Genomic DNA, 72,089 nt, shown 5'->3' on the forward strand with positions numbered 1-72,089 from the left:
ATATGATAGAATTAAAATACAAAGTTGAAATATGAGTATGTGTTGAAAAAGGGAATTATGGGTAGCTAGGCATGAATTTAAAAGTATATAGAATATATGTATATTAGGTGAGAGCTTAGGTTAATTAAAGATTCAATTTATAAAGCTCACTTAGCCATATGTATACCCTTACCTGCACCTTGGCCCCATTACAACCCTGAAAAGACCTCATGATATTTGCATTGGTATATTAACTGTTGTTGATTGGTTAGGAGAAAAACAAAAGTTAGAAAACATGACTAGAGAAGAATAGAGTGATTACCCTATACACTAGAGATTAGAGCGTACATACATTATCAGTGAGGGTTCAATGCTTGAATTTTCATGTTTCCTGCTTTCATAAGCTATCTTCTTGCACTTTTATCGGTTTTATTGTATAATGATAGAATTAGTGGAATTCAATTTGTAATTGTTTTGAAGGGCTTATTTACTTTTGATCATGTGGACAATAATCATATAGTTGCATTTATTTATATATGTAGGATTGCATTGCATTTCATGAGTTTCTACATGTTCATACTTATTTCCTTGTCTCCTTCAATTTAGCATGAGGACATGCTAATGTTTAAGTGTGGGGAGGTTGATAAACCACTATTTTATAGTTTATATTGTATTTAATTGTGTGGTTTTGTCATGATCCTTACCCACTTATTCATCAATTTAGCATGCATTTAGATTTCCTTCCTAAATTCAGTACATGTTTGAAAATTGCTTCCTAGAGACTTTAATTATTTAATTTTAATTCTCCTTTATTCCATTCGATGTCGTGATCTGTGTGTCAAGTGTTTCAGGCTTTATAGGGCATGAATGAGATGGAGATTGGAGAGGAAGCTAGCAAAAAATAGAAGGAACACAAGAATTTGAGGAGATAACCAACGAGAAGTGACGCGGTCGCATGGCTCACGCGACCGCGCGAAGGAGCGCAAATTGCAGTGACGCGGCCGCATGGACGTGACGTGGACGACGCGAACGCGTGGAGAGGAAAAAGCGCAAGCGACGCGTCCGCATGGACGACGCGATCGCGTGACATGTGCGATTTGCATAATCTGCAGAATTCGCTAGGGGCGATTTTTGGACCTTATTTCGGCCTAGTTTTCGGCCCGGAACAGCAGACTAGAGTCAGAGAATATGCAGAAACAACACACACATTCATTCAGTAGTTTTAGATCCAGTTTTTCACTCTCTTAGGTTTTTCTCTCTAGTTTTTAGAATTTTAATTTTCAATTGGTCTTAGCATTGGATCATTGAAAAGAGTTATTTCCTCATCAAGACTTCATCATTCTAGTTTGGTTTCTTAACTTGGTTTTATTCTTCCATATTCTTTGTTTTGTTCAATTTTATTATTCAGATACTTTTATGATTATTTAATGCAAGGATTATTTCTTTTTAATTCAATTTCAATTCCAATAATCATGTCTTCTTATAATTCCCTTTTATGTGTTATGGGTTTATTATTTACAATGCGTGAGTAGTTTCATTACTTGATGGGGAATTGATTGAAAAGGAACTCTTGAGTTGGAAGGATTGAAAGAAAATCTGTAATTGGGTTAATTGTTGAATTGCTATCCTGCCACCAACATCAATCCCTTGAACTAAGTGGGTTGTAACTCGTGAACGGATCTAGTAATCCAACTTGTTTGACTTTCCCTTACCTAGTAAAGGATAACTAAACAGAGTAACTGTTAATTATAAATCCATCTAAAAAATCATTCCATCAATGATAAAGATTCTAACTAATCAATTCCCAGTCAAGGTTTTTTTTATTCATATCATTTAATTTTCCTCAATTTACATTCCAATTTACTTACCTTAACTTCTTCGAACCTCTGATTAATAAGATAGCACCCTTCTCTGCAACTCGTTGGGAGACGACCTGGGACTTAAAACTCTCAGTAATTTTGATTTAAACTCTTTGTGACACATTTCTAAATTGATAGGCAGATTTTCGGTGAATTAAGAACTATACTTGCAACGTATCAAATTTAATAATTTTTTAATTCATCAGCTTCTGCTTCCCATCAGGTATCTGCCCAAAGACACTTGAACAAGACTACAGTGAATTGACCACTGTAATTTAGCTCGATGATGTCTACTAATCTCCCGTAATACGAGACACCGCTAACAGCAACATTGGCATCCCGTTTACTTGCATAACTTCTAGTATCCGAAGTGACATAAACCCCACTATTCTGTGTTTTCATCCCTTCCTCCCTCGACATGGTCCTAAATTTAAATCCATTGACGTTGTACGCCTAATAGCGTTTAGCCAGAGAAATCAGACCGCAGGCGAGCCACTGCAGCTCGTTCGAATGATTGGTGCTTCCAAATGGGACCTGGCATTGAACCATTAGAGGCAAGAAAGCATCAAAGGGTAGTAGGATCCTCGGATATTAAAGATTACCTCATGCCTGAGCCAGTTCAAAAATTTTCTGTGCACAACACTATCTATGTGAGACTGTGACTTTGTTTTACTTCGCAGTTTTCTCTTTGTGATGGCTCTGTACTCACTGTGCACACAAAAAGATACTTCAAGTTCAGTACTATCAAAACCAAATTGTCTCATTGTATAATTTTAGAACTCAGGCTCTATACGTACTCCAAGAATTTCTCTACAGCAATACAGTTGACCAGTACATGACGATGTGCTTGAAGCTTTTCGGTTGGTGTTAGTGTGAAAAATGAAGCTTCCCCGACTGCCTTTCCAACCTCTGGGAACATGTTGGCAATCTCGCTCGGCGGAGCATCGCTCGGCCGGTCGTCAACGTGCGTCGGTCGGTTGATCCTAGTCTCGACGTTATCTAGGTATCTTGAACAGAATGTGAGAATCTCCTCGGATAGGTAGCCCTCTGCAATCGATCCTTCCGGTTGTGCCCTGTTACGCATGTACTGCTTGAGATGACATAGGTACCTTCGAGAACATAACATATAAATTACTAGGTGACAGCTATCCTAATAAAACAGGCTGAGAAAGCTTAAGTAGATCTTTATCTCTCGATTGGGTACATCCACCAGTAGTGCACTGGGCCACCGAGACGTACCTCCTCGACCAAATGCACCGCTAGATGAACCATAACTGTGAAGAAGGAAGGTGAAAATATCATCTCCATGTGGCACAGAGTATGGACCACACGATCCTGAAGGAGAGGAAGTTGTTGAGGATCTATGGATTTACTGCATATTAGTCAGAAAAAGGCTGATAAATCAACCAAGACGGCGGACACTGGGGTGGGCAATACGTGTTTTGACGCAATTGGCAATAGATGTTCCATCAAAACATGGCAGTCATGACTCTTCAAACCAAATAACTTGCGCTGTTTTAAGTCAACACAGCAAGAGATGTTGCTAGAGTACCCGTCTGGAATGACCACATTCTTGATGGTCCTAAGAAAGACATCCTTTTGTGGGTTCGACATGGTAAAGACTGCAGTGGGATACTTTCCACCTTCAAGTGGCCACATATCGTGCCTGATTCCCATCAACTGGAGATCTTTACGAGCTTTTAGGTGGTCTTTGGATTTACCGCTCTCGTTCAACATGGTGAATACAATGTTGTCGCACATTCTTCTCTATGTGCATGACGTCTACGTTATGACGTAATTCGTTGTTCTCCCAATATGGCAGATCAAAGAATACACTCCTCTTCTTCTAGGGTGACTCGTCTTACAACACGGTCTGCTGTCCGCGTCTTCTTTTACCGCCCACCGCTTGCACCTTTCCCTGTGAGATGGGCACACCCTCCAATTATCTCAGGACATCCCTGCCAGTCCAATTATCAACGCCGCATGCATCTTGAATGTTTTCTTCTCACTGGCATCGTAGGTATCAACACCGGCCCACAACTGCTTCAACTCATCAATCAGGGACTATAGGTATACATCTATGTCATTGCCAGGCATTTTAGGACCGGGAATAATCATAGAGAGTATAAAGTTGGTTTCTTTCATGCAAATTCATGCGGGTAAGTTATATGGAATAAGAATCACTGGCCATATTGAGTACTTTGAACTGAGGTTTCCATAAGGATTAAAGCCATCACTGGCCAAGGCTAAGCGAACACTGCGCGGATCACTAGAAAAGTCAGTATATCTCATGTCAAATACTTTCCAACCATCGCCGTCTCTGGGATGCCTCAAGAAACTGTCAGAGTTGGTGCCTCTCTTGTGCCACAACATGTCCACAGCTGTCTTGCTGGACATGAATAATCGTTGCAACCGTGGAATCAGAGGAAAAAAACGAAAAACTTTTGCCGCCTGAGGTTTACCATTCTTCTTGACAACGTCGTTGATCCTTACTAAAGAATTCTTCCTGGTCTTTTGCTTCCACCTGGATGCTCCACACCGTTTGCATATAGAAAGGTCGTGGTCGGAACCCTGGTATAGCATGCAGTCATTCGGACATGCATCTATCTTCTTGTACTCAATACCTAGCTTCCTTATGATCCTCTTGGCATCGTGCAAGGTCTTCAGAATCTGTGCATGCTCAAAGGCATCCCCCAATAGCTCTAGAATCAGTCCAAAAGACTTGTTGCTCAGTCCGCACATGCACTTTATATGGTACAGCCTCACCAGGAAAGACAGCTTCGAGAATCTAGAACATCCCGGATATAATTCCTGCTCGCCGTCCTTAAGCAAGTCTTGAAAGGCACGAGCCTCGTGGCTAGGTTCATCAGATAAGTACGGTAACCCATCCGCAACATCTCCAGCATGCCCATCCATAGAATCTTCATCCTCACTCTGCAGTCCCAGAAAATTGAATGCGTCGTGGATCATGTCACGTATTTGATCTCCTGAATTTATAGTGGGATCTAGTTCTTCCCTACCGCTGAGCCTCTCATCTACGATCTTCTCACCGTGATGTAACCAAAAGGTATAATAAGGGGGAAATGGTTTCATCAGAAGATGATCGTATGCAGCTTCTCTAGTTTGGAAAAACCGAAACCCACACAGTGGGCATGGACAATGTATCATCCCATCGGATGATGCATTGTCAAATGCAAAGTCAAGGAATCTATTTTGTCTATCCTTATATTCTACACTATCCCGTGGCTTTGTAATCCAGCTCTTATCAATGTCTAAATAAATGAATTAGCACATACAAATAGATAATTAGTAAAAAAAGACATGGAACTAAAAAAAATGGGGTGTGTGTTAGGAGAACCAATAACAGTCTATCACAATTATGATATGAGAGAGTACCATACGTAATAAAATCGACAATATATTACAAGCAAAACTATGTAGGGAACGACGGAATAACTCAAAATGAAAACAGAAACAAAGTTACTTGCATCCCGGATAACATGAAGCACACGAAAAGTATTGGGAAGGAGGCTTACTCATTGCAAAATTCTGTGCTTTCTTAAAAGATTACTGGTAGAAAGAATTGCTGGTTCCAAGTCCAAAAAATGAAAAGACAAAGAAAAGCTTCCTTAAAAATTGAAAAAGAAAACAAGATTAAATGTTAAATTTTAAAAATAAATAAGTCAATGAATATGACTAAAAAATCATAATGTACAGTGAATAAAATCTTCAAAATATCTTAGAAATGGAAGACATAACAGGATTGAAAGTTAGAATTAAAAGACAATTAAAAAAAAGCTAGGTTAACAATTATAACAGATAGAGGATATGATCTTAAAATTGTAGATATATTATGCCTTGTATGCTTATAAGAAAGTCATATTATAGTTCCCCTGTCCTGTCTTCGACCGTGTAAATAGAATAAATTAGTTCAGTAAAAAAAATAAATTATTAACCCCTCATTTAAGAATATTGTCTGAAAAGTGATATGGATAATATTTTCTAAAAAACAAAGAATCCATGATTAAAGCATTGAAAACATTATTCGGTTAAATACATTTAAATCTGCTTCTCATGGACCATCATTAGTTCATTACTCTTTTATCACTAAACAAAGCGGCATCTTCATGAAAGAAAATTCACAGTATACAACAAAACCCAACAAATGATATAAATCATAAAAGAAAAGAAAATGCCAATAGTATTCAGTAATGATTTTATATGATAAGAATTATAACTATTTTATCACTGATTATGTTGCATAAAAATAATTTAAAAATTAGAAGTTTAGTTTATGTTATAATATGAAACCATTCTAGCAATTTCAATTTTTTTTTCAATTTTTTCTCCCTATTCTAAGAAAATGAATGAATACACAAGCTTCTCATCAAGATGCTTTGTTTAGAACCATGCCTGATCCATCATTCAAGAATTAATTAATGGAGACTTCAAGCACAAAAAGTTTGTCTATGAATTTGCTTCGAATCCAGTTGCAATTATTGATCTTACAATATAAGAGCATGACCAAATCCAATTATCCAAACAAATTTGTGATGGACCAGCATGAAAGTATTATGTAAATAAAGCCACTTTATTCAATAACTCTATTGCTTTCTGTTACGCCAGCAAGATTCAATGCTTAATTTCCTTTTAATTTGATCTTTGTGTTACTTTCAAATTGATACTGTCACCTTATTTAAGAGATATTATTCTCAATATAAAATGCATTTACGATTAGATCTTATCAACTTGAGATGTGACCGTTTGAAAAGATCAAATTGAAAGTATCATTCCTTCTAGTTAGCCATAGTCAATGCAATCAGGAAATTATTATCGACAAGGTCCAAAAACTTGCATCCTAATAATTAAAACTAGATTAGTCCAGATATTATTATCGTTAATGTCCCAGAACTTGCATACTAATTAAAACTAGATTAGTTTAGGATTCCATATAAGATTATTTAATTAATAATACAATAAAAACAAGAGTAAATACTAAATAATCAATCCAACCATGACCATATACTTGTTATATAATGAATGCTAACAAAGTTAAATCAATAGACTCTGCCCTCTGTAACCAGCAAGTATATTGAATTAGATATGTAGAGCTACATCAGGACTGTGTTATGACTATTGCTCAAAGCAAATGAATCAACAGGAGTTTAAGAAAATGGTGCATTAAAAGAAGTGAATTACAGAAAGGGAGCTATTAACTATTTAAATCAACTTCTCTACTACTATATAAAGGTGTTGGCTACGTGCAGAGTTTAACTGCCATGCCTTGCCATTGCACTGAAAGGGAGCTATTAACCAGCAAGTATCTTGCATTTTCTACGAATGTTTCTTTTTCTCTTTAACAGCACCTATTGGCACTTGTTAGGAATCTAATAGAAAATTTATATAACATGAGAATATAATTATAAAATTTTACACTACAGAGATTTTGTATTAAAATTTTGATAATACTGTACGAACATATAACTTAATTAAATCTTAGAATAAATTTCCAATTACTTGATTGAAAGATCACTTCAAATCAAACTTTAGAACGAAAAAAGTATTTGTCATGTAATAAATTTCTCTCTCTATCTCTCCCACTTCACACTTCTCATAATTAATATGGATTACTCATTACACATGACACATATACTTTTTGCTGGAATTCGTTGAAGTGTCTCCAACTTTTTTACTTTAACATCATGGATCTATATTTATATTGTTAATTTCAATCTTTCTTTAATGACTTTGTTATTAGCTATGTTCTTCTGTTAATGCAGAGGTTCTTCAGGAGATTAAACATCAACTGAAAATCTCTATTGCAAATTCGTACATATACATGCAGCAAACATCTCTCACTTTTCTTGTTTTCTTACCACTTTTGATTCTTCAAAATGAAAATAAAAATACACACATGATCAAACAACAACACGGTTTCTCATCATCATCCACTTCTTCACTTTTGCCATTGAAGATCGATTGTAAGAAAAAGGGGAGGTAATGAGCGGATAATTTATACCCTTTTTGACATTGTTTTTACATTGTTTTTAGCATGTTTTAATTACTTTTTATTATATTTTTATTAGTTTTTATACAAAAATCACATTTCTGGACTTTACTATGAGTTTTTGTATTTTTTCTATGATTTCAGGTATTTTCTGGCTGAAATTGAGGGACCTGAGCAAAAATCTAATTCAGAGGCTGAAAAAGGACTGTAGATGCTGTTGGATTCTGACCTCCTTGCACTCGAAGTGGATTTTCTGGAGCTACAGAAGCCTAATTGGCGCACTCTCAATTGCGTTGGAAAGTAGAAATCCTAGGCTTTTCAGCAATACATAATAGTCCATACTTTGCTCAAGATTTGATGGCCCAAACTGGTGTTTAAAGTCAGCCTAAAATATCTTGGCGTAAAACGCCCAAACTGGCACCAAAGCTGGCGTTTAACTCCAGGAACAGCCTAAGCACGAAAAAGCTTCAATGCTCAGCCCAAGCACACACCAAGTGTTCCCCGGAAGTGGATTTCTACACTATCTGCACTTAGTTACTCATTTTCTGTAAACCTAGGTTACTAGTTTCACTACAAGAAAATGGAACATTTGTAACAAAAATTTTGTAACAAATTTAAAATTGTTACAAAAAAAAAATTTTTGTAACAAAAATTAGTAATTGTTACATAATAATAATATTTTGTAACAACAAAATAATTTGTTACAAAATATTTTGTTATTTTGTAACGATTTAATTTTGTTGTTACAAATTATATTGGTTTTTGTAACAAACCGGTGTTTTGTTGCAAAATTTTATAATATTTTGTAACAAAAGATGAAGTTGTTGTAAAAATTTAAAATATTTTGTAACAAAATATCCATTTGTTTCAAAAACTCTAATTATTTTGAAACAAAAAATTAATCTGTCACAAAATTCAATATTGTTTGTAACAAATTATTTATTTGTCACAAAATACATGAATTTTTCTAACTAAAAATTATTTTAAAATATTAAATCTTTAAAATAATTTTTTTATTTTAAAAATTTAATTTTTAGAATATTATTTGTATTAATTAATTATTTTTATAAAAAATTAAAGATTAAATGATCAATCTTTAAAAATGGTATATATTATTTTATATTTTTTTATAAAACTAATATATAATTTTTACTAATAATCAAGTCTTAAATGTTGACTAAAAATTAATTTTTTTAAATTAAAAGAATTAATTGTTAAACATAAATAAAAATAGTTAAAATTGAAAAATACAAACAAATGTAAAAAGTAAAAATCTTAATTCTAACCCCTCACTTTCACTCTCCATTCTACTGTTCGCTGTCCTCGTCCACTCTCACTATCTTCACAGCTCCACTTCTCGCACTCAAGGTCACACTGTCTTATTGCAGAAGGTAAAATTGTTCACTAGATCACCCTCCTTCTCTTACTTAAAATAAATTTATAATAAATATTATTTTTTGTTTCATTACCACTCTAAACTTTAACATATTTTATATTTAAATAAATTTTTAAAAAACTTCCTTAAAAACAAAATATAGAGTTCTAATTTTTTCTTTTTCTTTACTAAAATCTTAAACCCACCATAACCTAACACTCATTATTAAGCTTGTAAAATTTCTGATTGTTAAAAAATAAATAATAAATTATTTGTGATTTATTATAATTATTCACAATTTTATTTTTAAAAATTATTTATCAAAAAGTAATTAAATCAAAGTGATGAAATTTTGAATTTAAAATTAATTAAAATTTATATAATTTTCATAAATATTTAATACTCTATATCCTAATTTAATTAAAATCAATTCTCAATTTATTTAAAAATCACTAATTTTATATTTTTCTCCAAAACAAATCCTAATTTTCAAATTAAAAAATTTAACCCCAATTTTATCCTAACCCTACCCACACTCACTTACTCACCCTCACTCATCCTAACCCTAAACCCTCCCAGCCGCACACCCCTTTCCTCAAATACAAAACGCACACACACAACACAAAAATGCACACACACAACAAGAGAAAGGGAAGAATGGAGAGGGAAAGAAAGGAAAAGAAAGGGGAAAGCTGAAATCAAAGAGCAAGAGAAGGAGAGGGGGAAGAGGGAGGATGGCGCCAGCGGGCATCACTGTCGCCGTGCCGTCATGTCGCCGTCAGGAAGGGGGAGACGTTGAGCGAGAGGAAGAGCTGAGCGAGGAAGGAGCATCGCTGTGCCTCCATCATCGCCGTCAGTTCATGTTCTGCTGTCACCGAGGGAAGCCGCTGCCGTCGTCGTCTTCATCGCGAGCGGGCCATTGCCAGCTTCCACCGCGTCGCATCTTCCATCACGGACGATGCTGAGGACGCGCAGGAGAGACAGACGCATGGAGGGAGGAAGACCAAGGAAGAAGGAGGAGTCGCTGTTCGCGCTGCTGCGCGCAGTCTCCGTTCGTGGAGTCACCGTCGTCGCTGCTGTTAAGGGTTGTGTCATTGAGCCCCTGTCTCCGGATAGTGCTGCCTCACCGGGATCCACTGCCAGTAAGGGCGTTCTCCCCTCTAATTTTAATTTTCTTTAATTTCTGGGAATATTGTTGTCATTGATTTCCTTTTAATTTGTTTTATAACTAGCTAACTATAAATATTTGTTATGAGGTGATTATGTTTTTAGCTGTCAGTGGCAGGGTAGCTTTATGGAGCTTCCATAAAATTTGAAGTTGGTTTCGTTTTTAGCTACTGAGTTGTATAGAATTAGGAGTGTGTTTTGTGTTGGTACTGGAATACTAGATTATTAGATTTGGAATTATCACTTCAAGTTAACTGCAGTTGGTTGTATTGTATCTTCCATCCTGGGGTTGGAATATTTACTATTGTATTATCTCTCCAGTTTGTTGTATTGTATCTTCCCTTCCTTTCCCATTTTAATTTCAAGTTTCTCTTGCCATTGGTTATTGCTGTAATTTATCTCTCTAGATCATTGAAGTATACCGGCAACTATGTGATGCATCAAACACTGTCCACTTACTATTAGTCTATTACCTTATGAAGCCTTCTTTGGCTCCCAAGTAAACTCATACTTTGTTCTAGTTAAGCTCCATCTGGCTATCGATCCGTAGCTTATCCTGTGTTGGTGTGTAAGACTGCACATTATTATATGCTATAAGATATTGGCTGCTCAATTTATTATCTTTTTCTTTTCATGGAAATTTATTATATTTTTTAAGTTAGCTTGAAGTTTCAATAAGAAAGATCATGTTAATTAGTAAATGACTGCTTGTGTAAAACTAGATTATATTTTAAAATTTAAATCCCTTTCGATGCTGACTTACCAGACTGAATTGTACTGTAATGTTGCTGAAAAAGTTAATTGAAACAATTGTCAAATAGATGAGAAAACAGTGAAGCAATAAGTTCTTTTAGTTGATCAATTTGCATGATATTAGTTATATATAAGGATAATGGTATTTGATAATATCATGCCTTCCTTTTCTTTCCTTTCCTTGTAAATTATTTGTTATCTTGTTTCCTTGAAGTTGAAACTTCTCTTTTTGTTTCTGTGCTTTTGTCTTTTTAATATCTGCGGCTACTGTGTGATACAGCAAAGTCATGGATGTCTTCATAAAGGCTGCTGAATATATGGAAATTCCAGTTCGTAGGACCGATGACGAACCTCTTCAAAAGCTCTTTATGTTAGTGAGGAGTGAGTTGAACCTTGACCTCAAGAACATTAAGGCACCTTATAGTAATAATGCGTTGTGCTCAGATTCTCAAGGCCCATTATGTTCAGAGTTTCTCTTTTTCTTCTGTCCTAATTCTGAAGATAGATGATCTTAAACTTCAAATTTATTATTAAGTTACTGGATAAGTAATCAGTATATATTATATATTGTTATAATTGTGAGATGATCGATTTTGTTCTGATCACAAGTCAAATCTGTCTTATGAAACTTTATAGTATGATTATGTTTCTTTATGAAGTAAAAATATGAGAAGAATCAAATTTTGTGGTTTGTCTTATTCTTATTCCCATTCTCATTTATGTTTCTGTCAACCATTCCCTTGGCTGCTTTGCACCAAGTGATAAAAAGCTTTTGTTTAAGGGAGGGGGATAATTTACATTATTTGTTTACTTGAAAGGACTTTGATATTGCAAACATGTTGACTTATGTGTTTCTTAGCTTTCTTTTCCTTTATTAAGTGTGCACTGTGAAGCTTTGCATCTTTTTCCTATATTATGCTGCTTTAAATTTGGATTAAATTTGGTTTCTTTTGGTTGTTCTACATATTCTTGTTCTTGTGTTTTGACCTGAATCTCAATTTTCTTGTATGAAAATTTGTGCGCGTAAAAGCATGAAAAATAGGTCAAGTATATTTGTGATTGAACGATTATTAATTAGCCCCCATTTTATATATTGAATTGTCAATTCTTGATAATTTGTATCCTTGATTAGTTGGTTTTAAACTTTGAGAATAGATTCTCAAATAATTAGTTAATTTTAACTTCTATTTTAATTTTCACTTGAACGAAGATAGGGTTATGTGTTGTTTTTAATTTTGGTTTTTGTTGTTTATGTTGCAGGGGTACAAAATTGACGGCAACATGCTAGGCTTTATATTGACGGAAACATGTTAGAAGAGTCAAGGATTATAAATTTTCATTTTTGTATCAAAATAATTTGTTATAAAATATTACTTTGTATGGTAACAGTTTCATTTTTTTTTTACAAAAACTTTTTGTAACGGGACATACTGCAACAGGCCTTTTTTTTGTTACAAATTTCTTTTGTTTCAAAATTCTAGTCTTTTGTAACAATTTTTTTTGTTACAAATATTGCTTTTTCTTGTAGTGTTTAGTATAAAAACTACTTTTAGATATTTATTTTAGAGTCTTTGATCTTTGAACCATCTTTTGATCTTTGGAACGTTTAGTCCTTAGACAATGGAGGCTGGCCTCACAGCCATGCCTAGACCTTTTACTTATGTATTTTCTACGGTAGAGTTTCTACACCCCATAGATTAAGGTGTGGAGCTTTGTTGTTCTTCATGAATTAATGAAATTACTACTGTTTTTCTATCCAATTCACGCCTACTTCTTCTCCAAGATATACTTTTGTACTTAATTCAGTTAAGTCAGAATGAAGGGGTGACCTGTGACAATCACCCAATCTTCGTTACTCGCTTAGCCAAAGTCGCTTGCCTAACAACCACAAAGCGATCTACATGATGTTCAACGTAGTCATTAGACGACAGCTGGAGTATATTCTTTTAGGTTTCTAATCTAAGATTAGAACCTTCGTGGTATAGGCTAGAATAAAGGCAGCATTCCTGGGATCCGAAAAGTCTAAACCTTGTCTGTGGTACTCCGAGTAGGATCCAGGATCTGAAAAGTCTAACCTTGTCTGTGGTATTCCGAGTAGGATCTGAGAAGTAATGATTGTGACGAGCTTCAAACCTACGAATGTGGGGCACAAGTGACAGTGTGCAAAAGGACAATGGTCCTATTTCGACGCTAGCGGGAACCGACAGATGATTAGCCATGCGGTGACAGCGCAGATGGATTTGTTTTCATCCGAGAGGATCATACAGCTTGACATGGAAGGAGGTAACGCATGGTTGGAAGAAGGCAATAGGAAAGCAGAGGTTCTGAAGCAACAAAGCATCTCTAGACGCTTATCTGAAATTCCTACCTATGAATTACATAAGTATTTCTATCCTATTTTATATTTTATTTAGCTTTTAATTATCAAAACCTTATAACCATTTGAATCTGCCTGATTGAGATTTATGAGGATGACCATAGCTTGCTTCAAGCCGACAATCTCCGTGGGATCGACCCTTACTCACGTAAGGTTTATTACTTGGACGACCCAGTGCACTTGCTGGTATGTTGTGCGGAGTTGTGAAAAAGAGTTGAGATTAGGATCGTGCGTACCAAGTTGTTGGCGCAGTTAAGATCACAATTTTGTGCACCAAGTTTTTGGCGCCGTTGCCGGAGATTGTTCGAGTTTGGACAACTGACGGTTCATCTTGTTGCTCAGATTAGGTAATTTTATTTTAATTTTAAGCTTTTTATTTTCGAAAAATTCAAAAAGAAAAAAATTAATAATAATAAAAATATATGTTCTTCAGAATTTTTAAAGATGAATTCTAGAGTTTCATGAGATATGTTGAATCCTGACTAGGTGTTAAGCCATGTCTAATCTTTTGGACCGAGGTTTCACTTATCCTTAGAAGAGCTTCTTTGTCTTTCTCATCAATTTAGCTGTTGTATGTAATGTCCTACTGAAGCTTGGCTAGCCATGTCTAATCTTTTTAGACTGAAGCTTTAGACTCACATTGCATGATTCCTAGAATTCCTATTAAATATTTTGAATTTATTTATTTTCTCTTTTTCCAATTAATTTTCAAAAAATACAAAAAAAATTTCATAAAATAAAAAAAAACCAAAAATTTTGTGTTTCTTGTTTGAGTCTAGTGTCAAATTTTAAGTTTGGTGTCAATTGCATTTTTCTTATTTTCGAAAAATTCATGCATTGAGTTTTGTTCTTCATGATCTTCAAGTTGTTCTTGATGAATTTCTTTGTTTGATCTTTATATTTTCTTATTTGGTGTCTTTTCTTGTTTTTCATATGCATTTTTGAATTGTTAGTGTTTAAGGTTTAAAAGTTTTTAAGTTTGGTGTCTTGCATGTTTTTCTTTTCTTAAAACTTTTCAAAAATATGTTCTTGATATTCATCATGATCTTCAAAGTGTTCTTGGTGTTCATCTTGACATTCAAAGTGTTCTTGCATGCATTATTAATTTCAATCTTAAATTCTTGTGTTTCGTGTCATTTTTATGTTTTTCTCTTTCCTCATTAAAAATTCAAAAATCAAAAAAATATCTTTCCCTTATTTCACTCATAAATTTCGAAAATTTGAATTGATTTAGTCATAAAATTTTAAAATTTAGTTATTTCTTACTAGTCAAGTCAAAATTTCAAATTAAAAATTCTATCTTTCTCAAATCTTTTTCAAAAACAAAATCTTTTTCATTTTTTCAATATTTTCGAAAATTCTAAAAATTTGATTTTCAAAATCTTTTTCTTATTTTTATTTCATATTTTCAAAATTAATGCTAACATTTAATGTTTTGATTTAAAAATTTTCAAGTTGTTACTTGCCTATTAAGAAAGGTTCAAACTTTAAATTCTAGAATCATATCTTTTAGTTTCTTGTTAGTCAAGTAATCAACTTTAATTTTCAAAATCAAATCTTTTTAATTTCCAATTCAAATCTTTTTCAAAATGATTTTCAATCATATCCTTCAATCATATCTTTTTCAAAATTTAATTTCAAAATCTTTTCTAACTTCTTATCTTTTCAAAATTGATTTTCAAATCCTTTTCAATTAACTACTTGACTTTTTGTTTGATTTTAAAAGTTTTCTATTTCAATCATATCTTTTATCTGAAATTTGAAAACTAAATAAATTAATTACTATTTCTTATCTTTTTCAAATTTTATTTTAATTCTTCCCTTAATTTTCGAATACTAACCAATATTTAAAATAAAAACAAAAATATTTTTCTTTTATTTTAATTTAAAATTCGAATTCTCTCTCCCTCATCTCTTTCTATTTATTTATTTACTAACACTTCTCTTCTTCTTATAATTCAAACCCTCTCTCCCTCTATGTGTTCGAATTCTTCATCTTCTCTCTTCTTCATTCTACTCTTCTATTCTTCTACTCACATAAAGGAATCTCTATACTGTGACATAGAGGATTCCTATTCTTTTCTGTTCTCTTCTTTTTCATATGAGCAGGAACAAGGATACGGACATTCTTGTTGAAGCTAATCCGGAACCTAAAACCCAATAACAATGGTGGAGATGCAAGGAAGATGCTTGGTGACTTTATTTCACCCTCTTCTGGCTTCTGTGGAAGGAGCATCTCAATTCCTGAAATTGGAGCAAACAACTTTGAGCTTAAGCCTCAATTAGTTTCTCTGATGCAGCAGAATTGCAAGTTTCATGGATTTCTATTAGAAGATCATCATCAGTTTTTAGCTTAATTCTTGCAAATCTGTGACACTGTTAAGACCAATGGGGTTAATCCTGAGGTCTAGAGACTTATGCTTTTTCCGTTTGCTGTAAGAGACAGAGCTAGGACATGGTTGGACTCACAACCTAAAGATAGCCTGAACTCTTGGAAAAAGTTGGTCAATGCTTTCTTGGCCAAATTCTTTCCACCTCAAAAATTGAGCAAGCTTAGAGTGGAAGTCCAAACCTTCAGACAGAAGGAAGGTGAATCCCTCTATGAAGCTTAGGAAAGATACAAGCAATTGATCAGAAGGTGTCCTTCTGACATGTTTTCAGAATGGAGCATCATATGTATATTCTATGATGGTCTGTCTGAATTATCCAAGATGTCATTGGATCACTCTGCTGGTAGATCTCTTCATCTGAAGAAGACGACTGCAGAAGCCCAGGAACTCATTGAAATGGTTGCAAATAACCAGTTCGTGTACACTTCTGAAAGGAACCCTGTGAATAATGGGACAACTCTGAATGCAATATTGGCTCAGAATAAAATATTGACTCAGCAAGTTAATATGATTTCTCAGAGTCTGACTGGAATACAAGCTGCATTAGGCAGTACTAAGGAAGCTTCCTCTGAAGAAGAAGCTTATGATCCTGAGAATCCTGGAATGGAAGAGGTGAATTACATGGGAGAATCCTATGGAAACACCTACAATCCTTCATGGAGGAATCATCCTAATCTCTCATGGAATGATCAACAGAAGCCTAATCAAGGCTTCAGTAATAATAATGGTGGGAGAGCACGGTTTGGCAATAACAAACCTTTTCCATCATCTTCTCAGCAACAGACAGAGAATTCTAATCAGAGCCACTCTGACTTAGCAACTGCAGTCTCTAATCTATCTAGGACCACTCTCAGTTTCATGACTGAAGCAAGGTCCTCCATTAGAAATTTGGAGGCACAAGTGGTCAGCTGAGTAAAAGAGTTACTGAACTCCCTCCTAGTACTCTCCCAAGAAATACAGAAGAGAATCCAAAAAGAGAGTGCAAGGCCATAAATATAACCAACATAGCCGAATGCAAGGAGGAAGAAAAGGCAGAGATTTCCAGTGAGGAAGACCTCAATGGACGTCCACTGGCCTCCAAGTAGTTCCCTAATAAGGAACCAAAGGAATCTGAGGCTCATATAGAGACCATAGAGATTCCACTGAACCTACTGTTGCCATTCATAAGCTCTGATGAGTATTCTTCATCTGAAGAGGATGAAGACATTGTTGAAGAGTAAGTTGCTCAGTATCTAGGAGCAATCATGAAGCTGAATGCCAAGTTATTTGGTAATGAGACTTGGGAAGATGAACCCCATTGCTCATCAATGAACTAAAAGATCTGGTTCAACTGAAATTACCTCAGAAGAAACAGGATCCTGGAAAGTTCTTAATACTTTGTACCATAGGCACCATGACCTTTAAGAAGGCTCTGTGTGACCTGGGGTCAAGTACAAACCTCATGCCCCTCCATGTAATGGAGAAACTAGGGATCATTGAGGTGCAAGCTACAAGAATCTCACTAGAGATGGCAAACAATTCAAGGAAACGGGCTTATGGACTTGTAGAGGATGTCTTAGTGAAGGTTGAAGACCTTTACATCCCTGCTGATTTCATAATCCTAGACATTGGAAAGGATGAAGATGAATCCATCATCCTTGGAAGACCCTTCCTAGCCACAGCAACAGCTGTGATTGATGCGGACAGAGGAAAGCTAGTCCTTCAATTGAATGAGGACCACCTTGTGTTTAAGGCTCAAGGATCTTCTTCTGTAACCATGGAGAGGAAGCATGAAAGCTTCTCTCAATACAGAGTCAAATAGAGCCCCCACACTCAACTTCTAAGTTTGGTGTTGGGAGGCCAACATCAAGCTCTGAGCCTCTGTGAAGCTCTCGAGGAGCTTCACTGTCAAGCTATTGAAATTAAAGAAGCGCTTGTTGGGAGGCAACCCAATGTTATTTAATCATATTTATTTATTTTCCATTGTTATTTTATGTTTTCTTTAGGTTGATGATCATGTGAAGTCACAAAAACAACTGAAAAATAAAAAATAGAATAAAAAACAGCATTAAAAATAGCTAACCCTGGAGGACAGGCTTACTGGCGTTGAAACGCCAGTAAGGATAGCAGAATGGGCGTTTAACGCCAAAAAGGGCTGTCTGGCATCTGGCTGGTGTTAAACGCCAGAAATGGGCATCTGGCTGGCGTTTAACGCCAGAAATGGGCAGCAGAGTGGCGTTTAACGCCAGGAAAGGTAGCAGAGCTGGCGTTAAACGCTAGAATTGGCACAAAATGGGCGTTTGAACGCCAGATTGGTGCAGGGACTCAATTTCCTTGAAACCTCAGGATCTGTGGACCCCACAGGATCCCCACCTACCCCACTTCTTCTTCTCTCCTCTTCACACTTTTCCATAACACTCTTCCCCATACACCCTTGACCAATCACCTCAATACCTCTTCCCCAAACACCATTCACCTATCAAATCTTACCCTCTTCTCGATACTCTCTTCACTACTCACATCCATCTATCATAAAATCCCACCTACCTCACCATTCAAATTCAAACCATTTTCCTCCCAAACCCTCCCCTTCATGACCGAAACCCTCTCTCCCTTACCCTATAAATACCCCTCCTTACCACCTTCAATTTCACACAACATACATACTTCTTCTCCCCTTGGCCGAACCACTCACCTCCATCCATCTCCTCCATTTCTTCTTCTTCAACTCTTTTCTTTCTTCTTTTGCTCGAGGACGAGCAAATCTTCTAAGTTTGGTGTGGAAAAATCTAAAGCTTTTTGTTTTCCGTAACTACTAATGGCACCTAAGGCCGAAGAAACCTCTAAAAAAAGGAAAGGGAAGACAATTGCTTCCACCTCTGAGTCATGGGAGATGGAGAGATTCATCTCAAAGGTCCATCAAGACCACTTCTATGAAGTTGTGGCCAAGAAAAAGGTGATCCTCGAGGTCCCTTTTAAGCTCAAAAAGAGTGAATATCCGAAGATCCGACATGAGATTCGAAGAAGAGGTTCGGAAATTCTCACCAACCCCATTCAACAAGTCGGGATCTTAATGGTTCAAGAGTTCTATGCTAATGTATGGATCACTAGAAACCATGACCATGGTGTGAACCCGAACCCAAAAAATTGGCTCACAATGGTTCGGAGGAACTACTTGGATTTTAGTCCAGAAAATGTGAGGTTAGCATTCAACTTGCCAATGATGCAAGGAGATCCTCACCCTTTCACTAGAAGGGTCAAGTTTGATCAAAGGTTGGACCAAGTCCTCTTGGACATTTGTGTGGAAGGCGCTCAATGGAAGAGAGATACAAGAGGCAAGCCGGTTCAACTAAGAAGGCTTGACCTCAAGCCCGTGGCTAGTGGATGGTTGGAGTTTATCCAACGCTCTATAATTTCTACTAGCAACCGGTCTGAAGTTGATGTAGACCGGGCCATCATGATCCATAGTATCATGAATAGAGAGGAAGTAGAAGTTCATGAGATCATATCCCTAGAACTCTACAAGGTGGCGGACAAGTCTTCTACTTTGGCAAGGTTAGCCTTCCCTTATCTCATTTGTCACCTATACAATTCAGCTGGAGTTGTCATAGAGGAAGATATCCTCATTGAAGAGGACAAGCCCATCACTAAGAAGAGGACGGAGCAAACAAGAGAGCCCACTCATGGACCTCAACAAGAGCATGAGGAAATTCCTCATCATGAAATCCCTGAGATGCCTCAAGGGATGCACTTTCCTCCACAAAACTATTGGGAGCAAATCAACACCTCCCTAGGAGAATTAAGTTCCAACATGGGACAACTAAGGGTAGAGCACCAAGAGCACTCCATCCTCCTCCATGAAATTAGAGAAGACCAAAGAGCCATGAGGGAGGAGCAACAAAGGCAAGGAAGAGATATTGAGGAGCTCAAGCACTCCATAAGATCTTCAAGAGGAAGAACTAGCCGATATCACTAAGGTGGACCCGTTCTTTAATTTCCTTGTTCTTTATTTTTCTGTTTTTCAAAAATGTTGCTTTATGTCTTATCTATGTTTGTGTCTTTATTACATGATCATTAGTGTCTAGTGTCTATGTCTTAAAGCTATGAATGTCCTATGAATCCATCACCTTTTTTAAATGAAAATTATTTTAATTGCAAAAGAATAAGAAGTACATGGTTTCGAATTCTATCATGAAATTAGTTTAATTATTTTGATGTGGTGGCAATACTTTTTGTTTTCTGAATGAATGCATGAACAGTGCATATTTTTGAATTTGTTGTTTATGAATGTTAAAATTGTTGGCTCTTGAAAGAATAATGAAAAAGGAGAAATATTATTTGATAATCTGAAAAATCATAAAATTGATTCTTGAAGCAAGAAAAAGCAGTGAATAACAAAAGCTTGCAGAAAAAATGGCGAAAAAAAAAAGAGAAAGAAAAAGAAAAAGCAAGCAGAAAAAGCCAATAGCCCTTTAAACCAAAAGGCATGGGTAGAATAAAAAGAATCCAAGGCTTTGAGCATTAATGGATAGGAGGGCCCAAAGGAATAAAATCCTGGCCTAAGCGGCTAAACCAAGCTGTCCCTAACCATGTGCTTGTGGCGTGAAGGTGTCAAGTGAAAGCTTGAGACTGAGCGGTTAAAATCGTGGTCCAAAGAAAAAAAAGTGTGCTTAAGAGCTCTGGACACCTCTAACTGGGGACTCTATCAAAGCTGAGTCACAATCTGAAAAGGTTCACCCAGTTATGTGTCTGTGGCATTTATGTATCCGGTGATAATACTGGAAAATAAAATGCTTAGGGTCACGGCCAAGACTCATAAAGTAACTGTGTTCAAGAATCAACATACTGAACTAGGAGAATCAATAACACTATCTGAATTCTGAGTTCCTATAGATGCCAATCATTCTAAACTTCAAAGGATAAAGTGAGATGCCAAAACTGTTCAAAAGCAAAAAGGCTACAAGTCCCGCTCATCTAATTGAAGCTAATCTTCATTGATAAGTTTGGAATTCATTGTATATTCTCTTCTTTTTATCCTATTTTGTTTTCAGTTGCTTGGAGAGAAGCAACAATTTAAGTTTGGTGTTGTGATGAGCGGATAATTTATACCCTTTTTGGCATTATTTTTACATAGTTTTTAGCATATTTTAATTACTTTTTATTATATTTTTATTAGTTTTTATTCAAAAATCACATTTCTGGACTTTACTATGAGTTTGTGTGTTTTTCTATGATTTCAGGAATTTTCTAGCTGAAATTGAGGGACTTGAGCAAAAATCTGATTCAGAGGCTAAAAAAGGACTGCAGATGTTGTTGGATTCTGACCTCCCTTCACTTGAAGTAGATTTTCTGGAGAAGAAAAAGCCCAATTGGTGCGCTCTCAATTGCGTTGGAAAGTAGACATCCTGGGCTTTCCAGCAATATATAATAGTCTATACTTTGCCCGCGATTTGATGGCCCAAACTGGCGTTCAAAGTCAGCCTAAAATATCTTGGCGTAAAACGCCCAAACTAGCACCAGAATTGGAGTTAAACGCCCAAACTGGCACCAAAGCTGGCATTTAACTCTAAGAACAGCCTAAGAACGAAAAAGCTTCAATGCTCAGCCCAAGCACACACCAAGTGGGCCCCGGAAGTGGATTTTTGCACTATCTGCACTTAGTTACTCATTTTCTGTAAACCTAGGTTACTAGTTTAGTATAAAAACTACTTTTAGAGATTTATTTTAGAGTCTTTGATCTTTGAACCATCTTTTGATCTTTGGAATGTTTAGTCCTTAGACAATGGAGGCTGGCCTCACGGCCATGCCTAGACCTTTCACTTATGTATTTTCTACGGTGGAGTTTCTACACCCCATAGATTAAGGTGTGGAGCTCTGTTGTTCTTCATGAATTAATGCAATTACTACTATTTTTCTATCCAATTCACGCCTACTTCTTCTCCAAGATATACTCCCGTACTTAATTCAGTTAAGTCAAAATAAAGGGGTGACCCGTGACAATCACCCAATCTTCGTTACTCGCTTAGCCAAAGTCGCGTGCCTGACAACCACAAAGCGATCTACATGATGTTCAACGTAGTCATTGGACGATAGCTGGAGTATATTCTCTTGGGTTTCTAATCTAAGATTAGAACCTTCATGGTATAAGCTAGAATAAAGGCAGTATTCCTGGGATCCGGAAAGTCTAAACCTTGTCCGTGGTATTCCGAGTAGGATATAGGAAGGGATGACTGTGACGAGCTTCAAACCTGCGAATGTGGGGCACAAGTGACAGTGTGCAAAAGGACAATGGTCCTATTCCAACGCTAGCGGGAACCGACAGTGTGCAAAAGGACAATGTGGGGCACAAGTGACAGTGTGCAAAAGGACAAGAGCTCTACCTATTCCAGTCGTAGGTGTCACTCTTAAGAAGATATGGTCATCTTCGTTAAATTCTAAGGGCCTACGCCTATTATCTGCATAGCTCTTTTGTCGACTTTGGGCAGTTTGAATCTTCTCTCGAATGTGCTTAATCCGTTCGGTAGTTTCTTGTACCAAGTCTGGCCCCAAAATCCTGCCTTCCTCCTTGTCATACCAGCATAATGGTGATTAACACTTTCTTCCATAGAGGGCCTCGATCTTTAAAGGATCTACAGTTATTCCATCTCGTGTGATCACATGTCCCAAGAATGCCACTTCTGTCGCCTAAAACTCACATTTCGACAACTTCGCATATAGCTTCCGTGCTCTTAATATTTGCAACACAATCCTCAAATGCTCTCCATGTTCTTCTTCTGTCTTGGAATAGATGAGGATATCATCTATAAAGACTACCACAAACTGATCTAGATACGGACGAAAAATGCGATTCATATAATCCATGAATACAGCAGGAGCATTAGTCAGTCCAAAGGACATAACCGTATACTCATAGTGACCGTACCTAGTTCGAAAGGCAGTCTTAGGTATATCTGATTCCTTCACCCGGATTTGATGGTAACCTGACCGCAAATCAATCTTCGAGAATACTGTTGCACCTCTCAGCTAGTCCATCAGATCATCTATCATTGGGAGTGGATGCTTGTTCTTGATTGTGATCTTGTTCAATTGCCGATAATCCACACATAACCTCATTCCACCATCCTTCTTCTTTACTAGTAACACTGGAGCTCCCCATGGTGATACACTTGGACGAATAAACTTCTTCCCCAGCAATTCATTCAACTGCTTCTTTAACTCTGCTAATTCCAATGGTGACATCCGATACGGTGCTATAGAAATTGGTCTGGCTCCAGGAACCAGATCAATACTAAACTCTATCTCTCTCTGAGGTGGAAACTCAGGTATATCATCCAGAAAAACATCAGGAAACTCCTTCACCACTCGGATTTGCTCCAAGTCTTGTTCATTAGTTTCTGAGCTAGCCGATAGTAGAACGTAACCCTCTAACCCACTATTACTAGAAATAACTCTTAGGGAATTCAAATAGAAAGTACAAGACTCAACTGGTTCAGTGTGCATTTCAGATGATGGAAATGTAGCAATTCGTTTAAAACAATCAAGAAAAACATGATGCTTGGACAACCAATCTAGACCTAAGATAATATCTAAACCACACAAAGGCAAACAAACCAGGTCATGTATAAAAGTCCTAGCCTCAATAACAAAAGGCACCTGTTGACATACTTGACTAGTCAAGGCATTTTGAGATGTGGGTGTACGAACAATTAGATTATAATCTAACATGGTGAAATCTAATCCCAACTCATGCGCAACAGTCTCAGAAATAAATGAATGTGATGCACCAGAGTCATATAGTACAGTTAAGAGTCGAGATTTGACATAACACTGACCTTGAATTAGGGAGTCTGATTTCATTGCGTCATCAGCAGTCATAGCAAACACACGTCCTTGCTGTCGCGGCCTATCTATTCCTTGTACTGGCTTCTTCGGACAGTCCTTAGCCATATGTCCAGGCTGACCACAAGAAAAACAGATAACGCCTGTAAGCTGACAAGGTCTACCTCCATGCTCCTTTCCGCACTGCCTACATACTGGTCGCATCTGCGCCTGCTGAGGTCGCTTACCCATATCTTGTCTCATTCTTCCTCCATTCCCTCCTGTAGGACGTGCATGAACATTTCTATTCTGATTGTACCTTCGTGAAGGCATTGTTCCCTGCTTAAAATTCCTTCCCTGAGGAGCTGTATACCGATTATAATTCTGAAAAGAAGATCCTGGGCGATTCATCCAAGCTGCAGCTATCTTCTTAGCACAGTCCTCTACTAGCTGACTCTTATTAACCAACTCCGCAAAATTCCGTATTTCCAATGGAACCACTGAGTTCAACAAATCTTCACGGAGTCCCCCTTCAAATTTCAAACATTTCCACTCTTTGAAATCTGCTGGATTCCCTTGACAAACCTTGGAAAAACGACATAAATCTTCAAACTTCCTTGTATACTCAGCAACAGACATACTTCCCTGTTTCAACTGCATCAACTCCATCTCCTTTGCCTCACGAGTAGCTCTAAGAAAGTACTTCTTATAGAACTCTTCTTTGAAAACATCCCACAAAATATTACCCTCATCTTGCTGCAGTAAACATTGAATGCTCTGCCACCAGTGCTGAGCATCCCCTTCCAACATATAAGTAGCAAATTCTACATACTGTTCTTCCGGGACATGCTGTGCCCTCAAGGACCTTTCTATGCCTCGGAACCAATTATCAGCTTCAGTTGCTACAGTCGTACCCTTGAACTTCGGTGGATTAACTTTCAAGAAAGCAGCTAATGTCATAGGCCTATCATGATTCATGTTATCTCCATCACCGTTCCCACCATTCTCACCATTACGGTCATTGTTACGCTCTCAATTACGTTCCCCCAGACGGTTAACTGCTCGGGTAGTAGCAGTTGCCGTTTCACGCACAGCCTCAGCCATAGCGTGAATCGCAGCAAACAGATTATCATTGTTTCGTGGCGGATTATTAACAGTAGACCCTTCCCGATTGCTACGTCTCCGTGGAGGCATCCTGATTCTGTTCATACCGAACAATCAATACCAAGGTGATTAGTCTTAATACCTCAAGTTGGGCGTGAACATTATCAGAATGAAAGCACAAAGACATTCATGCAACACATATCACATAGATACCCTATAAGCATGAGACACACCACAGAGCATGCAATAAAGCATGATTCAGTCCATTCCCCAGGCTCTAACAGGAAGAACCGCTCTGATACCAAATTGTAACGACCCAACTTCTAGCATGTCTAGATCATACTAGAAATCGAATGTTACCAACTTGTTTTTCCTTTTTGTATTATTAATTAATAATTATAAGCCTGTACGTTGTTAAAACCCCGCAAATTTTACAAGTAAAATTTTTTTAACAAGAATAATTTAAAGTCGCATACCTTCCATATATCAAGGGATAATTAAACGTTCACATACATAAGACAAAAGATAACAGAATATGGAACAACACACTATAATATACATCATGTTACAGAAGTGGCTCAGTTATATAAGCATAGAGCTATGGTACAGCACCCCTAAGTCAGTGACTCATATAGTATATACATATATGTACATAAGACGCCCCAGGGCCTGGCCTAACCAAAAGCCCCTAAGCTGGCACCCAGGCTAGCCTAACTCTATGATATGCCTATTCCCTCTAATCATGCTAACAAAAGTGAGGGAGACACTCTAATGTACTGAAGTTAGACTAGGCGTCTCAAAAAGTCTGCTCAATCCTGGTCTAGAGTACCTCACGGAAAATCACCGGGCGAATGGTGATGCTCGCCTGCTGGCGCCTCGCCTAGCTCATCGTCATCGCTGTCAGAGGAGATAACTATGAAGTTAGGATCTTCCTCTGGATCTTCTTCTTCCTCGTCCTCTTCTTCTGCTGGAGTGATAGCAGAGGAACCACTGCTGGCCACAGGAACCATAAAAGGATAGCTACCAAACAAAATACAGTCTGGAGAAGGAAGTGGCGCCTCCATGATCTGATCATACTCATGTCCCTGCTGCTCATCAAAGACAAGAGGCTCGATCGGCTCAGGTAAAGGATCAAGCTCGGGTGGCAACACAGGAACACCCCACTCATCAAGGACAAAAGGTGCAGGAGGTGCCTCATGGATAAGCTGGGCAGGTATAGGCTCATCATGTAGAGAAGGTTCAGGTGGAGGAGGATAGTCAGGTGGAGGTGGCATCTGCTCCTCAGGATGAGGTATCCCAGGTCCGCCGGGGTGTAACCAAGATAAAGGAAAGTCATAGGGTGCATCAAGATTAAAGTATGCTGTCCTAATAGGGTACTGGAAAGGTCTACTACGAACTACATAATTACGGATACGAGGTACCACATAGTAGATGTAATACTCGCCACGCACCGGGTCCTCGTGGATGTATGGTGGATCAATCTCGTAGAATAGGACTCCCGTGTCCATCTGTAGAGGTGTAAGGGGTAAGAACTGGGGAGTTCTTAGTAAGGCTGGGGTTTACAGTTAAGTTCGTTTATAATGTCCGTGGTCATAGAAGTATAAATAAATATAGAGTAATATGTACATAACAGCAACATAAACTAACACATGAACAAGAGAGAAAATAAGAAGTAAATGCACATTCACACATTAATATGCAATCACACAGTTATGCTCAAACAAACAAGGAATAGAACAAGAACACAAGGAGATTAGCAATAAATAATGCACAAACAAGTATGATGCATGTCTGTCCCTACTGCAGGTAATGAGCTCATTTGTCGGTTTCGACCCGCACCCGACGCAATCCGACCCTCCAAGTCAGATAAGGCCTTCCCAGAACTTAATCCCAGATTAAGTACCGCATACTCTCTACCAAGTGCTCTCGACTTGCAGGGCTGGTATTTGCTCAGGTCTCAACATACCACAGGTGTGCGAGTCAGGCCTCTACCAAGCATTCAGCTTGCAGGGCTGGTACTACTCTACCGTAGCCTGTCTGGGAAGCAACATCACAATACGGGCGTCCCCGCACAACATTCACAAGCATTGCCCGAAGGCTCATAATTCACATATAACCATACTTTCCATCATTTAGCAATCATCATAAATCAAGCATTACAACATCACAGAAAGCTCATTTTACAATTCTCTGGTTACTCTATAAGGTCAGGTACATAGCTATATCACTTTTAACTCCTTTTCTTTTTAACTTAAACACAGGTTTTAAAATCTTGTTTCTTTACCTCATATACCTCTATATCTTCTCTTATACCTCTTCTTAGGTGTTTAGTAAAGGAAATTAGAGAATTCTGGACTCAAATATGCCTTCCTGAGGCTTTCAGGGAAAACTGTCTTTTTATCAATATTTTATTATTATTAATAAAATAATATTATTATTAAAGTAATATTATTAATAAAATAATATATTAATATTTTATTATTAAAATAATAATATTTTATTTAACTTTCAAAAATTGCATTTTGACCCCGGACTTCTTAGAAATTACACTTTGACCCCTATAACTTTTAATATTTGCACTTTAGCCCCTCAACTTATGATTAATTAATTTTCAACCCCAAACTTTTTAATAATTGCATTTTGACCCCAAAACTCCTTGAATACACGTTTTCATGTTCTTCCAAAAACCAAAAACATTTTTTTTCAAAAGTTCATCAGATTTCTGCTTGATTTTCAGCTAGTTTTTCAATCTTTTCGGAAACCGATTTGAACCTGATTTTTATCAAACCAAAGAGAAACTTTTCAGCCATCAAATACACATCAAATAAGCATCAAAAATCATGATTTTCATGGCTGGAATGTCACGTTTTCCAGCAGCACCAACACCCACTTCAAAACCATCATAAACATGATTTTCAAGCATTAAACAACAAGTTTCCATGATCAAACCCTCACACATACACCCAAAATCAAATCTCAAGCAACAAGATCTGGTTTAACACTTCAAGAACATAGCCAATCATTGATTAATTTACCAAACCTTACCTCCTTTGCTGCTGTCCGAGATTGCACCAAAAACAAGCTTCCAGAAGCACTTTTACGCCTATTTTAACATCAAAAACAACTTTAGAATCTTATGAAACATGAAGGCTGAAGATTCATGATGATGAAAAGAAGGTTTTCCTCACCTTAAGGTAACTAGAAATCACGTTTTCTTGGAGCTTTTGGTGATTGAATAAGAGATCCTAAGAAAGAACATGAAGAAAACATCATTAACTTAAGGAACCACCATGGCCGAATCTTCAAGGAGGAGGAGCAGCCTTCATACCTTGATTTACTCCATGAAAAGTGACATAGAAATGAAGAGGAGGAAGAGGTGAACACTTTGGTAAGATTAGATTTTTGATAGGGGTTTCGGTTTGAGAAAGAACGGAGAAAGTAGCTCAGGTGTTCATGGAAACTTCATGGTTTTCTTTCATGGTGTTCTAACCTTTTCCAAGAACAAAAATGATAGCCAAGCTGTCCAAGGGAGGCCGTGGCTTTTGGATGATGATTATCCAAAAGTTACTTGTCAAAATATCTCAGAAAAGGATAATTACTAAAGCTAGATGTATTAGAACTTAAGTAACTACACTACTAATGGATAAACATTAAGTTACTTAGTGTAAATGACACTAGTAACTGAATAATCATAAGAATAAAAGATATATGATGAAGCATTAGCAGTGCTAAGTTCATCTAAGAATGCCGGTATTATCTGTTACCGGTAGATTTCAAGCTCAGTTATCATATTACTAAACATAGATCAACATTAATCACAGTAGAGAAGATAATAATATAATATTCTGAATAAAATAATAATATATAAATATTATATTAATATAATTTTTCTCTCGAAATTCGTGACCGGCTCGTCACATAGAGTCTAACCACGGAAATCATAATTTTGAAATTCGGGCCCGAGGTGGCTCAAAAACGCAACTCTTCGCGACGTGCCTACTTAGATTAGGAAAGGTGTCCTGTGCAATCAAGCTGCTGACTCAGCAGCTTGATGACGTAGCACCTGTGCAGTGGAGGTGCTTATATGCATAGAAATTCCTAAAAATTCTGTAAAAATTCCGTTTGATCCCGAAAAAGCGCCGTTTCTTCGGGGCTAGGCCGTTACAGCGGTGATAGCACAGATGGATTTGTTTTCATCTGAGAGGATCATACAGCTTGCCATGGAAGGAGGTAACGCATGGTTGGAAGAAGGCAATAAGAAAGCAGAGGTTCTGAAGCAACAAAGCATCTCTAGACGCTTATCTGAAATTCCTACCTATGAATTACATAAGTATTTCTATCCTATTTTATATTTTATTTATCTTTTAATTATCAAAACCTTATAACCATTTGAATCCGCCTGACTGAGATTTACAAGGATGACCATAGCTTGCTTCAAGCCGACAATCTCCGTGGGATCGACCCTTACTCACGTAAGGTTTATTACTTGGACGACCCAGTGCACTTGCTGGTTAGTTGTGCGGAGTTATGAAAAAGAGTTGAGATTACGATCGTGCGTACCAAGTTGTTGGCGCAGTTGAGATCACAATTTCGTGCACCAGGAGAAAAAAAGCAACAATGAACAATCAATTGAGAAGAACAGAAGCTGTAAAATTAAAACAATAGAATGGTATCAACATGCTCTTCTGATCACTCAAACCACTCAACGTTGTTTCTCAACTCCACACTCATCACACAATGGTATCAATATTTTAATGAAAATAACTAGCATGCGTGCGTGTTTTTCTTTTAATCAATTTTTTGAAAAAAAAAAAACTGAATTCTATAATCTTTTTGGAACAAGGATCAAAGCATCATGGAAAGAAAGAAAACCAATGGAATCAACTACAATTAGTTTCGAATTCAAAACATAAAATTGAAGTTTTTTTGTTAGCAATTTTTAGTGTTTTTATGAGACTATAGTTTCTCATAGTAGATTGAGCAGATTCTTGGTGATAAGATATAGATATAGCTAAGAAGATCAAAAGATACAGAAGAAAGAAAAAGTGAAAAGCTGGTGTGCGTGTAAAACCTTATTTCCAATTCTTTGTATAGGGAATCCTTATCCCCAATTTGTATTATCTTTTCATCTTAATGAAATTATCTCTTTTTTCCAATCCAAAAAGAAAACAAAAAATGCAAGACCTAGAAAGCTTCATCTTATCCAAGTTCATAACAATACATCTTAGCCACTCTTTTGAATCACAAGAAGGCCATGATCAGGTACTATGTCATCATATTTGTTCTTACATCTCCATATAATTTATAAATAACCAATGTCTTGTACTTTACAGGATAAAGTTATCAGTAAACAAAAGATTTAAATTAGTGCGTGCAAAGTTCCTCACTTTCTCCTGTGCAGGAGAGATGCAAACCAAAGAAACACATTCTTGGATACTTTAAAAAATAGGAACAAGATGCAAGAGAGATCAAACCAAAGAAAGTCATCCCTCTAATAATGATAACGACCCTTTTTTTATTTATCTACTCTACTATCACTTTCAATGCAAAGCACCCATTAAATAAAAAAAGGGGTATATTCAAATTCCAATCATTGAAGAGAAGCAATTAACCCCAATTAAAGACAATATAGACAATTTTTTTTGCAAAATTCTAACCAGGAATGAAAACAGTAAGAAAAGATCAGAGTGTCAGGACTAACCAGTGACAGGGGAGAGGTCGCGATGGCAACTGCCCTACTCGACAGGGGAGAGTATGAGTTTCAGGAATTGTAGATGACAGGAAAAGCTCAAAAAATTGGGGGTTTCTGCAAAATTGGAGAATTTGATTAATGGTTGTAACAGGACAAGGGGAATGGACAAATTGAATTGTGATCAAATCCTCACCGGGGTGGGTTCTTCTGCTGATGAATCGGGGATCTGCGCTTGCTCGTTTGGCGCACTACCAAAAAGATAAGACGCGTGTTTCTGAACAATTGGAGGGAATCAAATGCTGGAAATACGAAACCGGGGGAATTAAAACAATGAATTGAAACCTACTTAGCTGCGTTTCTTGAGGTAGTCGCCAGGTATTGTTGCGAAACGAAGGGTGGGCGTGTTTCGCGCCTTTGCTCCTGCTTCTCTTCGCGCCAAAAAGACTTGCCAAATCGAGGGGCTTGAAGATATATACCCCGAATGAGCAGCGATTTTCACTGCCGGGCCGCTATCCAGGGGTGTTTTGCGGCTTCTGCCAGACCGCCACTCACCTGTGCCGCTATCCTTCGAATGATTGGCGGTTATGGCCAATGCCACTATTTAGTCGCAGCTATCCTCCGCCTCTGCCGTAGTGATATTCTGTTAAATTGTTTTAATTGGTGTTTTAATTTTATAATATTATAAAATCAAGGATTTGTATAATATATTATCTTATAATATTAGATATTTTATTTAATATAATAATATTATAATTTATATGAGTAAAATTATATATATATATATATATACTAATAATAACAAATTAATAGGAAGAGTACTCCTGGCTGGTTTGAACCTTGATCACCTCTATCATGGGTGAGAACATATCATATATGAAATTATGAATTACCACAACGTTAATTCTAAAGTTTCCTGCCAATTTGGAGTAGTTAAGATGTCATGACTCATGAGTCACACCTTTTCAAATTTTTTCCTATATTTTTCATGCGTTACAAAAGTTTAGTTTGAGAAGCTTGGAAAGTTATTTTTTTAAATTTTTTACTTATAAAAAATTATATTAATAATATTGTTACGATGGGTAACCGGAGATTGTTGGGTTGGACTCGCTGGGTTGGCTCAATCGTCTGAGGAAAGAAGCCTTCGAGCGGGTCTGCGCCTTGGGGGCCTCCGTCTGACTTGTGAGTATGAACGAATGGGGGGTGGTACCTGCAAAGACACTCAGATGCCTAAGTCAGCAAAGGTGTGAGCAGATCTAGAGAGTATTGGAACTTAGAGATACTTGAGAAGTGTCAGTATATTTATAGGGATGGACCAATAACCACCGTTGGAGTAGTTCCACCTTTTAAGGAGAATAACCGTCCCTTTATCTTAGGGTGGTTGAGATATGGCTCTTGGAAGTGGTTAGAGAGATTCTAGGGACAGTTATCCTCTTGAGGGAGGGTTTATCTGCCAGCTGATCCTCGTACCGACTTCTTTAGAGCAACTCGTGAAGATAGCCGACTTCGTGGCATCTGGTTTGCGTAGTGTGAGGCTCAACTCTTTTGGGTTGGGCCTTTTTACTTGGATCCTGGGCCTTAGCGTTGGGCCAGGGTATGAACAGTGCCCCTACTCGAGCCCAATTTCTCTTCAAGATTTGGGTTCGAGTATTCTACTCGGGGTCGTAGCCGACTTGTTGGGGGACCGACGTGATGGTCTGGAACCGACGTGACTTTTCGTGACCTTTTGGTTCTTACAGTTACGTCTAATCAGACGTCACGTCTGTTAGGGATTTGCGTAGGGATTGATGGCCTTGGTAACGGTGCATTCTTATTAATGACTGCTCCGTTTTTACCATTGTGCCCCTAGTACATTTATAAATACTTTCCCTCTCTTTCGTTGTTTTGTTTCTGCAATTTTTCAAATTTTCTCTTCTTCTTCATTTGTTCGTGGTGTAACCTCCGTTCGAAGGCTTTCATCTTCCTTTCTCTCACTCCCAGACAAAGGTTAGTCTTTTCTTCTCTTCTCCACGAAAAATGCTTCTTTTTTGCATGTTTTTATTTCTCAGAGAAAAGTTGGTTCGTAGGTTCTGACTCCATATTCCCCTTAGAGACCATATTTTTTATTTTCCTTTTCTTTTTTCCTTTGTAGGTTTTTCTCACCTTTTTAGGAAAAACAATGGCCTCCGTAGGAATTCTTGCTCAATGGGTCGATGTCACGGTTTTAGGAGAGGAACCTTTGGTTGACGCCGAATTTATCACCCACCTTCGCACTCATCACAGGTTTTGTACTTCTGAGGAGGATGAGCCGAAGTACGAGTTAGTGATCCTGGGTCCGGAGGACCGGGTGTGCTTTGGGAGGGTCACTGAGGCGGCCCCTCCTTTCTTTTTTATGTACGAGAGCATGATTACCCGTTTGGGTGTTTTTCTTCCATTTTTTTGACTTCGAAATGTCTGTGTTACGTCACTGCCAAGTTGCTCCTACTCAGCTTCACCCCCAACTCTTGGGGTTTTCTAAAAATTTACCAGTTTATCAGCCAAGCCCTGGAGTTTCCAACTTCCTTGAGGATTTTCTTCTATCTTTTCCATATGACCAAGCCCTTCAGTGGGCAAAATAATAAACAACAATGGGTGTCCTTCCGGGCTATACAAGGTCGGAGGGTTTTCACCCTTTTTGATGAATCTTTTCATGACTTCAAAAATTATTTTTTCAAAGTGCAAGCTGTAGAGGGTCACCACCCCTTTTTCCTGGATGAGAATTCTTCCCCTCTCTTTCCTCTGCATTGGTTGGAGGCCTCCCCCTGTGAGAAGTATGGTCTGGATGACCTAGATGAGGTGGAGACAGCCATTGTGGGTTCCTCCGAGAAGTATGGGGGAGGGCCCCATATCTGGATACTAAAAAATTTCTCCAGGGGTCTCCGACCTTTGTTCAGACACAACTAGGTAGCTTTTATTTGTTTTATTGGATTTTCGACTTGTCTTACTTGCTTTTTTCGACTTGTCTAACCTTTTGGCTACTACTTGTTTTTACAGAGATGGCGAAGAGGAACTCGATTGAGTCTTACCAGAGGGTCCAGGAGGCTAAGGCAAGGTCCCGGGCCAGGACTGGTGTTACCAGGGCAGTTATCTCTCCTCCTCCTCCTCCTCGAAATTTGGGGACTCCTTCTGAACCCATTGTGATTTCTTCTTCAGCTTCTTCTCAGCCGCCCCCTTCTCCCCGACTTTCTCCTGAGGCAGAGAGGAAGAAGCGCAAGGCTTTGGAGCCTGGCTCTTCTTTGGAGGGTGAGGTTAAAATGGATGCCCCTGCATTCATCCGGAAATACATCTACCCCCATACCCGTATAGGTATGGATGATGTTTCTGTCCGGAACCACCTTACCTCTCTGGTTGAGGAGAGTATCAGGGCGGCGGGGGTCTGTGCCAAGCTCTTAGATATTTTCGAGAAGACCCCTCTTAGCTCTTTGGGTTCAACCTCAAAAGTTGAAGAGCTAGAGGGAAGGCTTCTCATGTATCAGGAGCATGAGAGGAAGTTGAAGAAGGAAATTACCAAATTGAGGGAGGAGAGAGACAGCCTTCGGGAGAAGGAGAGCAAGCTGCAGGCCCAGTGTAACATGGAGGTGGGCCTGAGGAAGACAGTACAGGAGAGTTACCAGAGCTTGTTCGAAGACCTTGTGGTCGTTAAAAAAGATTTGATGAGTGCTCGGACGGCCTACACCGAGTTGGAGGACTCTATTACTGAGGGATCTGAGGAGGCCTGGAGGGTTTTTAAGGAGCAAGTCGGGGTCATTACCCCTGACTTGGATCTTTCTCCTTTAGATCCCGACAAGGTTGTAATTGATGGGGCCATAGTTGATCCCCCAGTTCCCCAGGTTGTCACCGAGTCAGATTTGAAGACTCGGGGGCAAAGAATCATTGAGTCCCCTCCTCGTTCGAAGGATGCTCCGAGTTCCTCGAAGCCTCAAGGGTCCTCCTCTCCGACTCCTATGGATACTTCTCTCCCTGGTCCTGACGCTGCTCTGACTATTCTTCCTAGTTCTGGTGGTGATCCGTCTACTCCTCTGAAAAAATAACTTTATTGGCTATATGGGGGCCTGGCCTGTGGGTCCCCCCTTTTTTAAACTCTTTATTGTTTGTTGGTGGTGATGATAACTTAACATTTCTCTGGCCCTTTAAGGCCGTAAACAAAATATTCATAAGTACCCTTTTTTGGATAAGGGTTTTAGTTAAAAAAGAAAATACCCTTTTTGGTATAAGGGTTTTCAGTTACCTTTTCGTGTGCATGCTTTTCTGATTTTGGTTTTTCGAAGTCCCCTTTTGATCTACTTTGAAAAACCTTTTTCCTTTGCTGTCTAGCCTTTTGAGTTCCTTTTCGCTTTAAGGACAGCTTTTAAGCTTTTTCCTAGGTTTTTCGATCTCTTTTTGATTATTCCTTATACTCAACTTTGTTTTATTGAGCTCTTATGACTTAGGCTATTTTTGCGATTCGTTTTTGTTTCTACTCGGTTTTTCATTTTGACTTATGAGTCGGGATGTCTCCGAGTTTCTCACGATCAACTTTTATAACCTCTTTACGCCGACTTGTACCTCGTCGTTTTATCCTGACGACCATCTAGGTCGGTTCATGGGATTTTCACGTTTTGTCGAGCTTAAGTCGGCACGTTTCGCAGAAAGAGAAAACTAGAAGGAATTTATAAGAGATATTTGTAAAGTGAAAAAAAGATCTTTATTTATTGGGGAGGTACCTTATTGCTACTAAGGGTTTTTGACAGCCTATCTTCCCTTAGCCTCTACTATGATGCCTCGTTAAAAACCCTTCTCTAGAAAAAACCCTTTTACTTTCGGGAAAAAATCGTGAAGTTGGGAAAAGAGTACATCAGGGAGTAGAGTTCGCTTTTAACTGTAGTACCTTTTCATATTACAAGCATGCCACGACCTTGGTAACTCGGTGCCATTCAGGTCGGTCACTTTATAATAACCTTTTTCTAAGACCTCATTGACTTTGTATGGTCCCTTCCAATTAGCAGCGAGTTTTCCTTCCCCTGATTTGTTAACTCCAATGTCGTTTCTGATCAAGACCAAGTCATTTGGGGTGAAGGTTCTTCGAATGACCTTTTTGTTGTATCTTGTAGTCATCCTTTGCTTCAGCGCTGCTTCTCTTATCTGGGCTTCTTCTCAGACTTCGGGGAGCAAATCGAGCTCCTCTTTGTGCCCTTGTATGTTTCCGATCTCGTCATGGAGAATCACCCTTGGACTTTGTTCGCTGATTTCTATTGGTATCATGGCTTCTACGCCATAGACTAATCAGAAGGGCGTTTCTCCAATGGCGGATTGGAGTGTTGTCCTGTAAGCCCATAACACTTGTGGGAGCTCCTCAGCCCAGGCTCCTTTTGCATCTTGTAGCCTTTTCTTCAGCCCTGCCAGTATGACTTTGTTGGCTGCCTCGGCTTGTCCATTTGCTTGCGGATGCTCCACCGAGGTGAACTGGTGTTTAATCTTTATACTGGCCACCAGGCTTCTGAAGGTAGAGTCGGTGAACTGGGTTCCATTATCTGTAGTGATGGAACATGGTATCTCATACCTTGTGATAATATTTCTGTAGAAGAACCTTCGGCTTCTCTGGGCTGTGATGGATGCCAGTGGTTCTGCTCCTATCCATTTTGTGAAGTAGTCTATTCCCACAATCAAGTATTTGACTTGTCCCGGGGCCTGGGGGAAAGGGCCTAACAGGTCCATCCCCCATTTTGCAAAGGGCCATGGGGAAGTTATACTGATTAGTTTCTCAAGGGGAGCCACGTGGAAGTTTGCATGCATTTGGCATGGTTGACATTTTTTCACAAATTCCCTGGCATCTCTCTGCAAGGTCGGCCAATAGAATCCAGCTCGGATTACTTTCCTGGCAAGCGACCTGGCTCCGAGATGATTTCCGCAGATCCCACTGTGAACCTCCTCTAATACCTCGGTGGTTCTCGAGGTCGGTACGCACTTTAACAATGGCGTTGATATCCCTCTTCTATAGAGAATATTTTTCACCAGAGTGTAGTGTTGTGCTTTCCTCCGGATTTTCTTAGCCTCTTTTTCCTCCTTAGGGAGGATGTCGAATTTTAGGTATTCGACCAAGGGGTTCATCCATCCGAGGTTTAATCCAGTTACCTCAAGGACCACTTGCTTTTCCTCCGTTTTTACCACAGAGGGTTCCTGGAGAGTTTCCTGGATCAGGCTTCTGTTATTCCCTCCTGGCTTGGTACTTGCTAACTTGGATAGGGCGTCTGCTCTGCTATTTAGATCCCGAGTTATATGTTTGATCTCGGTTTCCTCAAAGCGCCCAAGATGCTCCAGAGTTTTTTCCAAGTACCTCTTCATATTTGGGTCTTTTGCCTGATACTCTCCACTTATCTGGGAGGTCACCACTTGGGAGTCGCTATATACCATCACTTTTGTAGCACCGACTTCTTCTGCCAGTTTCAACCTGGCAATCAGGGCTTCATATTCTGCCTGATTATTTGAAGCTGAGAATTCAAATTTGAGGGAAACCTCTATTTGGGTTCCCCTTTCGTCCACTAATATTATGCCTGCACCGCTTCCTGTCTTATTTGAGGATCCATCTACATAGAGTTCCCACGTAGTTGGCTTTTCCTCTTGATCTCCTGCGTATTCTGCTATGAAGTCGGTAAGGCATTGGGATTTAATTGCCGTCCAAGTTTCATACCTCAAGTCGAACTCAGAGAGCTCTATTGCCCATTGAACCATTCTCCCTGCAACGTCCGTCTTTTGGAGGATCTGCTTCATGGGTTGGTTCGTCCGGACTCTTATTGTATGAGCTTGAAAGTAAGGCCATAGCCTTCGTGAGGCTACCACTAAGGAGTAGGCAAACTTCTCTGGTTTGTGGTACCTTAGCTCGGGGCCTTGTAGAACTTTGCTGATGAAATACACCGGATGCTGACCGACCTCGTCTTCTCTTATCAGGGCTGACGCGATAGCCCTGTCTGCTACAGATAAGTATAGGACGAGGTCTTCTCCAACTACAGGTCGGGTCAGAATCGGAGGTTGACTCAAGAATCTTTTGAACTCCTGGAACGTCTCTTCGCATTCAGGAGTCCACTCGAACTGACATCCCTTTCTCAATAAGGAGAACAGTGGAAGGGATTTTAGTGCTGATCCTGCCAAGAATCTGGAGAGGGCTGCAAGTCGGCCGTTTAGCTGCTGGACTTCTCTTAAGCAAGTCGGGCTTTTCATTTCCAGGATAGCTCTACACTTATCGGGATTTGCTTCGATCCCCCTTTGTGTTAGCATAAACCCTAGAAATTTTCCAGCTTCCACCGCAAAGGTACACTTTGCAGGATTTAACCTCATCTCGTGTGACCTTATGGTGTCAAATACTTGCGAGAGGTCTGCTAAGAGGTCGGCCTCTTTCTTGGTTTTCACCAGCATGTCGTCTACATAGACTTCCATTAAGCTCCCAAGGTGGGGAGCAAACACTTTGTTCATCAGTCTTTGGTATGTGGCTCCTGCATTTTTTAATCCAAATGGCATGACCACATAGCAAAAATTTGCTCTGGGCGTGATGAATGATGTTTTCTCCTAGTCTGGCTCATGCATCGGGATTTGGTTATATCCCGAGTAGGCATCCATGAACGACAAGTATTGATACCCTGAGCTAGAGTCTACAAGGGTATCAATACTTGGGAGTGGATAAGGGTCCTTGGGACATGCCTTATTTAAGTCGGTGTAGTCAACACACATTCTCCATTTGCCGTTTTGCTTCTTGACTAGAACCACATTTGCTAGCCATGTTGGATATTTAACTTCTCTGATGAAGCCTGCTTCTAGGAGTGCCTGCACTTGCTCTTCTACTACTAGGGCTCGTTCTGGGCCGAGCTTGCGTCTTTTCTGCTGTACAGGTCGGGACCCTGGGTATACCGAGAGCTTGTGGGACATAAGCTCGGAGTCTATCCCGGGCATGTCGGAGGCTTTCCAGGCAAAGAGGTCGGAATTGTCTCTTAGGAGCTTAATCAACCCTTGCTTTAGGGTTTCCCCTAGGTTGGCTCCTATGTTGGTGTTTTTTCCTTCCTCTTTGCCGACCTGTATTTCCTCAGTTTTTCCTCCCGGCTGTGGTCGCAGCTCTTCTCGGGACCTTGCACCGCCGAGCTCTATGGTGTGGGCTTCTTTGCCTTTTCCCCTCAGGTTCAGGCTTTCATTGTAGCACTTTCTTGCCAACTTCTGATCTCCCCTCACCGTTGCTATTCCTGCTGGGGTCGAAAATTTCATGCAAAGGTGCGGAGTTGACACCACCGCTCCGAGTTGATTAAGGGTAGCTCTGCCGATCAAAGCATTATATGCTGACCCTACGTCGATGACTATGAAGTCTATACTTAGAGTTTTGGATTTTTTCCTTTTTCCAAAGGTAGTGTGTAGGGGTAGAAATCCTAGTGGTCTTATTGGTGTGTCGCCTAGTCCGTACAAGGTGTCGGGGTAGGCTCTTAATTCTTTCTCATCCAACCCTAGTTTGTCAAAAGCGGGCTTGAAAAGGATGTCCGCTGAGCTCCCTTGATCTACTAGGGTTCTGTGGAGATGGGCATTGGCTAGGATCATAGTAATTACTACTGGGTCATCATGCCCAGGGATTATTCCTTGTCCATCTTCTCTTGTGAATGAAATGGTGGGGAGGTCGGATGACTCTCCTCCGACCTGGTAGACTCGCTTGAGATGTCTTTTGCGAGAGGACTTGGTGAGTCCCCCTCCCGCGAATCCTCCTGAGATCATATGGATATGTCTCTCCGGAGTCTACAGTGGTGGGTCTCTTCTATCCATATCGTCTCGCTTTCTCTTCCCATGACCGTCCGACCTTTCTATGAGATATCTGTCGAGCCGGCCTTCTCTAGCCAGCTTTTCTATCACATTTTTAAGGTCGTAACAGTCATTTGTCGAGTGACCATATATTTTATGGTACTCACAGTAGTCGCTGCGACTCCCCCCTTTTTTATTTTTAATGGGCCTGGGAGGTCGCAGCTTTTCAGTATTGTAAATTTCTCTGTATACATCCACTATGGAAACCTTTAGAGGAGTATAAGAGTGATATTTCCTTGGTCTATTGAGACCGAGTTCTTCCTTCTTCTTGGGCTCCCTCTCCCTTTCTTTTATTGAGGGGAGATGCCCAGGTCGCCAACTCGAATCTCTCAGTCTAGCATTTTCCTCCATGTTGATGTACTTTTCAGCTCTTTCCTGTACATCACTTAAGGAGGTAGGGTGTCTTTTAGATATGGACTATGAGAAGGGACCTTCTCTAAGCCCATTGACTAACCCCATTATGACTGCCTCGATGGGCAGGTCTTGGATTTCTAAACATGCTTTGTTGAACCTTTCCATATAGGCTCGTAAGGATTCTCCGACCTCCTGCTTTATTCCCAGGAGGCTTGGCACATGTTTTACTTTGTCCTTCTGGATAGAGAACCTCATCAAGAACTTCCTTGAGAGGTCTTCAAAACTGGTGACCGACCTCGGGGGGAGGCTGTCGAACCACTGCATCGCTGCTTTCGACAGGGTAGTCGGGAAAGCTTTGCATCGCGTAGCGTCGGAGGCATCAGCCAGATACATCCGACTTTTGAAATTTCTTAGGTGATGCTTCGGATCTGTAGTTCCGTCATAGAGGTCCATATCGGGGCTTTTAAAGTTCCTCGGAACTTTTGCCCTCATTATATCCTCGCTGAAGGGGTCCTCCCCTCCTAGGGGTGACTCTTCTCGATCGTCGCGGGAGTTCCGACCTTTGAGGGAGGATTCTAACTTCAAGAGTTTTCTTTCTAACTCTTTTCGCCGTTCCATCTCCTCTTTTAGGTTCTTTTCGGTCTCCCTTTGTCGCTCCCATTCCTGTTCCAATTGTTCCAGGCGGCTTTGGTGGACATGGACTAATCCCATAAGTTCAGTTGCATGGGACTGTCCGTCCTTCTCCGATTCGCGCCCTTCTGAGGAATTCACCTTCGGATTTTTGACTCCGGAGGTACCCTCTCTGTGTTGATCGTTGGTTCTCTGGTGGAGGGTTAAGTCCACGTCATTATTTCCGGTGTCTATATTCTCTTGTTCGTAATCCGACTCCACATGACCCTCTTCAAGGGATCTGTCCGCCATCACTGGTTGATCTCTCGGGTCTCCGGCAACGGCGCCAATGTTACGATGGGTAACCGGAGATTGTTGGGCTGGACTCGCTGGGTTGGCTCAATCGTCTGAGGAAGGAAGCCTTCGAGCGGGTCTGCGCCTTGGGGGCCTCCGTCCGACTTATGAGTATGAACGAATGGGGGGTGGTACCTGCAAAGACACTCCGATGCCTAAGTCAGCAAGGGTGTGAGCAGATCTAGAGAGTATTGGAACTTAGAGATACCTGAGAAGTGTCAGTGTATTTATAGGGATGGACCAATAACCACCGTTGGAGTAGTTCCACCTTTTAAAGGGAATAACCGTCCCTTTATCTTAGGGTGGTTGAGATATGGCTCTTGGAAGTGGTTAGAGAGATTCTAAGGGCAGTTATCCTCTTGAGGGAGGGTTTATCCGCCAGCTGATCCTCGTACCGACTTCTTTAGAGTAAGTTGTGAAGATAGCCGACTTCGTGGCATCTGGTTTGCGTAGTGTGAGGCTCAACTCTTTTGGGTTGGGCCTTTTTACTTGGATCCTGGACCTTAGCGTTGGGCCAGGGTATGAATAAATATTTTGTTCAATTTTTTAGATATATTTTTAATTTTTTAAAAAGTTATTTAAAAATTTAAAAAAAAAATAAAAAAATTTAATTTTTTTTCTTCTTAAAAATTATTTTATCATTTTTATTTATTACCTAATCTTAAAATAAATATTTTTATGATAATTTTTTAAATATAAAATAATTTATTTATAAATTATTTTTAATATAAATCTTTATATTTTTAATTTTTTTTAAAAATTTAATTAAATTATTTATCCAAAATGACCCAAAATTTTTAAAAGTTATTAACTTTTTAAACTAAAATTATAAATTATCTCTGCACACAATGTCGACGCATATATGGACACCTTTTAATTAACAATAGCATGATAATTAATTCTCTCTCTTTCTCTCTCTATATATATATATATGAAGTTGGTTGAGGAATAAGTATTCACTGTAGTGGATATGAGTTTCACCATTGCTGTCACTTCAATTAATTATTATGAATGCATTATGCATCGTTAATAACACTGTTTTATGAGCAGTGCATAGCTAGTATACATAATGTACAATAATTCCAACCACTTACCACCGATTTTACACTGAAAAAATAATAATTACGTGGGTCCATCTAGTGTAAAGATGTATCTTTGTATAGATTTACAGATTTTTATCTTTTTTAAATTTATCTTGGACACGTGTTGTTTCTATGTGGCTGAAAGCAGGTAGCTCTTAGAAAGTTGGGGAGGCTCATGGAAGGACTGGCTGAGCCGGTTAGATAGGTCAGCTCAAAATGAGGTTTTCATTGCAAAGGGTCTCCTTAGTGCCGTTGTTGGGCCTTGAGATTTGTCCCAAAAAAGAGTGGGACTAGGCAAGGTAGTTGTTGATGTGGGTCAAACATGAGAAATGAACGCAAACTTTAATCCCCATGTGAAAGACTATGAATAGTTAAACCAACGTAAGCCCCAAAAGCAAAATGGATTAGTAACACAACTCGGGCCCAAGAAAAGAAAATTCGAGCCATTATTAAAAATGGATTACATAATTTTGCTGTTGTTTTTAGACATTATTAAAAATAATAATAATAAAATAATTATAAAAAATCATTTTACTAAAAATAATTGCAAAAAATTATTTTCTATAAATAAAAATAATAATAAAACAGTAATTATAAATACAGTTAAAACATTATTTTTCTATATTTTTTTAAAAGTTATTTTTTAAAATTATAAAGATAACTATAAAAAATAAAATAATCATATATAAAAAAATTATAAGAGAGAAAATTATTTTTACTTTAAATTTAATTTTTTTATTATGTGTTAATATTTTATTTATAGATCAAATTTTTACTATTTTTAATCGCCAAAACTAATGGTACAATAAAATTTTTCTAATTACTATATTTTAAAGTTGAAATATTTTACTTTCTTTCGGTTAGTAGAGTTACGATCGTTAGAAGGGTCAGAGCCTACATCCTCTTTCAAGTAAAATATTAACGAAAATTATTAACGGAAAATAGTATTTGTACAAAAAAAAAATCAAATTTAAGACCAAAATTATTTTCTTTCTCTCTCTTATAATTTTTTATGATTACTTTTGTCAAAATAATTTTTTATAATGATTTTATAATTATATAAAATAATTTTAAAAAAACAAACAGAAATAATGTTTTTAATTATATTTATAATTATTATTTTTATTTTTAAAAAATTTTTTCTTAAAATTATTTTTCAAAAATAATTTCTTCCAATTATTTTACTAACATGATTTTCTTGTAATTATTTTTATTTTTACTATTCTTAATAATTTCTGAAATAACATCAAAATTATTTATATTTTTAAAAAATAATTTCTTATAATAATTTTTATTATTACTCTTACCAAAAAAACTTTTTTCATAATTTTTTTCTGGCAGTTTTAAAAAAGTAACACTTGTCTCTTATAATGTTTAAAATTTTTTTTAAACTGACACCAACAGACAAAATATCATTTTGATGTTAGGTTCTCAAAACTACAAAAAAATTAATTATAAAAAAATTATTTTCGTAAAAATAATAATAAAAATTATTATAAAATAAGTTTAGTGTTATTTTAGAAATTATTCAAAATAATAATGATAAAAATTAATTAAAAATAAAAATAAATATAAAAACAAAATAATTATGATAAATTATTCTACAAAAATAAAAACAATAATAAAATAATTATTATAAATACAATCAACAAATTTATGTTGGTGTTATTTAAGTTTTTTAAATTTTTTTTATAATTTTAGAAATAATTATGAGAAATTATTTTAATAAAATTAAACATAAAAAATTATAACAGAAAGAGAATTTTGTTGCTCATAGATTTATTTTGCCATGTGTCAGTAGGGGTGTTCGCGGTGCAGTTTGGTTCGCTTTTAAGGAAAAAAGTCATCCGATCTGAATGCTTAATTTATGTACGGTGTGGTTTGGATTAGATAAAATTTCTTTGAAAATCCGATCCGATCTGATCCGATTACAAGCGGTTTGGATCGGTTTAGATTTGCGGCTTTTTAAATAAAAAGAATTAAGTACATATAACAACTCTTAACATCAGAATAAGCAAATCAACTGAATATTTATGGTTCAGGATTTCTCTCCTACGAATTTGTATATAGTGTTTCGTCTCTCACGGATATACGAATTCATATTCGTGGATTAGGGATACGGTTCCTGTTTCTTAATTTTGAAAGAAAAAATTTAATTTTAATTATTATAAAAAAAATCTGATGACACATTTTGATCTTTCAAAATACTAATATAAAATATAAATTACAAATTATATATAGAGTGGGAAGAGTAGAGAGAAATAGAGAAAGAGAGAGAGATACATGAGAGAATTTAAAAAGGGAGTTTATTAATTTTCGAAGTACATATTTTTTGTCAATTTGAATAGTAGAACGTCATGTGACACATTTGGTTGTTAATTTAAATTCAATTATAATGAAAAAATGACAGATGGCACATTTTAGTTGCAAAATTAGATATATACAATAAACAAGAAGGTATCAAGGTAATGTAATGTTAATGACCCAGTTTTCACCCAGTATAATCGTGGCCCGAAAGTGTCTAGGTTACATCGGGTCTCGGGTCGGATTCGGGTCTCACAAGTAGGCCCCGTACATATTTCGGGTCAGGTCGGGTCACATCAAATCCGGTTTCACCCAGCTCATGAACACTCTTAATGTATGACACAAAAGATTTATAAAATCAAAGTACTTTCACAAAAAAAAGGCCTAGGTTAACAAAAGTCTCTGACTAAGAAGACCAACGTATCTATAGATAAAAAATCAAATAATCAGATTTTTAGTTATTATTTTTATATCAAAATATCTAATTTATTATTAACAATTAATTTTAATATTCGTTATCTAAAATTTGAAACAACTTAACGTACACCTTTATATTTAATTATGTGTTAAGTCTGTTGCACAAATACAAATATCTAATTTTTATACTTGTTATTTAGAGATAATATTTTTTCTCTCTATGTATATAAAAATATAATTACATATTAGCATAAAAAAATTATATTGATAGTTATAAAATTAATTCAAATATTTTTTTTAAAAACAATTGAATTTTGATTCTAACTTTTAATTATAACATTAGTATTATTCTCTCCAAATTATATGTAATAAATATTTGAAAATATTTAAGAGAACTCTTTAATTTTGGAGGGAAAGAATTTATTTCAATTGCAATGAGGGAGTGACATGTGGCACATTTTTATTGTAAAATTAGTATGGAGGAGGGGTGAACTCTTTAATTTTAGAGGGAACGATTTAATTTCAATTACAACGATGGAGTGACATGTAACACATTTTGGTTATAAAATTAGCATGGAAGAAGGAAGAATTCTTTAATTTTAGAAGAAAATATTTAATTCCAATTATAATGAGGAAATGACATGTAGCAAATTTGGGTTGTAAAATTAAAAATCTATAATAGATAATATCATAAATCATAATAGATTTTTTTTTTCATTTGATTCATAAGGTCTTCAACTATATATCCTTCATACAACATCATCTCATCACTTTTTTGTTGTCCGTTCCAGTCATTGCAAGACCATCCCTTCATCAAATTAAAACTAAACGGAGCCATCCCATGACCCAGCATAAGAGGCTCGGCTCCTTGGTGGGCACACCCCTTGCTCCACTCAATTCTACGCTGCACCACACTCATGGCTCACAAACACGTGTTGCTACTGTGTTCTTCTAATAAAAAATCTGTACATCTTTACACACTCAGGATCTGTACATTATAACTGACCTAATTACGTAGGGCAAGATACATGCCCTGAATTGGATTTTTTATTTTAATATGAAATAATCAATAGAGTTTTTTATTAATGTTACAAAAAATAGAATTTTATAGTGTGTTTGAGGACCCTATTTTATACAAACATAATACGCAAAGTATGTATTGCACTGATAATATATAGTTTTTGTACTGTGTATTATAATTTAATATTAAAATAATACAATATGCAGTTTGTGTATTATAATTTAATATTAAAATAATATAATACACAATTTGTGTATTGTCTTTTATAAATTAAAAAATTTTTGATCTAGCAATTCGTACCCTACGAATTTTATAGCCCCCAAAATTTTATAAAACACCATAATTTCCAATATTAAAAAATTACACCTATTCTTTTCAATTTCCAAAAAAATTAACCCCATGAATTATCTCGATACAAGGACTATCACTACTGTTCACAACAATTAATATAGCCATCAGAACCAAGAAAAAGCCTTGTTTGATTAATTAACAATTTGTCAACTAATTCGCCAAAATTATAATTACTAAAACGCACATAACAATTTTTTTTCAAAGAAATATTAAGAGATTAATATTTTTTCAATATTAGTCAATATTTACCGTCGGTTTAAAAATTTTTAATAATATAAAATGAAATTGAATTCTATTAGAAATTGCATTTCAGTTAGAATTATTGAATTAAATTTCAGTATTTATAATAAATTAATAAAATTATATAATTAAATTGAATTGTAATGTTTAAAATATTTATCAAATGAATTAAAATTTTATAATAGATATTTTTATCCACAACTAGAAAATAGATTAATACAGACAGATTTACAGACGGATTTAGTCTTTATTACAGACGGATTTTTGGTTACCGACGAAATTATCGACAGATTTTGTCCCTCTGTAAAAGCCCCCGTCGAAAATTATTTACTGACGAATTTTTTTCCGTCAGAAAATTACAGACAGATTTTTACTAGTTACCGACGGATTTTCCCTCTGTAAATTTTCTATCTATTTCCCAAAGGCGACGAACTTTCCGACGGATTTTCCGTCTGTAATTACAGACGGATTTTCAGACGAATTTTTCGTCTGTAATTACAGACGGATTTTCCGACGGATTTTCTGTCTGTAATTTAAACCTTGGAAAATAATTTTATACTCTAATTACAGACAGAAAATCCGTCTGTAAATCCGTCAGTAAGGTAAAATAATTTTTTTTTTATTTTTTCAGTTACAAAATAAACTTGTTTTCATACAAAATAAATATAAATTTAATACAAATTTTTATCTAATTTGTATTCAAATATTTATAATATTTCAAAAAATAAACAAATTCATCGTATTATCAAACTAAAAGAAAAGTACTACAAATAAACAAGTCAATATATTTCAAAATATAAACAAAGTGTTGATACATCAATTATAATAACAAGTAACAACCATACATCAAAGTGTATTGATACATTAACTATTGTCCTCTAATTAAGTCAAAATATACAATAAGGTTGCTTAATTAGGTTCTAAAATTGGAACTTCATCTGTATAGAAACCATTCATCATTATTGTGTCCATTGATTCAAACAGTGGGGTCATGAATTGATCCTCTGCGTCAGGCTTCTCTGCCTCCTTATATTTTTTCATTTTTCATCTGTTTTCCAAGTATCAAATTCTGACAAAAATAAAAAAATAGTGACAACATAATCTATATATAGTGTATTCTTCATCTCAAGTAACAAATTCACAACTGAAGCTCACCTCAACATCTGGTCTAGTTCGATTTGGGGCTGCAAATTTAATAGGAGAAAAAGAGAAAGAACCTGGTGGTGCTTCTTTAATCTTTGCAGAATCTTGAACTAGAACAAGAATCTCCTTAATAACTGGTGGTGCTTCTTAATAACTAGAAAGTATACTCCTGTACTCGATGATTGTGAATAAAGAAGTTAATTTAAAGCATAAGCCCCTGTAGGAAACAATATAAAAATAAATGTGTATTCTTTTCTTTTAAAAAAGGTATAACTCAAAAAACAAAATTCACATAATCACACATAGTTTTCAACCCAATTCTTTTCCATAATTGAGGAAACAATAAGATAATGAAAGAAAGCAACAATGGCAATTATGCTAGCCAAGTAGCCATACAGCAAAGTCACAGCAAATCAGTGAAAGTGATGGATCCAAAGATTAAAACCAATGATCCAAATTCACAAGCAAAAAAAGAAAAACCAGATCAAGGAAGCTTCCACGGATTTAAATCCAAAATAGTAATAACTAATCACCTTAAATGACAAGCAAGTACTTAATAGAAAGCATATATGTAATCAAACAAAACTCCCAGATCTAGCGCAATGGAAAAAAAAAACACAACGTAAGCATTAAAAGAAAGTGTAATCATTACTACTACCACTACTCATTAATAGCAACGAATAAAAAAACAAAGCTTAGCTGCATTCAATACACACATTATTAGCAACTACCAAATCAAACACAACCATGTAGAGATAACATATTAACATTCCAGATCCATCATAAAATCTCTGTTCCCTCAGTAAGTAGAAAGTACTACCTTCAAGGCAAATCTCTGTTCTGGTATAGCATTCTGCTGCTGCAGATTTATTCCTAGGATTCAACTGCAAATTTAACCACAACGAATGAAACACAATGATACTTATCAGTATGGCCACCTTCAAGAATCGCTTCTGCAGCTCCAATTGCTGCCACTCCCCTGTAATTTACAGGAAAATAACCCAAACTCCCAGCATTGGTGCCACCAATCAGCCATAATTTGTCAGCTTCTCTTGAGTAGTGACAATCAACAAAATAGTCTATCTGCCAATACATGAAGAAGGGGGGAAAGAAAAAGTTATATAACCATCATTGGGAATAGTTCCTTTCAATGACTTGGTCATGTATGATCTCTCACCATTAGTCAAAGATTGTAATTTGTAAGAACTAGACATAACATTTGGCAGACAAAAAATAATGGTGTGATATTACACATGACGAAAATCAGGTGAAAATTTCACATAAAACGAGAGATTACATGAGATGAAATCATTTGAAAAGTTTCGCACGAGAGGGGATCCATCTTAACATTAGAAGTCTCACTCTTGACCCAGAATCTAGATTAAGAGAGAGGGATGCCCAAGTACTTATACTAGCTATTATATAGACTTCATGTTCAGATCAACTATCAAGTATAATGCTCTTCTAGTTGAGTGAAATATGCGCATCCCAACAAAGAGAACTCACCTGATCCAAATTCCAACTTTCAGAAGCTAGAGTTTGAGCATCTGAGAAGATAACTTCATTTCTACCATCTTTCCAGTCCCATATACTACAAAGCAAAAGAGTTAATTATTGGAATCAAACATTGTAGAAGCAAAAGAGTTAGTTAGCATACAATTGCAAGTCCACATATCCCAGATTAGGTGCATCGGTACCACTTCTTCTCTGTATGAATTTACCTTTCTTTAATAATCATAACCAAAGTGCATTCAAGACAAAGTACACCACCATTATATGCATTATTTAAAGGAAGATAGAAATAGTCTAACTATCAAATAAAAAACCATTATAATTTGTACCCTATGGTTTCAATATGCGTCAAACACCAAAGTTTTGGACTGCTCCCTCCAAATATCCCGACCTTTGCAATTGAAGTCCCCATATTAATCACCTACATTTTTGTTAGCAAAAAACTATTTTTGTATTAGTTGAGAAACTTGCAACAATCAATAGAGAGGACTCAAAGGAAACTATATAAGTTAAACTAGAAAAGGAAAAAGGAACATTAAACAACTTTATGTATCATTGCAAAGCGTAGATAAGTAGTAGAACTTTAACAGGAGAGAGGTAATGAGAGGATAAATTACCAGTCTCTTTTGGAAATTTACGCAAAACCTGACAGAGACCATAAAATAGTTGTTCTTTGCTCATCAATTCATCCTACAATGCAATATTAGAAGACATGATATAAATATTATAGGAATACTGTTAAATCTCTGTAAGGTTGTTCCCAAACTTAAAAAAAATCAGCATGCAATTATGAGAGGTGAAGTAGTTTAAGTAACTAAGTTTCAGGCTAGAGCACCGGCGATTAAGAATATCATTGGAACTGAAATTTATAACAAGAAGATCATAAGCAAGTGTGTACAATTACACAATAGAAGATCCAACAGTAATATTGAAGAACATTCAAATACAAACCTCACCATGAATAGATCTTAATTATAAGGCAAGTGTGTACAATTACACAACATGAAGCCCATGTAAATGTATCACAGATTCAAATTACATGCACATATCAAAATTGTAGCTGATAGAGAAGCCTAAAATAAATATCGAAGTGCGGGATTGTGAGGAAACAAAAGGATTACCATGTCTGCGTTCGATCTTTGAAATGACGGAAGTGATTATTGTCTCAAATTGAATCTGACAAGAAAACAAAGTCCATAACAGTGTTAGGAGCCATGAGATCAGATCGTGAGACGAGAAGAATGTAGTGAGGGCAAGTGAATGAAGAACTCAAAGAAAGAATACAGAAAAAAAAAAGAGAAATAGAGATTATCGGAACGCGATCTGAAATTCAGAAGCGCAGATCTAAATAGAGGGCACCGAAACACAGCTCAAACAGAAGCAGGAAAATGGAGCTCGTAAAAGATGGAGCTTCTTCGTGGACGGAGCTTCTTCGTGGACGGAGCGATGGGGAAAGCGGCGGCGGTGAAAGAAGCTCTTGCGATGGGGAGACGGAGCGATGGAGAGAGCGTGGATGGAGAGAGGAAGAAGCTCCTACTAAACTTGTGTGGAGTGTGAATGGATCGAGAGAGGGTAAGATATGAGCTAGGGTTAATCTAATATTTCTGACGAAAAATTTAAATTACGGATGGAAAATCTGTCTGTAATAATTTAATAAAATGCAGCGTTTTATCTATTTAATTACAGACGGAAAATTCGTCTGTAATCATTTCCCACGAACAAAATTAATTTTTTCAACAGAATTATAGACGGATTCTCTTTTTCGTCTGTAATTTATGCTAATTCATTTTTTTTGTTTTCTGACAAAAAATTCCTCTAAAATTCTTTCTATATTTCCGTGGGATAAAATTCGTCGAAAATTTCCGTCTGTAATAACTAATTTTCTAGTAGTGATCTTTTATTAATATAATATCATATTCAAATAATAAATATACTTATCTATTAAATTATATGAAATAATTAAAAGAGTTGTATTTGTCAATTAATTTTTTCTTCAACTAAAATTTATTTTACCTCATTGAAAAAATAAAAAAGAAATATTTTGAATCTTTATAAAGTAGAAAACATAAACTAGAACCTATAATTAATAAAGTTGTCGACATAAAAATGAAATAAGTTAGCTTCTAATAACTCACAAATATTTTAATTCAAAATTTAATAAAAATAAATCCATGCAACATGGTTATTTTTTGTAAAAATAATATATATATATATATATAAAATTGAATAAAAAAAAATCAAAATGGAGAGACACAGAATCTTAAACATTCACTGTCTAATTTATCAATATGTATATAGTGCGATATATATATAAGGAAAAATAACTATTTGTTTGTATGAATTTTATTAATATTGACAAAAGTATTCATCAAAGAAGGAAATTAACATTATATTCATTAAAAATGGGTTCCGTACAATAAAAGTGATGAATTTAGAAAACTCTAATTTAATATGATGATTAAACATTATTAAATTAATATTTAAGAAATTATTTAATTTCAGTTTCAAATTAATTGATTAATAATTTATGTGTTTGTATGTAGAATTTTGGTCATTGGGTTTAAGCAACAAAAAACCCAATTTGTTGATAACATTCAGTCTCATCCTAATTTGTTATATGATGTGTGGCTGAATCATTGATATGTTAATTAGGCCAGAAAATTGTTAAACAAACCCAATTGAAATCTTTGCTATAAGACCAAAAGATTTGGTCCGAATTGAAAAAAGAGGAGGGAACTTTGCATGCTTAGTTTGGTTACCTTATTCACTCCATGGTTGGAATTCAAAATTTGATTAAATGGAGTTAATGCAGACATTAGTAACATGAGAGAGAAAGTGCAATTGATTTGATGGCAATTATTTTTTTCACACGTTACAAAGCATAGTGGGTTTTAATTGAGTGCAATTGATTTTAATTTCCTTCTTTATTTTCTTTGAAAGCATTCTCTCTCTTCTCTCTCTTCTCTCATCACTTTCGGTCACCTCACTGTCAGAGAAGAAAATGGTAGAAGCAAGTAATCAGAAGAAGAAAGCAAAAACTAGGCATGAATAAGTAAACTTAACTCATTTTCATTTTCTTCTTTAATTACATTGCAAGCTTTCCTCTGTTCTCTCTCCTCTCTCTTTCGATCTTCTCTAGTAGGAAAGGAGGAATGAAGCAAGTTATCAGTAAAAAGCATAGAGAAGCTAGTTGAAAGGAAGAGGCCATTGTGATGATGGCGTTAGGAAAAAGAAGATCCACAGTAGGGTGTGGCTAAGATCTTTGCCACTTATGGTAAGAAGTGGAGAAGAAGTCTCAAGCTCTCCATACCCGAAAATGGAGAAAATCTAACTCGGTCAAAGGAAGAAGATCCCTTGGAAGCATGGCTCGTCGCTACTTTTGCTCAACCACCACAGGAGGTAGCTATTGTAGCTACGTGGAGGAAGAGGCAGAAGATAAGAGCAGGAGGAGCTGTCAAGCATTAAGGACTTATCAAGGGTCAAAAATCCTTCTTGGGGAGCAAGTCAAGATGGAAGGCCCGGATTGATGAAGATTGGTGAGAAGGGATGACACAGAGGTAATTGCATGTTGGTTTTAGCTTTCAGTTTCCTCTCCTCTCTCTTTGGCCGAACCGGTTTCGTTTGAAGAAGAAGAAGATTAGCTCGGTTGGACCGGTTTCAACCTTGGAGGATTCTCCTTCTATAATAAGGGTGGACAGCCAAGGCTTGAAGCAATGAGAAAAAAGTAAAAAGTACAAAGTTCTCATAGCTATCTTAGCTAATAGAAGTTCTTCTCCTTCAATGTGTTTCATGTTGTATTTTTCTGTTTAGTTTTGCCTGTCTTGAGTCTCATGGAAAAAGGCAAACAGTGAGGTTTGTATGAAAAAGTCATAGAGCAGAAAAATGTAGAGTATACAAAATTAAAAGAAAAAGCCATAGATGTCCTAGAGGTCCTTTGTACATCTATGTTGTGTTTCATGATTCTGTGGGAATCTCCTTGCAAGTTGGGTTAGCACTTAGCAGTTGAAAGCTTGGTAGGTGATGGCTGACTGAGCTTCACAGGGGCTTCTAGTGGTGGCTGGGCTAACCTTCGCTTGATTGGTGGTGGCAGCGAGGAAGAAGGGGGCAGTGCCGGCGCATTGACCATTGCACCTTGCAGCCACTGTTGGTGGCATCGTCATTGAGGGTCACTAGGGAGCAGTGCAGCGCGTAAAAGCAATGCAGCGCCTAGAAGCATCTTTGACGCAGAGAAGAAGATTCTACCCATCATTTGACGCAAACAAGAAGATTTTGAGGAGCTTTGATGCGATGAAGACTCTGAGGCTGGAAGCACAATGGAGTGAGTGAGAGAATGCTGAGATAAGATGAGAGACGACTGAGACTCTTGAGAGAGGGCAAGGGCGTGAGTTGAAAGAGGGCTAAAAGCTTGAATCGTGCCCTAAATTTCAATCTCTAAACTTACGCCCTTGCCCTTGCCCTAAATTTTAATATAAGATTATACAATGTGTACAATGGACTATTAAAATAAACAAATTAAAATAATTTGTATTGCTCTTTTAATTTAAGAATATTTTTATATTTTATAATTTATGTTTTCATGACTAAAATCTTACAAATTAGTTTAATTTAAATATATATTATTAGATATTTTGTATAAAATAATTTTTTTTTAAAATATAATTTATAGAACAATATATATCATATAAACAAATAGTAAGCAAGTATTCGACATTTGAATCTCATTTCATGTATGCAACAATTCATTGACTAGTGACAAATTGTTAAACAAACTGTTAAATAGTAAGTAAGTATTAGGCTTGCATTTTTATGAGGAAGATGACAGAACACACTAGATGGTGAGACGATGGAGATGATGGGGCTGGTAACGGAGATACGATAGCGCGTCAGTGGCTACGAAGACGAAACACTGGAGGGACGTCACGACTTCAACGACGTAGATGAAGGGTCACACGAACAGCATGGCTTCAACGATGGCAAACCAAAAACCAGAGACGAAGGCCCAGATGGCTGGAGTATGATGGCAATTCGGTTGTCGGAGACGGAAGGTGCAAGAAGAAGGGCTCGCTTAGTCGCTCTCTGTGCGTGACAGCAGTGGCAGCAGCGCTGCTTGTGGCAGCAGTGGCGTTGTGTGCATGCAACACTCTGAGTGAGAAAACGATTGTGAGTGAGTAAGTGAGGGAACGATTGTGAGAGCGAAGAGGGTGATATGTGTCATTTGTGAGTGCGGCGTTGTGTGTGTGTTAGTGATGTGTTAGGGTTAGGTTTAGTTAGGAAAAGGGTATTTTTTGGAATTTTGTTGGTTCGGTTCCTCAGTTTATGATAAACCCCAATTTTATGGTTTATCTTGTACTCAATTTGGGGAATTTTATCACCTTTTCCCACATTTATTCAATGAAATAGCATGGTTTTGCAATTCTCCCTTGATTTGTGCTTAAATGTGAAAACATGCTTTTTAGGCCTTAAAATAGCTAAATTCAATTCACTTTAATTCCATTCGATGCCTTGATGTATTTGTTGAGTGACTTCAGGTTTATAAGGCAAGTATTGGATGGAAGAAGTGAGGAGAAAAGCATGCAAAGTGGAGAACTCATGAAGAAATGAAGAAACCGTAAAGCTATCAAGCCTGACCTCTTTGCACTCAAACGACCATAACTTGAGCTACAAGGGTCCAAATGAGGCGGTTCTAGTTGCGTTGGAAAGCTAACATTCGGGGCTTCGAAATGATATAAAATTTGCTATATGTTGCTTCGCGTTCAGGGGCGCGCACGTGCCATGTACGCGTGCACACCGATGCTGCTCGTGGCCCACTAAAGTGAAATCGCTCTCAGCGATTTCTGAAGCACTTTGGGCCCGACCCAACTCATTTCTAATGCTATTTCATGTAGAATTCAAGCTTGGGCAGGGGGGAGTAATTGTTTGGTAGTATAGCATCATGTAGGTTAGTTTCTAGAGAGAGAAGCTCCCTCTTCTCTCTAGAATTAGGTTAGGTTAATCTCTCTTAGATCTAGGTCCAATCTCATGTTTTCATCTTGTTTCCTTTATGAATTCTTGCTTCTACTCTTTCATTCTCATGATTTGTAGTGTTAATTTTCCTTATATGCTCTCTTTTATGTTCATAAATACTCTTGTTGGATTTGGATCTTTTCTTTAATGCAATTTAAGGTTTGATGTTCTTTTAATTGTTAATTTGAATTGTTGATTTACTTTTCTTGCAATTGGTAGTTGATAGATTTTACTATTTCTTGTCATTTATTATGCTTCCCTTTTATGCCTTCCAAGTGTTTGATAAAATGCTTGGTTGGATGTTAGAGTAGATTTTGAACATTCTTGGCTTGGAAAGAGTAATTAGGTAATCTTGAGTCATGAAAACCCAACTTATGTTGGTGATATAGAGTTGTTAGTTAATATCATTTTCAATGACGCTAATCTTTTGCTAATTTAATTAGTGAGTTGATTAGGACTTTTGATTTGAGATTAACTAGTCTTGTTTGACTTTCTCTCATGGAAGATAACCTACATCTTCTTCCAATATTGGAGATGACGAAATAAGATAAATTATTGTTTATCATTGTGATATGATTAATTAGTCTTATTTGACATTCTCCCTATGTGAAGATAACATGATACCTTCTTCCATTTGTTGGAGTTGACTAAATAAGATGAATGGATCATTGTATGACTAGGATAGAAAGTGGTGCACGAAATTGTGATCTCTGGTAATGGCTTCTTAGGCCAGATACTCTGATCTAGTTTTACAGTCTGTCACAACTTCGATACAACTAACCAGCAAGTGCACTGGGTCGTCCAAGTAATACCTTACGTGAGTAAGGGTCGAATCCCACGGAGATTGTTGGTATGAAGCAAGCTATGGTCACCTTGTAAATCTCAGTCAGGCGGATATAAAACAGTTATGTGGTTTTCGAATATTAATTAATAAAATAGGGATAGAAATACTTATGTAATTCATTGGTGAGAATTTCAGATAAGCGTATGGAGATGCATTCGTTCCTCTGAATCTCTGCTTTCCTGCTATCTTCTTCCAATCAGTCTTACTCCTTTCCATGGCTGGCTTTATGCAAGGGCATCACCGTTGTCAGTGGCTACATCCCCTCCTCTCAGTGAATAATATGCTCACGCACCCTGTCACGGCACGGCTATTCATCTGTCGGTTCCCGATCATGCTGGAATAGGATTCACCCTCCTTTTGCGTCTGTCACTAACGCCCAGCACTCGCGAGTTTGAAGCTCGTCACAGTCATTCAATCATTGAATCCTACTCGGAATACCACAGACAAGGTTTAGACTTTCCGAATTCTCTTGAATGCCGCCATCATTCTAGCGTACGCCACAAAGATTCTGATTAAGAGATCTAAGAGATACTCATTCTAGCTTAATTCATGTAGAACAGAAGTGTTTGTCAGGCACGCGTTCATAAGGGAGAAGGATGATGAGCGTCACACATAATCATCACCTTCATCACGTTCTTGGGTGCGAATGGATATCTTAGAAGAGAAATAAGAAGAATTGAATAGAAAACAGTAGTACTTTGCATTAATCCTTGAGGAACAGCAGAGCTCCACACCTTAATCTATGGAGTGTAGAAACTCTACCGTATGAAAATACATAAGTGAAGGTCCAGGCATGGCCGAGATGGCCAGCCCCCTAAAACGTGATCAAAGGATCATAAGGTAATCCAAAGATGCCTAATACAATAGTAAGAGGTCCTATTTATAATAAACTAGCTACTAGGGTTTACATGAGTAAGTATTTGATGTATAAATCCACTTCCGGGGCCCACTTGGTGTGTGTTTGGGCTGAGCTTAAGTGTTGCACGTGCAGAGGCCAATTGTGGAGTTGAACGCCAAGTTCTGTGCCAGTTTGGGCGTTCAACTCTGGTTTTGGATCCTTTTCTGGCGCTGGACGCCAGATTTGGGCAGAAGGCTGACGTTGAACACCAGTTTACGTCGTCAATTCTTGGCCAAAGTATAGACTATTATATATTTCTGGAAAGCCCTGGATGTCTACTTTCCAACGCAATTGGAAGCGCACCATTTCAAGTTCTGTAGCTCCAGAAAATCCACTTTGAGTGCAAGGAGGTCAGAATCCAACAGCATCAGCAGTCCTTTTTCAACCTCTGAATCTGATTTCTGCTCAAGTCCCTCAATTTCAGCCAGAAAATACCTGAAATCACAGAAAAACACACAAACTCATAGTAAAGTCCAGAAATGTGAATTTAACACAAAATCTATTAAAAACATCCCTAAAAGTAACTAGATCCTACTAAAAACATACTAAAAACAATGTCAAAAAGCGTATAAATTATCCGCTCATCAGAAAGCCTATGATCTCAATTCTTGCCATGAATGTCTCTCTTTATTACTTGGTTTCTTTAGTTATTTGCTTGATTTACTTTTCTTGTCATTTAATTTCTTACCCTCTTATCAATCAAACCCCCCCTTGTTCTTCATAGCCAATAATTGAGCATCTCATTGCAATTCCTTGTAAGACAACCCGGAGTCTAAATACTTCGGTTATAAATTCATTGGAGTTTGTACTTGTGACAACCAAAATTTTTTGTATGAAGGGACTATTGTTGGTTTAGAAACTATACTTGCAACGAGGTTTCATTTGAGAAATTCTAAACCATACAAAATTCTCGCTCATCAAAATGGCACCGTTGCCGGGAAGTTGCAATGGTGTTATGTTATTGGTTATTGTATATATGTGAATATTGTGAATAGCTTGATTTTCAGATTGCTTGTTAGTTTTTGCTAGTTTTAGGACTTTGTTTCATTATTTCTTGTTAGCTTTTGTTTCTTATTTTCACTTTACACTATGAATTCTCACTTTGGCTATGAGTGTGATTACAACTATGTTGCAGGAAATGGGAACTTCAATGAAGATGTGCATCAAGGACGGGATAACCAAAGGTGGGAGGAGCCATATGCATATGATCAATCCTCTTGGCAACAACCTCCACCAATGCACTATGAAGAAGAGCCATTCTATGATGTATACGAATCCAATGGTTATGGTGAATTCTCTTGTGACTTCCAAGAACCACCACCATACACCTATGAGTCATATCCTCAACTTAGCCATCAACCAAACTCACAAGCCACCTTTCACCAACCATCTTTATATGACCCTAATCCATATCCATCCTACCAACAACCATATGAGCCATATGAACCACATGTAGAGCCACCACCATTCCAACATCAACATTTTCAAGAGCCATCCTCTCTATATTATTACTAAGATGAACCACCTCCAATGTATGAAAATTTCCATCCACAAGATGAATACTACTTTCCACCACAACCTCCCATGGAAGAATATTCATGCCCTTCAATCCAAGAGCCATATGATCCCACTCATGATATCCAAGAGGAGCAAGAGTCAAGGGATCGTTTCAAGGAGGCATTGGAACAATTCCAAGCAACCATGGAGTGTGTTGTGCAACAAATGGAAAGAAGGAAAAACATTAGACCACCACAACTCTACCAAGAAGAACCACCTTCCGACTCTGAATCCTTCCCCCAAATTGATGAACCCTTCCATTCACCCCAACCTCCAATGGATGATATCCTTAATGTTCTTGTTCAAGGATAAGAGGAGATGAAAAGGGATGTAGAACAATTCAAGGCTGCCTTGGATGAGGTGGTAAACCGGTTAGCATCCCAATGCTTGAACACTCAAGGAACTCCCATGGCTACATGTGGAGAATCAAATGAAGAGCACAACATGAAGGAGAGATTGGTGGAGAATGAGGAAAGTTGCTTTGTATTGGAACAATTGGAGGAAGCCATAATTGTTGAAGTAGAGGAAGAGATGGTTGAAGACTTAGGAGATGCGGAACCTCCTTGGAAACATAGAGTTGAAGAAAACCCTTCCAAGATGATTGAAATTGATGCTAGGGAGGAAAGTACACACCTTCCAAGGCATATTCCATATGAAGCCTTGGATGGGATAGAGCAAGAATTGAGTTTCCTTGGTGAGGAAGAGCAAGCACTAAGTCTTAGTGGTGAAGAATCCTTTGAACATGAAGAACCTTCCCCTATTGGATTTGAAAGCAATGTGGAGGTAAATCTCTCTCGTCCTCCCATTTATGATTTGAGTAAGGAAAAGGGTTTAGATAAAATTGTTGAACAAATGATTGAAATTAAGAGATCTTGTGAAGAGGTGGAAGTCCTTAGAAAAAGGAGGATGGGAATTGAATACGCCTTGTCAAGACCCTTGGAATCACCTTTGCCTCGGTTGCCATCTACACCTTCATTTGAGTGGGTGAAACTCATTTCTATTAGCTTTATTATCCCACTTGAATATGGTTTGCTTGAAACGGATAGCCAACTTAGGATGCTTTGTGGGATGAAGCGTAAAAGAAAGATGTTTCGTGGTTGGCGTTGTAAATCAAGGCTCATTATGGTTGATACATCAAACATGAGATATAAAGGTTGGAGTAGTGCTCACCTAGATGGATTTAGAAGGATTGTTGGTCACTTTATAGAGAATTCACCTTGTTCACCACCCGGATGGGCTAATAATAAGAGTCAACTTCAAGACGGGTGTGAAAACAAAGTGTGGGACCCAAACTTGTGAATAACTCCATCAACACTTAGTGCAATTGATAAGGAATCTTGAGGCACAATGGAGAACCAAGCATTGGTGGATGTTCCAAGATGGCTTCAAGCATAAGCCACCTTGAGAGGAGCTCCCCATAAGTCCAACTTAAGGACAATAAACAAAAGTGTTAGGTGGGAGACACCCCACCATGGTAATATTTCTCACTTTTCCTCTTTGTAAATGTTGGTACTTTAGGTTTAATTTCATGTTTTGATTACTTAGTTGAGTTTATTTAGGAGTCTAGTAGGTTAAATAAGGTTTTATGATGTTTTAGTAGCTGTTTGGAAGTTTGGAATGCTTGGTTTGGTGCAAAAACATAGAAAAATTTTGAAAAACAGAGTACCATCCATGCGCACGTGCACTCCACGCGTACGCGTGAATCAAGCAATTTCGGCCATCCACGCGAACACGCCATGTACGCGTACGCGTGGATTGAATTTTTCCACTTCCCATACATTCACCCGAGAGTTGTACCTGAAGTGTGCCAACTTTGTGCCCCAGGGCACGCGAACGCGTACCTTGCGCATCCGCGTCGACTCTCTGCTTTGCCATGCACGCGTACACGTCGCTTCCATTTTCATCAATCCACGCTTACGCGCACATGATGCGCACGCGTGGATTGCCTTGTTTCACTCACCTTCTTTTCTTCTCCTTTTTGCATTTCTTTCCTTCTTCTCTTCTCTTTCCACCCTTCAATCATCATCCAATACTACCAAGCATCATGTAACACCATTTCTTTTAGTTAGTTTAACTTTTTCATTATAAGTGTTGGATTACTAATCTTGTTTACCATTTACTGCTGCTTATTACTAATGGGATGTTAGTTAAACATCATTGTCGTTATTTTCATTGTTGGATTCCTTTGTTGAGGTTACATTTTATTACTTGGTTTTGAGTTTTCATGTTGAACACTTCTGAATACCATGTACATGTTACATTGCCTTCATGCATCTTAACTCTTTGAATTGTATGTTTTGGCCACCATGCATTCATCATCTATTGTTAGGCAATTGTACATTATCAATGCATTTTTTCTAGGATGCTTGTTCTAACTGATCATCACCTATTTCATGCATTGAGATTTAGGAATTGTGAATTTGGATCGAAAGCTTACCTAGTGACATATTTTTTATCTTTTCAAGCTTTGTGGACTATGCTTGCTATGTGATTGATCTTAACTCTCATACTTCTTTTCTTTAAGTTCCTTAGCATCCATGTGTTCCACCTCTATGTCACTTAGGTGTTGCAACAACTTCAATAAGTGTCATTGTTTGATGTGTGAACTCTTTAAACCATTTTGTTCACCAAATTCACTTACACATCAATCAATGTCCATGCATTATCCAATTTCACAATTGCTTGATTAATTGCTTGAATGCTTTCATGCCTCTTCACTACTTGTGTGGTTGACTTAACCTACAAGTCTTTTAAAGTATCTCAAGCACACTAGAATGAGTGAAATGCATATTTTTTTTTGTATAATTGTGACATGATTTTTAAATACTAGGGTGTGAGTTCTAAACCGCATGCAAGTTAGGACCCACACACTTATTTTTCATTAATGTCACACTAATTCACTCACTCAATTCTAGTGATTTACCTCATTCCAACAATCCATGCTTCCTTGCTTGTGCATTTACTTGTCTTATTATCTCCTATTCTCTATGTTCAGGATGAATCATCATACGCAAAAACAGAAGTGGGAGAAGAACACGCAGCATCGGTTGACATACCAACTGAAGGTAGCAACTAGGAAAGTCGCCGTACCCCCTTGTTCATCTTTGAATGCATCGAGGACGGTGCAAACTTTTAAGTGTGGGGAGGTCGTCCGACCGCTCGGCATTTTTGGGTAACAAGTTTCTAATCCCAACACTTTTGCATTTCATTTTTAGGTCTTTTAGGATTTTTGGTTGCATTGCATATGTATATATTAAGCTTAGTCAAAATCATGATATTTTTCAAGGACTTTATCTATAGGGCACCCCAATTGAAAAAAAAAATTTTTTAGAACTTGCTTGAATTATATACTTTGTGGAACATGATTTTTGAGCTAAGAACACAAGCATGTGAGATTTGAGCCTAATTGCGTGGTTACATCATATATAACCACTTATTTTCATTCTTGTGTGCATTATTCTCTTCCTATGATTGTAATCTTTGATTTGTTTAATTCTATATGTCTATTATTTTGTGTATACATGTATTTATACGATTGAGACCATTGTTCAAATAGATCACTTACCCAAATAAGCCTACCTTTTATCTTCCATTGATAACCAATTTGAGCCTATGCTTAACCCATTTGTTCTTAATTGTAGCACATTACAAGCCTAAGTAAAAAACAATAAATATCCCTTAATTTGGATCTTTGATTAGCTTAGGCTAGCGAGAGTGTTTATCATTTGATTTTGGGAGAGTTGGGAACATTGGGTAGAGATAAAAGTGTGTTTTTGTATTTGTGTTGAGAATCTTGGGAATTGGGTACATACTCATGTATTAATCATGTGTAAACCATATGCACTGATGTTCTTGTATATATATTTTAGTTTGAAAAGAAAGAAACATTTAATGAAAAAATAATAATAATGATTAAAAAAAGAAAAAAATGAAAATAAATAATAGAAATAGAAAAAAAAAAAGATAAAGAATTGCAATAAAAAGGGGACAAAATGCCCCAAAGCAAGGTTCAATAAAAGTCAATGCATATCTGTGGTGATCAAAAAGAGAATGCATGAGTGTGTGAAAAAGTGAAGAATGGGTAGTTAGGTTTGTTTAGAATTGTATAGGTTGTCATAGGTTAGGTGGGAAGTTTAAGTTAATCAAAGATTCAAATCTCAAGCCCACTTGACCATATGCATCCTACCTTGACCCTAACCCCATTACAACCTATGGGAAGTCCTCATGATATTTGTATGCATGGATGAAATAATTGTTGATTGTTAGATGAAAAATAAATCTTGGAAAACATGATTAGGGGAGAATTGAGTGAATCAATCCCATACACTTGAGCGACTAGAGCGGATACACATCCGGTGAGGGTTCGATTGCTCAATTACATGTTTCCACCCATGATCATCTCTTTTCTTGCAAGTTTGTAAAATCTTTTTAATAATTCAATTCAATTGTGGGTTGAGTGATTGCTATTGCCTTAGCCCTTGTGTTTGTATATTATTCTTGAAAATTGATTTATTTTGACTAAGTGGATGCAGTCATGTAGATAGATTGCATATAGATAGGTTGCATGTAGTTAGTTTGCATTGAATAAATGTTGATGTCCCTTTGCTTCTTTCTTGATTTTAGCATGAGGACATGCTTAGTTTAAGTGTGGGGAGATTTGATAAACCCAAATTTTGTGATTTATCTTGTGCTTAATTTGAGAGATTTTATCACCTTTTCCCACATTTATTCAATGAAATAGCATGGTTTTGCAATTCTCCCTTGATTTGTGCTTAAATGTGAAAACATGCTTTTTAGGCCTTAAAATAGCTAAATTCAATTCACTTTAATTCCATTCGATGACTTGATGTATTTGTTGAGTGACTTCAGGTTTATAAGGCAAGTATTGGATGGAAGAAGTGAGGAGAAAAGCATGCAAAGTGGAGAACTCATGAGGAAATGAAGAAACCGTAAAGCTATCAAGCCTGACCTCTTTGCACTCAAACGACCATAACTTGAGCTACAGAGGTCCAAATGAGGCGGTTCTAGTTGCGTTGGAAAGCTAACATTCGGGGCTTCGAAATGATATAAAATTTGCTATATATTGCTTCACGTTCTGGGGCATGCATGCGCCATGTACGCGTGCGCACCGATGCTGCTCGTGGCCCACTAAAGTGAAATCACCCCCAGTGATTTCTGAAGCACTTTGGGCCCGACCCAACTCATTTCTAATGCTATTTCATGCAGAATTCAAGCTTGGGCAAGGGGGAGCAACTATTTGGTAGTATAGCATCATGTAGGTTAGTTTCTAGAGAGAGAAGCTCCCTCTTCTCTCTAGAATTAGGTTAGGTTAATATCTCTTAGATCTAGGTCCAATCTCATGTTTTCATCTTGTTTCCTTTATGAATTTTTGCTTCTACTCTTTTATTCTCATGGTTTGTAGTGTTAATTTTCCTTATATGCTCTCTTTTATGTTCATAAATATTCTTGTTGGATTTGGATCTTTTCTTTAATGCAATTTAAGGTTTGATGTTCTTTTAATTGTTGATTTGAATTGTTGATTTACTTATTTTGCAATTAATAGTTGATAGATTTTACTATTTCTTGTCATTTATTATGCTTCCCTTTTATGCCTTCCAAGTGTTTGATAAAATGCTTGGTTGGATGTTAGAGTAGATTTTGAACATTCTTGGCTTGGAGATAGTAATTAGGTAATATTGAGTCATGAAAACCCAAATTATGTTGGTGATATAGAGTTGTTAGTTAATATCATTTTCAATGACGCTAATCTTTTGCTAATTTAATTAGTGAGTTGATTAGGATTTTTGATTGAGATTAACTAGTCTTGTTTGACTTTCTCTCATGGAAGATAACCTATATCTTCTTCCAATGTTGGAGATGACGAAATAAGATAAATTCTTGTTTATCATAGTGATATGATTAATTAGTCTTATTTGGCATTCTCCCTATGTGAAGATAACATGATACCTTCTTCCATTTGTTGGAGTTGACTAAATAAGATGAATGGATCATTGTATGACTAGGATAGAAAGCCTATGATCTCAATTCTTTCCATGAATGTCTCTCTTTATTACTTGCTTTCTTTAGTTATTTACTTGATTTACTTTCCTTGTCATTTAATTTCTTACCCTCTTATCAATCAAACCCCCCTTGTTCTTCATAGCCAATAATTGAGCATTTCATTGCAATTCCTTGTGAGACGACCCGGAGTCTAAATACTTCGGTTATAAATTCATTGGGGTTTGTGCTTGTGACAACCAAAAATTTTTGTATGAAGGGACTATTGTTGGTTTAGAAACTATACTTGCAACGAGGTTTCATTTGAGAAATTCTAAACCACACAAAATTCTTGCTCATCAGTTTGTAAGTTATTAGTTATTAAAAACTAGCTATCTGATTGTTATTCATAACTTTGGGACTTTAATTATTTCCTCGTTTAAAATAACTTTAGATTAGTGACAAAATTGTGACAAATTACATTAGAGTGTTTGGTAAATTTGCTTCAAACTTTTCATGAATTTTTCAGGGATTTATATAGAGGTTAGGGATTAGTAGCAATATGAAATGAGGACAGAAGAAGGACGACTAACGTGTTTCCTCACAAATTAGTAGTAACATGAAATAAGTGAGGAAAGTCTATCAGTTGTTAAGCGGTCACTAATTCCTCACTAAATAAGCTTTTGATTAGTGACTCAATTGCAACCAGTTACTTCCAACATTTTCTCGGTTAGCTTTGGATTTGTTATAACTCTGCAACGGATTCTAATGAAATTATCGAGTAATTTGCTACAAAATAAGTAGGATATAGCTTTTCCTTTGTGACAAGATTGCAGTTGCCAAGTCGCTTGCTAAATTAAACTTGTGACAACTTAGCGATAATTGTATTTTACCCGCTAATCAGCGACTTGAAATCAGCGAACGAAGTGTGTCAGTTGTTAAACAGTCACAAATTTCTCGCTACTTAGGTCCTAGGCGCTCAATATTCGTATTTCCACTTTAGAAACTAATTAGCAAGGAACACTTTCCTAGTTGAATGATTTATCCGTTGCGACGAGTTAGCGACGACTATTTTCTGTCGCTACCCTAATTTTAAATTTTACAATATTATGTGACAAATTAGCTAGGAAATTGTCCATCGTAAAATGCATTTCAAGTCTTTCTGACGGATTAGCTAGTAACATTATTCCTCGCAAATTAGCCTTTTCGCACAAAGTTTTTTTAGCGACGAACTAGTGTATAAATTCTTTCTCGATAATTGTATATCAAACACTTGCGACGGAATAGTGATAGTAATATCTTTCGCTACTTTACTTTTATTCAATTGAATCCCTAAGTGACTGATTTGCTAGAACATTGTCACTCGCTAATTAATTTGTGACAAATTAGTGAGGAAAATTTTCCCGCTCTTTTTTTAGCTACAAAAGTTAATTTGTGAGAAACAAACTTACTCGTGAATCTCTTGCTAATCAGTCACTTTTCTCAAGTTTGGATATTTTGTGACCACTCATTAATTTTGTCGTTAGTGTGTCACTAATTCCTTGCAAGTTAGTGACAGATTAATGACAAAAAATATTTCTCGCAAAAATTCGTCGCTAATTTGTCAAATTCTTGTAGTGAATGTTATTGATAATCTGAAAAATCATAAAATTGATTCTTGAAGCAAGAGAAAGCAGCAAAAAGCTTGTAGGAAAAAAAAAAGACAGAAAAGAAAAAAAGTGGCGAAGAAAAAAGAAAAGAAAAAGAGAGAAAAAGAAAGAGCAAGCAGAAAAATCCAATAACCCCTTAAACGAAAAGGCAAGGGTAAAAAAAAGGATCCAAGGCTTTGAGCATTAATGGATAGGAGGGCCCAAAGGAATAAAATCCTGGCCTAAGCGGCTAAACCAAGCTGTCCCTAACCATGTGCTTGTGGCGTGAATGTGTCAAGTGAAAAGCTTGATACTGAGCGGTTAAAGTCATGGTTCAAAGCAAAAAGAGTGTGCTTAAGAGCTCTGGGCACCTCTAACTGGGGACTCTAGCAAAGCTGAGTCACAATCTAAAAAGGTTCACCCAGTTATGTGTCTGTGGCATTTATGTATCCAGTGGTAATATTGGAAAACAAAATGCTTAGGGTCACGGCCAAGACTCATAAAGTAGCTGTGTTCAAGAATCAACACACTGAACTAGGAGAATCAATAACACTATCTGAATTCTAAGTTCCTATGGAAGTCAATCATTCTGAACTTCAAAGGATAAAGTGAGATGCAAAAACTGTTTAGAAGCAAAAAGCTACTAGCTCCGCTCATCAAATTAAGACTAATCTTCATTGATAATTTTGGAATTTATTGTATATTCTCCTCTTTTTATCCTATTTTGTTTTTAGTTGCTTGGGGACAAGCAACAATTTAAGTTTAGTGTTGTGATGAGCGGATAATTTATACCTTTTTTAGCATTATTTTTACATAGTTTTTAGTATGATTTAATTACTTTTTATTATATTTTTATTAGTTTTTAATCAAAAATCACATTTCTAGACTTTACTATGAGTTTGTGTATTTTTCTGTGATTTCAGGTATTTTCTGGCTGAAATTGAGGGACCTGAGCAAAAATCTGATTCAGAGGCTGAAAAAGGACTGCAGATGCTGTTGGATTCTAACCCTCCTGAACTCGAAGTGGATTTTCTGGAGCTATAGAAGCCCAATTGCTACGCTCTTAAGTGCGTTGGAAAGTAGACATCTTGTGCTTTCCAGCAATATATAATAGTGCATACTTTACTCGGGATTTGATGATCCAAACTGACGTTCAAAGCCAGCCTAAAACTTTCTGGCGTAAAACGCCAGAACTAGCATAATTCTTGGCGTTAAACGCCCATTTTGGCACTCAGGGTGGCGTTTAACTCCAACTTGAGGCATATGCACGTGAAAGCTTGAAAGCTCAGCCCAAACACTCACCAAGTGGGTCCCGGAAGTAGATTTTTGCACTATCTGCACTTAGTTACTCATTTTCTGTAAACCTAAGTTACTAGTCTAGTATAAAAACTACTTTTAGATTCATTTTGCACCCTATGACATTTTACACTTTATATTGTATCTTCTACAGCATGAGTCTCTAAACCTCATAGGTGGGGGTGAGGAGCTCTGCTGTGTTTCAATGGATTAATGCAATTACTACTGTTTTCTATTCAATCACGCTTGATTCTATTCTAAGATACTCATCGTACTTCACTATAGAGAATATGATGATCCATGACACTCATCATTATTCTCAACCTATGAACGCATGCCTGACAACCACTCCCGTTCTATCTGAGCTCAACGTAGTCATTGGGTGACAGCTTAAGTGCGTATCTCTTGGGTTTCTAATCTACGAACCGAGTCCAGGGGTTAGAACCTTCGTGGTATAGGCTAGAATCATTGGCAGCATTCTTGGGATCCGGAAAGTCTAAACCTTGTCTGTGGTATTCTGAGTAGGATCCGGGAGGGGATGACTGTGACGAGCCTCAAACTTGCGAATGTTGGGCGCAGTAACAGTGTGCAAAAGGACAAGGGTCCTATTCCGACGCTAGCGGGAACCGACAGATGATTAGTCGTGCGGTAGCTGTACTTGGTATTTGTCATTCAAGACGAGAAATCCGACAGTTGATTATTTCATCCGAGAGGATCATACAGCTTGCCATTGAAGGAAGCCATGCGTGTTTGGAGAAGAAGACAGTAGGAAAGTAGAGATTCAGACGATAGAGCATCTCCAGAACCTCAACCTATTACTCATTACTGAATCACAAGTACCTTTTAATTCATGTTATTTACTTTTCATAACAAAATCATTTTTATCATTAATCTCCTGACTAAGATTTACAAGATAACCTTAGCTTGCTCCAAGTCGGCAATCTCCGTGGGATCGACCCTTACTCACGTAAGGTATTACTTGAACGACCCAGTGTACTTGCTGGTTAGTTGTGCGGAGTTGCAAAAGTGTGATTGCAATTTCGTGCACCACATACCCTAAGAGAATATTGACACAGTAAGGAAAAGCCATCTCAATATCAACACATAGATGGAATAATGATATGAAGAACTCCTAAACTCTAGCACTACTCATGAAAACCTCAGTAATATAAAATGCTTTAAGATTTTAAAGCCACTTATGAGAATCAAATTCATTCAATGCCCTCCAGACACCCACCAAGTTGATCAAAATGGCATATATGATAAATCGAGTTATAGACGGCATAAATGCAAGCTTATGATGATCCAAAGTTCATCAAAACATATTAAAATATGAATCTTCATGGGATCATGAGAAGCAAGATAATCACAGTAGTAGTAATGAACCTATAGTCAACCTCTCATCCTAAATTGTGAAAGTAAATACACCACCTGTTTCCCAATAACTATTGACAGATAGCAAGAAGCAATCACATTAGAACATCACAAATGTTATTGAAAGAAATTGGGGTGGTTACCGGAACAGAGAGGGCGGGCCTAACAGCAGTCCCGAACCGACGACTACCAAAATAATAGAGAGAGCGACGTGACCGGCAGGTTCTGGAACCTGAAAATCAAGGATACAGATGAGCAGTTCTCTTCGTCGACAACAAAGACAGGCCAGATTAGTGAGGTAAGGCTTCGTGGGTTATAAAGTGTATAAGGAGTGAGGAGAAGAGGTAGGGCACAGCAGCTGGGGTTTTTGAAATTGGGTAGAAACAGATCCACTATTTGTTATAACGAGTAAATATTGCCCAAAAAAACGAAAAAATTAAGTGAGACACGAGAATGATTATAGCAAGAGGAAACTGAAACACTAAAAATATTGTAGAATATAAATTTATTACTGATTCTTTAATTTTGAAATAATAATAATAATAATAATAATAATAATAATAATAATAATAATAATAATAATAATAATAATAATTTTTTATCATTAAATTTTTCTTACCAAAATACCTTTTAATAAATTATTCTTTTATTGATTAAATTGTATTTTTAAAATAATTTAATAATTATATTATTTTTTTAAATACCCTTCAATAATTTTTTAATTTTTGTAAATTATAATTTTACCAAAATTTCCGTTAGCAGTGATAAAATTTTTTTATTTAATATTAAAATAATATATATTGATATCAAAAAATTAATAGAAAAAATAAAAATAATTGTTAACAAAAAAAAAAAAACAGTAAGCACATCGAACACTTTTCATTCAAAACTGAAACATCTTATCATATTAAAGTTCATATATATCTTATTTCAGCATTTTGGTATGGACTTATTGTCCATTTCAGGATCTATCCCATAATTTATGCCATCCCTATTGTCTTGGTTCTTGATCCAAATTTCTTCCCATCCGATTGGAAACCTATCCTAAAGAATTGGACTGCTGCTCAAGTAGAAAGAATCAATGATGGAAATTGCTTGTGTTCCTTACATAATCTCTTAAAATGTATATTTACCAGGAAGAGGCTATTGTTTGGACTGGTTTTGGCAGCGATTTTCTCCTTATTTACTGGTTTGTCTTATTATTTATATGGATGGGAATTCTTACATGAGGCCACTACTATACCACCATACTAGAACAGACCCAAAGCACAACTTCTCCATCTATTTCTATCACATCTATCTTCACTATGGTTATGATATTTCAATGGTGGAGAAGCTTTTCTCATTTTTGCCCAAGTTCATGGTGCAACTGGTTCTTATTTTTCTGTTTTGCAAAGGATTTGCCATTCTGTCTATTTGCTCAGACTGTAGCATTTGTAGCATTCAACAAGATTTGCACTTAAATTTTTCACTAGTTATTCTTCTCATTTAATTGTTTGCAAGGACTTTGCACTTAAACATAAGCATTCAACACTGTGAACTTGAAATAGTGACAATTTCATGGCACTTGAAACCTTGATTTTTGTGTGTATCTTGAATGATACAAGTGCAGCAAAGATATTATGCAGTGCCTGGAAAATCAAATTGGGCTTGTTGATCATTTGGCATAATTTCATTGCCAATAACAATGTACCTAAATTTGACATAATTTCGGGGTTGTATATTCTATGCGGAACAGAGCAGGAATCATAGCAAAACAGGTCACTTATTGTCCCAAAAAATTTATATTAATCAGTATCTTGAAGTAGTCAAAATAAAAAAATGCAGAAATAGGTAAAACAGTAGACCAATGGCCTTTAATGCAGCATACTAACAATCCCTAAAAACAATATGAAGAGTTATAAAGTCACGAAAACTTTAAAACACAAGTCTTGGGCATCCTATAAATCTGAAACCAAATTCTTCAATTATACTATTGCAATATCCTCAAGGGTTCAGGTATCGTGTCGTCCACATAGCTAGGTGCCAAGCATTCTTCTTATCAGGAGACATTCCACTATATGGATATTCATTCTCATCCGGCGTTTTATTGAGGTCATATGATAGCATCGAGGCCTTTTGTCCAGTAGAATCAGCCTCTTCAGAGCTATCGGAGGAGGCAACGGCCTCTTTCTCCACTGAATCCGGAACCACCTCCCCCATTTCTATGGATGCCTCTTGAGTCTGGGATCGAGATAACCCTGAGAGGTACATCATAGCCAAATGTAGGCGTAGAATATCAAGAATTACTTCATGAACATAATTATATTAATTCAACAACCAAAAAGTTGATAATCTTACGTTCCCATAGTCGTGCTGCAATATCCAGTTCAACAACAAGAGTATTTTCATAGCGTACCTGCACAACATACCACCAAAATAATGTAGAAAAACTTTTTGTAAAAACCTGAGACAATGTAATCCCTTACAATATATGATATATAATATTATTCAAATCATTCCGAACCTAAAAATTAGAATACTGGTGACTCGCTAGTTCATTACTATACATTTTTTTAAATAGCAAACAGATTAGATCGCAAGAAGACTATGGCATCAAAGAAAGAGAACACAAGTAACAGCAGCAAAATACCAAATCTTTAGGGTTGCTCCTTCTACTCAAGTCAGAATAAAAAAATTAGCCTCATGCACACAGTTGAGTTTATGACGTAAAATTAAAAGAGAATCCACCTTCAGCAATATCCGTTAATGATATATATATATATATATATATATATATATATATATATATATATATATATATATATATATATATATATATATATTTTCCCATATAAAGAAGCATGCGTTAATCCCATGCATTACCCTTCTAGAAGAATCAACCATTTGTACTTTATAAGGGAAATTACTATTAAAATAGGATAAGGATAATAAGCCTAAGTAATCCTAGAGGTCAGATTCATAACAGGGTTGAGAATTTCGCATTATATATATATATATATATATATATATATATATATATATATATATATATATATATATATATATATATATATATATATATTCCCATATAAAGAAGCATGCGTTAATCCCATGCATTACCCTTCTAGAAGAATCAACCATTTGTACTTTATAAGAGAAATTACTATTAAAATAGGATAAGGATAATAAGCCTAAGTAATCCCAGAGGTCAGATTCATAACAGGGTTGAGACTTTCGCATTATATATATATAACAGTTATCATCATGACTTTATCTTCATGTAGTTTCAGAATTTCCTTTAATTTATTACACCCGCATAGATTAGAAAAGGTTTTTGGGTGCAGTTTGACAATTTCTTAAGAAAAAAGACTTAAAAGAATGTAATATCATAACCATCTAGCTAAACATAGCTTCTCCTGTAACATGGCATTTTGAAACCACAAGAGGGTCTATATTATATGATTGAGTACGACAATAGGGTCTCTATTATATGCTATTAAGTTTCTTCTAGCAAACATATCTCATCAAGTTTATCTTGCTATACAAAATACAATTAAACTACCCAGCCTCAAAAGTGATTCGGCTTAATGAACCAAATTTATTAATTTTAGAAAGCAAATATCACAGTTTAGTTTTATATACTTTAGATAAATAGCAAGGAAAAACACCACTATTTTACCTTCACTTCGTCAAGTATTTCCTGTGAGCACCATGTTTCGGTACTTGTTATAAACTCAAACCCAAATTTAGCCCGGTACTTTCGGTCCCAATGAAGTAATTCCTAAAATTTAAATATAACCATG

At 36.8% G+C, this 72,089-nt stretch overlaps 2 protein-coding genes across 5 annotated transcripts; both read right to left on the bottom strand.

The window, feature by feature from the left end:
* Positions 1 to 3,785: 3,785 nt before the first annotated feature.
* On the bottom strand, positions 3,786 to 22,783 carry LOC140183087 (uncharacterized). The gene is made up of 3 exons (XM_072231097.1): positions 22,582 to 22,783; positions 4,023 to 5,110; positions 3,786 to 3,902 (listed from the first exon to the last, which is right to left on the bottom strand). Exons 1-3 carry the CDS (start codon positions 22,781 to 22,783, stop codon positions 3,786 to 3,788), a joined length of 1,407 nt encoding a protein of 468 aa, XP_072087198.1.
* A 24,034-nt stretch (positions 22,784 to 46,817) lies between these two features.
* On the bottom strand, positions 46,818 to 50,299 carry LOC112782865 (WD repeat-containing protein GTS1). 4 transcript variants are annotated; one of them, XM_072230297.1, is made up of 7 exons: positions 49,829 to 50,299; positions 49,325 to 49,397; positions 49,037 to 49,128; positions 48,702 to 48,786; positions 48,016 to 48,278; positions 47,208 to 47,364; positions 46,818 to 47,121 (listed from the first exon to the last, which is right to left on the bottom strand). In XM_072230297.1, exons 2-5 carry the CDS (start codon positions 49,364 to 49,366, stop codon positions 48,069 to 48,071), a joined length of 429 nt encoding a protein of 142 aa, XP_072086398.1. In that variant the 5' UTR covers positions 49,367 to 49,397; positions 49,829 to 50,299; the 3' UTR covers positions 46,818 to 47,121; positions 47,208 to 47,364; positions 48,016 to 48,068. The 4 variants fall into 4 exon arrangements, with proteins under 4 accessions (XP_072086398.1, XP_072086400.1, XP_072086401.1 ...); XM_072230299.1 differs by having other exon boundaries at positions 47,270 to 47,364; positions 49,829 to 50,298; XM_072230300.1 differs by having other exon boundaries at positions 47,270 to 47,412; positions 49,829 to 50,298.
* Between the last annotated feature and the right edge of the window lie 21,790 nt (positions 50,300 to 72,089).

The sequence above is a fragment of the Arachis hypogaea genome, chromosome 20 (genome assembly GCF_003086295.3).
Source record: "Arachis hypogaea cultivar Tifrunner chromosome 20, arahy.Tifrunner.gnm2.J5K5, whole genome shotgun sequence".
Lineage (NCBI taxonomy): Eukaryota > Viridiplantae > Streptophyta > Magnoliopsida > Fabales > Fabaceae > Arachis > Arachis hypogaea.

Excerpts from the sequence above, each read along its gene's own strand:
- LOC140183087 (XM_072231097.1), bottom strand. The coding sequence starts at position 22,783 with ATGTCCTTTGGACTGACTAATGCTCCTGCTGTATTCATGGATTATATG. Across the intron at positions 5,111-22,581 it reads ATATGCGAAGTTGTCGAAAT|ACATTGATAAGAGCTGGATT; the intron begins GTGAGTTTTAGG and ends TCATTTATTTAG. Across the intron at positions 3,903-4,022 it reads CAAAGTACTCAATATGGCCA|TCCCTGATTGATGAGTTGAA; the intron begins GTGATTCTTATT and ends GTATACCTATAG.
- LOC112782865 (XM_072230297.1), bottom strand. The coding sequence starts at position 49,366 with ATGGTCTCTGTCAGGTTTTGCGTAAATTTCCAAAAGAGACTG. Across the intron at positions 48,787-49,036 it reads ACGCATATTGAAACCATAGG|TATATGGGACTGGAAAGATG; the intron begins GTACAAATTATA and ends TTTGCTTTGTAG. Across the intron at positions 48,279-48,701 it reads AAAGTTGGAATTTGGATCAG|ATAGACTATTTTGTTGATTG; the intron begins GTGAGTTCTCTT and ends ATGTATTGGCAG.